The sequence below is a fragment of the Oryctolagus cuniculus genome, chromosome 18, assembly GCF_051225735.1.
Source record: "Oryctolagus cuniculus isolate XC-2025 breed Fujian yellow rabbit chromosome 18, ASM5122573v1, whole genome shotgun sequence".
Classification (NCBI taxonomy): Eukaryota; Metazoa; Chordata; class Mammalia; order Lagomorpha; family Leporidae; genus Oryctolagus; species Oryctolagus cuniculus.
In genome coordinates, this window is record NC_142884.1 from 74,164,837 (window position 1) to 74,236,925 (window position 72,089).

At 40.9% G+C, this 72,089-nt stretch overlaps 1 protein-coding gene and 1 long non-coding RNA gene across 5 annotated transcripts; one reads left to right on the plus strand and one right to left on the minus strand.

Moving 5' to 3' along the window:
• Positions 1 to 519: 519 nt before the first annotated feature.
• MPHOSPH6 (M-phase phosphoprotein 6) lies at positions 520 to 15,643 on the minus strand. Of its 4 annotated transcripts, none has more exons than XR_016224745.1 (5): positions 15,560 to 15,643; positions 12,668 to 12,780; positions 4,455 to 4,545; positions 1,574 to 1,738; positions 520 to 1,191 (listed from the first exon to the last, which is right to left on the minus strand). XR_016224745.1 is itself a non-coding variant. In XM_002711659.6 (5 exons), exons 1-5 carry the CDS (start codon positions 15,608 to 15,610, stop codon positions 1,059 to 1,061), a joined length of 486 nt encoding a protein of 161 aa, XP_002711705.1. In that variant the 5' UTR covers positions 15,611 to 15,643; the 3' UTR covers positions 520 to 1,058. The 4 variants fall into 4 exon arrangements, 2 of the variants coding, with proteins under 2 accessions (XP_002711705.1, XP_089175313.1); XR_016224744.1 differs by having other exon boundaries at positions 1,574 to 2,771; XM_002711659.6 differs by having other exon boundaries at positions 1,574 to 1,671.
• A 32-nt stretch (positions 15,644 to 15,675) lies between these two features.
• On the plus strand, positions 15,676 to 35,326 carry LOC149121035 (uncharacterized). The gene is made up of 3 exons (XR_016224746.1): positions 15,676 to 15,768; positions 16,520 to 16,603; positions 33,143 to 35,326. It is a non-coding gene; the product is annotated as an uncharacterized LOC149121035 (long non-coding RNA).
• Positions 35,327 to 72,089: the final 36,763 nt, after the last annotated feature.

Here is a 72,089-nt window from a genome sequence, read left to right on the forward strand (position 1 = left end):
CGAACTTGTGGTGTCAGGAAGGCACGGCAAAGCTTCCAGCTTCTGTTCCAGGACGGGGAGAGCTGCAAGGTGTACTGCTATCACCCTCAAGAGTAAGAAAGCGTCAGATTCACTTCAAATACGTAAGTTTTTTCAAAACTTGCCAGAGGGCTAAAAGCACAACCCAAGTTTGCAGAGAATGAAGCAGAAGAGAGACACACATCTCATTTGCTGGGGCCAAAGTCAAGTGATTTCAGGATTCCCACCCATATCCAGACAGACAGTTCCACACACATAACTCAACCCACGTGACATCTAGAGCAGGGTTCAGGTCAGAGGATGGTCTGCTCAGTGGTAAATTCTATTCGGCTATTTCTTAGGAAATTAATAATTGTTTGACCCATAAAAGACAAGTTCTTATGGTTCAACCCACTGTATCACAATATTCTAAATTAACATCTAACTTTATAAAGTCACTATTTGGACTTCAGTTACATAACTGAATCAGACTAAAATTATTCTATGAAAGAAAACAAAAAATGTGAAAACAGGTGTTTATTATGCAACAATTTCCACAATTAAATTCTTTAAACAAAAAAACCTTTATCCCATAAACTGACAATGACTTGGCATATGCAAATTCTTCAGGACGGAGAAGTATGTTTGTTTTGGATGAATTTACAGATAATAAACTGATTCCAAATGTATATATGAACTGGCTTGACTTGATTAATAACAGAAAGTAAAATGTAAACACGGCCAGTAATTTCTATGAAGTCAACTCAAGGTCAGTGACTAGAGAGCTGCATGATAAAAAATTGGAGGTTAAAAAAAACCTCTAGGAAGCAAGCTTGTACCCATGGACGTTGGGAGGTTGAGGGCTGGGGACTCACTCTTGAAGACCACCACCAAGCAAAGGATGTATAACATCCACCACACATGTTCTAAAAACAGCATGTTTTCAAAACCTGGACATATCTCTTCATGAACAAACACCACAGTATTAGCCATGTCAGAGATGCCACCAGGATGAGCTTCCGCATGAGCCGCTCCCTGTGCTGTAACCGGGGGTGTCCACTTCAGTCTCGGGGCTTTAGGAACATCTTCTTTGCTTTGATGGGCTGCATGTCTCCATTCTCATCTTCTTCATAATTGGCACGGTCTCTCTTCTTGGCAAACTTTTTTCCAATTGTCCCCACCAAAGTCTCATATCTGTTAAGGTGATGCACAGCACAAGTTTAACTTTCAGTAGGCCTTGTCAAGAATATCAAAACAAATCCAATTAAAGAATAAGAAAAATAAAAAGATTAGAAGAAACCATCTGATCTCTCTGCACCATGAATCTCTCTGAAACAAGTATATACTTGTTGTTTCTGTTTTGCAATATCCTAAATAAAATGAGATGCCTATTTCAAATACGAATGGGAAGTAGCACTGGAAACAAACCCTCAACTGCCAGGTTGCGATGGGAGTGAATCAGCTACCTTCCCACTGAGCACGCGTGTGAAACTAGGGGCGACTGAGAGCTAAGGCGTGCACGTGGAGTCAGTGAAGACCAGGCTCGGGTTACAGAACTGCCCAGGGTAACTGTTACCTTCTAGCCATCTCTTCATCCGACACATCAAGCTCCACTGCTTCCTCTTCAACCTCCTCGGCTGCTTTCTTCTTCCCATTCATCTGAAGCATTAATTTCTGAAAAATACGCCATTGCTGTCCCTCACTGCTAGAAAAGGCTTGTCAAAGCAGCTGGTGTCAGAAACTAAGGACACAGAACACGGGGGACTGGTCAAAATTTGAAATACTTTACACAATGATGTGCTGGCAGAGATCCGCCCTGAATCAGAAACACGGCAAGACTTGGTCTCAATGAATTTAAACTGTTTTAGAACACAAATCTTGGCCGGCGCCAAGGCTCAATACGCTAATCCTCCGCCTGTGGCGCCGGCACCCCGGGGTTCTAGTCCCGGTGAGGGCGCCGGCTTCTGTCCTGGTTGCTCCTCTTCCTGTCCAGCTCTCTGCTGTGGCCCGGGAGTGCAGTGGAGGATGGCCCAAGTCCTTGGGCCCTGCACCTGCATGGGAGACTGGGAGAAGCAACTGGCTCCTGGCTTCGGAACAGTGCGGTTCGCTGGCCGCAGCGGCCATTGTGGGGTGAACCAACGGTAAAGGAAGACCTTTCTCTCTGTCTCTCTCTCACTGTCCACTCTGCCTGTCAAAAATCTGTCTTTTTATAACGTGCCATACCTTCTTTATAGCAAGGGAAGGATGAGAAAGGAAGGCAGATGAGAAACCAGACTCATGTAATTTTCCCAATGTTTACAGGACTGAAAATAGAATGTATTCAGGTTTTTAGAATTCACTAAGGGCCATTTTCTAATAATCTCCCACATCAGGTTCTGAGCTCCATGCTGCCTCTCTTCCCCCCTGTACCAGGCATACACTGAAGTACCTGCCCACTCTTAATCCTCTTCTGTGGACACTGCACACTCATGTTTTCCCTTTTTACTCCACCACCTAACCTAAAGCTTAAAGCAGGGAAAGGTGCTGTAGTTTGGCTCCCAAACCCATATAGGAATTTAAACCCCAGGGGCATGGGAGGGTGCAAACTTGATCCAGTTACGCTGTTTCATAGAAGGGTCCATGCAAAGTCCTCAGGTCACTGGATAGCAGTTTTTGCGGGCAGAGTTGGTTATTACAGAAGTCCCAATTCTGAATCAGGCCCAGTGGTACTCTTGGCTTCCTTCCATCCGCTGGTTCACTTCCCAGATGGCCATAACAGTCAGGGTTGGACTAGGCTGAAATCAGGAGCCAGGAGTCAGGAGCTTCTTCCTGGTGTCCCACATGGGTAGCAGGGACCCAAGCACTTGGGTCATCCTGCAATGCTTTCTCAGGCCATTATCAAGGAGCTGGATCAGAAGTGGCTCTGCCAGGATTTGAACAGGTGCCCGTATGTGATGCTGGTGCTGTAGGCAGTGGTTTTACCTGCTATGCCACAACGCTAGACCCCTCTGTGTGCGTTCTGCCACTGCCATGGCAGTCCAAGCTTGGACTGTAAACCTCCATAATCATGAATCAAACAAACCTCCTTCCTTCCTTGCATTTTCTAAAGTGACTAGTCACAGAGTATACATTAAAAACAAACCTGTGAACTAGCACTGTGGTGACAAGACACTGCTTATATCTGGCATCCCATACCAAAGTGCTAATTCATGTTCTGGCTGTTGTTTTAGATCTTGCTAATGCGCCTGGGAAGACAGAAGATGGCCCAAGTATTTGTGCTCCTGTCATCCATGTGAGAGACCAGGTTGGAGTTCCTGGCTCCTGGCTTTCAACTGGGCCAGACAGGAGACCATCTGGGGAGTGAACCAGTACATGGAAGATTTCACTCTTTGCCTTTCAAGTAAATAAATAAATAAATAAGTAAATCTATAAATAAATAAAAACAAATGTACATAGTATTGACTTTGTATAAAGTATATATAACATACTTTCCTTATCACATATTGTCCTGGCCTACCCACCCATCCCCTCCCCACAAAAAGGAAAAAGGAAGCCAAAGCTATGATCTTTAAATCAATTCTAGAATTAACCTCATTAACTGTGGCTCTCTAGAGGCATCCTAGAAGATCTTACATAAGGATGATTCTGCCCAACAGGGATCTCTGACAATGTCTGGACACATTTTTGGTTTCCACCCTGGGTTGCAGAGGGTATGGGTTCTCTACTGGCATTTAGTGAGTGGAGGAAACTGTCAATCACATTGCAAGGCTAAGGGCAGTCACACCACCAATGATGATCTGTTCCAAATGTCAACACTGCCAAGGGCGAGAAATACTGGCTTCAAGTCATGTTTACAAAACCAAAAATTTATACTACAAATGTCTATTTGGTTGGTCAAACACCTGATAGGACAGTGTATAATATTTGAGGCAGAGTCCCAATAAATATTTGTGAAATAAAGGTCTGCTTATCTACAAACCTAGAAAAAGAAAACTCAAATGAACAGCTCAGCTACAAAATGAAGATTCAATTATACCAACTTTCAAAAGGATTCATTTAAAAATCTATTTATGAGCTTGGATTAAAACTTGTCCAATAAAAAATCAAATTATATAATTTTTAAGTAACATTTTTCCATTAGAAAAGATACATTTATAGATGCCAGAAAATAACTTTTTGTAATAGCTTCATATGAATAAAACCCCAACATTCCTGTAAAAGACTCCAGTTGACATTCTAAGTCAGTGGCACCGTTAGGGACTATATACTGCCATATTAAATTATCTACTCAATTCTATCATAAAACTAGACTGCAATGCCTGCAATTTCTTTAAATTGCTATGGCAATATTTCAAGAATTGTCATTTTCTATATAATGAGGAGAAACGGCACCTGGTGGGGAAAAAATCTTAGCCCAATTATTAGTAGAAGAAACTCAACTGGAAAAATTTTAAATTTGAAGCAATTATATTTAATACCTCAACCTCAGGATTAAATCCTCTGAATGACATTCTTCCATAGAGAAGATCTTCACACAACAAGAAACTCTGCTCTTCTATTATCAAACTCCTAAACAGAAAAATAGACCTTTATTAACAGCATGTCAACTTATAACAAAGCACAGCAAATAAAAGTCAAGACTTTGAATGAGAAATCAATCTTACGTTTCTCAGTAGAAACAAGTGAGAATATAAGATTTCTAGACTAAGGTGAAAAGTAAAAGCTGGTCAGTTTGGTCAGCAAAGGCAACAGGAGAGGAGAGATGCAGTAGGGAAGCACACTGTCCTCTACATTTTATTTCCATAAATATCTACACAATGGAAAGACCTACAGTATTTATAATGAACTTGCATTTTCTAAAGTCAAAGCAACATCTCTTTGACATTTACCCTGGCACCCCCACGTTCTAAACAACACCCAAGAGTAGCAGTGGGAAATCAGGCCTGGGCGGCATTACCGGATTGCGTTCGGCAGAAAGCTTACCCAGACTGACCCTGACTGACTCAGCAGAAAAGGAATCGATTCTAAGAATACTGGGAAAGCTGCAGGAGCACAGTGGAAAAGGGGCAGGTGACTGAACCAAAAGTAAACTCAGGACCCCAGTTCACGCCCTCCCGTCTCAGGTGAGCCGATCCATCTACGCACAGCCACAAGCTCCAGCGTATACCTGGGAGGACACACCTGGCCTTCACGTCCCCCTTGGTGGGGAGCAGTTTCTGTTTCTTACCAACATTCACTCGGTCAACAAACACCTCTAAACCCAACGGTGTACGGGCCCTGTTCTAGGAGCTGAGGAAGCAGCCAGACAGAAAACAGTCTCTATTCTTGTGGAGAATACTGAGGGAGCCTGCTATTAGAAGCAGGCCAAGCTAATTCCATCCCATAGCTCCTTGCCAGCACGTACACACTGAACAAAACAGAATGGAAGCCGGTTTTAACAGGTCTTTGCCAATGGACAAGGAGATTTAGGTTTTGACAAAAACAAGTTAGAAAAGGGTCCATTAAGACTGCCTCTTCCCTCACAACAGCTAATGCATAACCACTCCATTTGCTCTTTGGAGATGACATTTTTTTAAAAGATTTATTTTATTTATTTGAAAGACAGAGTTACAGAGAGAGGTAGAGGCAGAGAGAGAGGTCTTCCATCCATTGGTTCACTCCCCAAATGGCCATAACAGCTGGAACTGAGCCGATCTGAAGCCAGGAGCCAGGAGCTTCTTCCAGGTCTCCCACGTGGGTGCAGGGCCCAAGGCCTTGCGCCATTTTCTACTGCTTTCCCAGGCCACAGCAGAGAGCTGGATCAGAAGAGGAGCAGCTGGGACCAGAACTGGTGCCCATATGGGATGCCGGTGCTTTAGGCCAGGGCTTCAATCCGCTGTGCCACAGTGCTGGTCCCTGGAGATGACATGTTAGAGACATACAAATACCCCTAGACCACAAGACCGCAGTGGTGTGGTTTCTTTATTACCAGCCTCTCCCCTTTGTGGGGAGTACCTCTGTTTTCTACTCAAAACTTTGAGTTGTATCTGGTCTCATAAACTGTCATGGACATCAGGACGCCGACCCAGACTCATCTCACCAGCTTCCTTGCAACTACAGTCTAGAGAGTGATACACAGTAAATAACAGACCATCCAATGGATGAAGATAAAGCAGGTTATTCCATTGCTGCCCAGAAGGGGGCACTGGTACTCAATGAACTCTTCCTTTCTATATTCAACTACAGAACAGGGGAAACAGAACTAGTAATTTTCAGACAATGAACAAATTGAAGCAGAGGGCTGAGAAGAAAGTACCATGAAGTAAGCCCCATGAATGCACAGCTTTGTGCCTTCAGGCGATTTGCAGACGCTGCAGCAGGGATGGGGAGCTGGAAGAGAGCTCAGCGCTGCTGAACTCAGGAGACAAACTGAAGTCTGGGGCCGGGGGCTGGCTGGGGAATACAGTTCAGGATACTAGAGCAGGGGAGTCACACAGAAGGATTCAGGACTTGCATATGGGGTCTCCTTGACCCTCTGGGGGAACGCGAAGCTGTGTATGTACGGGCTGTGTCCACGGCAGCGGGGGAGATGACTACCGAGAGACGTTTTCTGGGAGAACCACCTCCTGGTGTTCTGGCGGAGGCTGGATACACGAAACGAACATGTTGGCAGGAATGGGATCTGCCAGAGACTTCAGACCGGAATTCAGCCCTTGTTTTTCCAGCTTCTGGTGGCAGCCAGCCCTCCCTGGCTGTGGACTGCTTCATCTCCACCTGCCTCTGTGGCTATAACGCTTTCCCTGGGTGTTTTACAGGGCAGAGAGATCCCTCCAGGCCGCCTTCTGAGAAAACACATGATCACATTGAGGGGCCGTCCAGATAATCCACGATAACGTCTCATCTAAAGGACCCTGCCTCATCACCTAACAGAGATGAGGAACTGCATGTGATTTCAGGGGCAGAGGAACTATTTTCCAGCCTCTCCTACCTGGGAAAGAACTTATCCTGCAACTGTGTAAGTAACAAATGCCAGGGCTTGCACGGAGGAGGGAAGTGTATGAGTTCAGTCTGGCCAAAGAGGAGAGATCACGCTGGGGCTCTGCGATACTGAGCACAAGGATGCACTGCAGGAGATAAGCTAATTTAGGCCTAGAAGAAAAGCTACAAAACCCACACTAACAAAAACAAGAACTGATTGGCATTAAATTAACTGCCTGATGGAACAAAATTTCATACTCTATTCAGAAAGACAACAAAACCCAGGTAGTTAGCAATGTAACACATATATTGTGTGGCACACAATAAAAAATTAGACATGCAAGGAAGCAGGAAAACGCAACCCCATACACAGAAGAAAGACAAATGCTTGAATTAGCAGAAGGGACTTTACAGCGATTTTATAGACATGCTCAAGAATTTAAACAAGGGGCCAGAGTTGTGGCATAGAGGGTTAAACTGCCACCTGTAAGACCAGCATCCTATATGGGTGCCGGTTTGAGTCTTGGTTGCCCCACTTCCAATCCAGCTCTCTGCTAATGTGCCTGGGAAAAGCAGTGGAAGATGGCCCAAGTATCTGGGCTCCTGCCACCCATATGGGAGACCAGGTGAAGAACCTGGCTCAGCCTGGCTCTGTTGTGGGAACTTGGGGAGTGAAGCAGCAGATGGAAACTCTTTTTCTCCCTCTTTCTCTGTACTGACTTACAAATAGATAAATCTTAAAAAAAAAAAAAAAATTAAATGAAAATATGAAAGTAATCATGAAACAGGACATATGGAGACTACAAAAAAAAGGGTAGATATTCTGAAAAATAAGAAACAATATCTTAAGAGAAAAACAATAGTCCAATATCTATCAAAGAACCTGAATTCATTATTAAAAATTTTTCCAGGCTGGCACTGTGGCACAGAGCATTTATGGGCACCAATTCGTGTCTCAGCTGCTCCTTTTGCAATCCAGCTCTCTGCTGTGGCCTAGGAAAGCAGTGGAAGATGGCCCACGTGCTTGGGCCCCTGCACCCTGTGGGAGACCTGGGAGAAGTTCCTGCCTCCTGGCTTTGGATCAGCACAGCTCTGGCTGTTGCAGCCATTTGGGGAGTGAACCAGTGGATGGAAGACCTCTCTCTCTTTCTGTCTCTCCTTCTCTCTGTGCAACTCTTTCAAATAAATAAATCTTTAAAAAAAATTACCTAAGTGGTCCAACATAACCTTGGTATAGCCAAAAGTTCAGTAGGTAGGAATCAGAAAGAATCTACCATGAAGGGCAAAAAATTAATGGAAGAAATCTACAAAAACCACTACGCATCAAAAAAACAACAATAAGAAAATAAATATGCAAGTCACTGACTCAGAGAAAAAGTTTACAGTACATATATCTGGCAAAAGACTTATATGCAGAATATAAACAAATGCTATATACAGAAAAATGTTTTTATCCCCCCAAAAAACCAAAAGAAAGCCCTACATAAGTAATGAATTTTGATTAATGATGTGCATGTTGAAGTGTTTAGGGATAAAATGTATTGATGTTCTTGTGAAATGCACAAGAAATACAGTGGCTTGATAGAAGTACGAATACAGAAGGGCAGACAAATAATGTGCTGTACAACACCAGAAAACGTAAAAAAAAAAAAAAAAAAAAAAACTCTCAATTTTTAAAATGGCCAGAACATTTGAAAAGGTACTTTACAAAAGTAGACAGAAAATGCAAATCAAAAACCATGAGATGCCAGTAGAACGGGTAAAATTTAAAAGGTACACAGTACCAAATGGGACTGTAAACTTCCAGATGGCACATGCTCCCGCAGTTCAAGGGTCCAGTGTTACAACCACTTTGGAAACTGGTCATGGACTTAAATATATGCCAACCTCATTACTCGGCAGGCACCATTCACTTAAGAGAAATGAAAATGTGTACCAAAAAAACCCAAAATAAAACAAAAATTGAATATGAAAGTTTATAATAGCTTCACCCACAACAGGCAAGCACTAGGAACAAACCAATGTCCATAAACAGGCGAATGCAACAATATTCTTTGGTTAACCTCTAAACCAAAACAGCAATTGAGAGGCCTGAGTTGTGGTACAGCGAGGTAAGCTTATGCTGGTACCCTATACGAGTGCCGGTTCCAGTTCCGGCTCCTCCACTTCCAATCCACTGTGTTGACATGTGCAGAGTGCAAAGTCAACTATGGGTAAATTAAATCTCAACACAAATTAGAACAGTAGTAATCCCAGATTGCATCTGTAGTCTTATTCTTTGTCACTAAGCTCTCACAGATTAAAAAAAAAAAAAAAGCCAGCTCACATAAAATGTTCTTGATGAAGTAGTAAAAATTTAACTTTATTAATCTCAGTCTTTGATTGCTTAAAAAAAAAAATATGTACAGAACACAAAGATTGGATTCTTTGGAAACAGATCCCGAGACAGAGTTGTACATGGACAAGTTTATCAGGGGGTTCTGTTCAGGAGAGGCCCCTCCACAGAGGTGGGGCTGGCAGATCAGGGAGAGGGAGACATGGACCTGCACTGTGGCTACCGAGGTCGCGGCCACCTACAAGAAGCTCTTAGAGTTAGGAAATCCCGTCAGCTGTTCCAAGTGGAGGCAAAGATACTTAACTCTCATTCCCTCCCACAGCCCAGCCACCACCTAAACGTGTTCCATGTTAGGAGGTGTTAACACTGAATAAGCCCCATGGTCATTACTGAATTACAGTCTGATACAGCTAATATTTTAAAAGGAAACTTCTAGGGGCAGCTGTCTGGACCACTGGTTCAATCACTACTGATGGAGAAGTCTGCATCCCACACCCCCAGATTGGGGTGCCTGGGTGTAAGCCCTGGCTCTGCTCAGGACTCCAGCTTTCTGCTAATTTGCATTCTGGAGGTAGCAGCGAATGAAGTTGAGTCCCTACCACTCACATGGGAGACCTGAACTGAATTCTGGTCTTGACTTACAGGCCTACCTGGCCTGTATCAGGCATTTGAGTAAACCATTGGATGATGGAAGGTCTCTGTCTCTCTGCCACTCAAATAAAAATAAAAATAAAAATAAAAATAAGGAAACCTCTAGATTTGGGGACACATAATCCTACAGATCAAGTTTCTAATTACACAGATAGCAGTAACCCTTTGGAACAGTTCAGATAAGCACAAAGCAGTGGGTGAGTTCCATATACTGAAGCACAGCCATGTACCAAACAGTTTCAGCTGATGCATGCATGTAGACGTTGACCCCATAAGATTATACGGCTCAGTGACACCATGGATCTCTTCGTCTTTGGAAGTATATTCTATATATAATGTTATATATATATATTCTATATATATAATAATAATTAATATATATATAATATATATATTCTATATATAATGTTCAAGCTGCAAAATGGTCTAACGATGCATTTCTTGGAACGCATCCCCACTGTTAAGTGACACACGACTATTAGCGCCAACACTGATTGTGCCTTACACCTGGCATTGTGGTGACCGCTTTATGTACATTTTCTCATTTGCTTTCCACAAGGTATGTATCAGATACTATTATCGTGCCCCAAAGTGACAAAAGACAGGTTAAAGAACTCATCCAAGGTGAAAAGCAAGTGGCAGAACAGGGCATCAAACCCAGGTCTGCCTGCCTAGGGAGCCTAACTCATTCCGCTGTCTCTCTACATGGGAGTAAAACACAAGAACACACACATACGCCAAGGACAGAGGACCCATTTGCTCCTGCAGGTCTGCCTCCCACCCTCTCCCCATGCTGGAGGTCCTGGGAGGGTGACTTGAAGGTAGCATACTGAGTGACTCCTTTGCCACTGGGTACCTGACTCCCTTCCTGCAGGATTCATTACATGGGGCTGGCTGTGCCCTTGAGTGAAGGTAGTAACTCTTGCAAGATGCTCTCTCCACACAGCCTGTTTCCAGATTTAGTAGTCACCTCCTCCTGGGCTGGAGAGGAATTATTTCCACTAGCCAAGACACAAGGTACCGCTCTGTTCCTAGGGGTGCTCCTACCTGCCTACAACTCGTTAGGCTGTGAAGCTCTCCTTACCTTTTCCTGCCAACATCCTGAGCTAACATACACACCTATACATAAACAGGATGCTGAGTGTTGGCAAGAAGTTACTATTTGCTTTTCCAGAAAAGGAGTCTAAAGGTCATTTTCTAGGAAGAACATGCTGTATTGCGGGATAGAAAATACTGGTAAGTCAGAAACAGTCCTGCCCTTCAATAAACAGCTGGAATACTTGCTGTGATATTGGTCCAGGCACAAAATTAAATTATGGCTCCTTACTAGTAATGGCTCCTTGCTCCTCCCTGACCTTCAATGCCTTCTATCTCTGACAGGTTCTGCTTCCCCCGAACAGCAAGCGGAGGAAACCAGGCACTTTCCTTCCATCCCTCCTGGTGGGACCTATTTTCTGTCTTCCCAAAAAGGCCCAGAGAAGGTTGGCCCGATGAAGAAGGGAATGTAACAGAACAAAAACCAGTTACAGAAAGGAAAGACGGGCCAGTGCCGTGACACAGTAGGTTAATCCTCTGCCTGAGGTGCTGGCATCCCATATGGGTGCCGGTTGTAGTCCTGGCTGCTCCTCTTCCAATCCAGCTCTCTGCTGTGGCCTGGGAAAGCAGTAGAAGACGGCCCAAGTGCTTGGGCCCCTGCACCCACGTGGGAGACCGGGAAGAGGCTCCTGGCTTCACTCAGCACAACTCAGGCCATTGTGGCCATTTGGGGAGTGAACCAACGGACAGAAGACCTTTCTCTATGTCTCTCCCTCTCACTGTCTGTAACTCTACCTCTCAAATAAATAAAATCTTAAAAAAAAAAAAAAAAAAAGAAAGACAAACATGCCTGAGGATAACAGCAGCGTCATCAGCGATCTGACAAAAACTGATGTAAAACAACCCCATAGTTCCTCCATGCCAGTTAAGAAAAGTTCCAAGGAGAAATGATAAACAGCTCCGTAAGTTTTCGAATGAATTAATGGATGATGTGAATGCATCACTCTTTCCTTTACAACCGTTTATAAGGACAAGCCGTCTAGACGTGCAAGGCACAGCTGAGTGAGTTATGGCAGCCTCAGCACTGAGCAGCCGAGGGCTGGGTAAAGTCAAGACCTCTTCAGCTTCAGTTTCTTCTGCCAGACAATGTGCGGCACGGAGGGAGGCAGCTCGTAGGTTTCCTGTGAGCACTCAGTAATCAAGGGATGCAATGTGCTTAGCCTACTTCCTGGCACGCTCAGTAGCCTAAGAAACTTACCTGAGTGGTAAGAAAAGTATCTACAGTTAGAAAAAGAAGACACCATTCCCAACAGTCTTAAAAGTTCGGCCTTGTGAGGAGTTCTCACTGAAACAACACTGCTGGTCTGAAGCACACACCCAACTTTTGGAATTTAATGAGAGAAAGAATATTCTAGCTACTTCAAAAGGTCCTCTGTTATCAGAGGTAAGGGCTATGTTCCTCCATTCAGTATTTTTAAAAGGGGATAATGATGTAAATAATGGCAGGGAATCAGTAAAAACTTATAAACCACTTAGAACTTTTCTAAGTTTAATATTTATTTATTTTTTTTAGAAAACTACTTAAAAGGCTGACTCAAGAAACTGAAGAGAACCTATTTTATGGGCTTTCTGTCACAGGAGTGACGAGTCACATGACAAGGATTTCCCTCTGAATGTCCCAAGAATCATCAATACATATCCAAATAAACCTACTCTTTCTCTTTCAGCTCTGGCAAATCCAAGTACCAGTGTTCTTCACTAATGATCTTCTTCTCTTCCTCTTCGAGCTGCTTCTTGGTTTCCGAGTCCAATCCCCTTTGCATGAACTGTAAAAGCAAAACAGAATCGGTGTCAGCACTCTCACTCCCCTTGTGTAACTGTTAGTTAGGCTGGACCTGGTATACAACAAGGGTTCAATAAAGGGTCTCTGAGTATAAATGAGTCTGCATGTCTTATTTTTCCAGATTATCTTTATTGGATCATTCTCTTCATAATGCAGAGGCCTCATTTTATCACTCATACCTTGGTGGTCAAACTCATCAATCCTGACCAACTGACCTTTGATCTCCCATTATGATCAAGTAGCTGTTTTTTATGATACATTCTGTAGATCTGGAAATGACAGAACACCCTGTGAATATGAATCAAGCTTCTCCCAAACTCTCCTAACCCCCCAGCATCTGAGAACACACGGCAAAGCCAGTGGTCTAGCCTCCACTCAGAACTGAGGCCCACAGCAGGCTGGATGTGTGCTGCAAATATAGTTTTCCTGTAACATAGCCATGCTCATTTGGCCTAGTTCACAAGCTTAAAAACATTTACTATCTGACCCTTCACAGACAAAGTTCAGGGCCAGCGCTATGGCGTAAGGCATAAAGCCACCGCCTGCGGTGCCAGCATCCCATATAAGTGCCAGTTTGAGTTCTGGCTGCTCCACTTCTGGTCCAGCTCTCTGCTGTGGCCTGGGAAAGCAGTAGAAGATGGCCCAAGTCCTTGGGTCCCTGCACCCGTGTAGGAGACCCAGAAGAAGCTCTTGGCTCCCGGCTTTGAATCGGCCCAGCTTTGGCTGTCGTAGCCATTTGGGGAGTGAACCAGCAGATGGAAGACTTTTCTCTCTCTGCCTCTCAAATAAATCTTAAGAAACAAACAAACAAAGAAGTTCACCAAGTCCTGTCCTAAGACTCCAAAAGAGTTAAAATTGCAAATACACATCCTCTCTACAATCACTGGGTCCTACTAGTGACTTTCCACCTGTATCCTTCTTTTTCTACTTCCCACCAAGAGCTTCCTCCTCCAACAGTTAACTCAATCAAAAGAGTTAAAGAACACTGAAAACAAATGAGTCAGTGCTCTCATACTTGCCCTCTACTTGGCTCTAGCTGAACAGTTACGGCAGCTATAATCATATCCGGGGCACAGATGCCCCATGCCTTCACGCAGGACACTCCACTCCATCGGCATGTTTAGTGTCTCCTGCCATCCTATCAATAAGCTCTTTCTTACCAATGACCAAAGCTGCTAACCCCAAATAGAGAATGTGGATAATTTTTTTGCCCTCTCCTCTGCTCCTACATCCAGTTAAGTCTTCCTCTTCCCTTCTGCTTGGATGGGGGTAGTAACTGTTTTAAGTTCATTTCCTTCTTGTTAACTGCAGAGTCAGCTCTTCAGACACAGCCCTAGTTCACCAGCACATCTTCACTTGGCCTATTACAAGAACTAAATGAAACACTAAAATCTTTTCAATGTGTGCTCAATCAACTCACTCCATTTCTCTGAAATCGACGATTACAAACCACCAAAAAAAGAAAAGTCTATTCAGTCAAGACTCACATGTTGCTCACATGTATGAGACAACTTTACCAGCTGTAAGTTACGCAACAATTTGACTCCATCCAGTACTCATCCTGGTACATCCTGAACGCCAGTCACACCTTGCACAAGCGCTGTTTACTCTCCATTACTGATGCCTTGTTTTTCCTGGACATTCCAGCACTATATAGGCACGACATCTAACAGTCTGCATCCAGAAGTAGTGACAGGCAGCAAAGGGTAGTACTTAAGATCAGGGGTTCAGGACCTGGATGCCCAAGTTAGTACTCAGTTACTGTGTAACTGCGGTAAGTTACCTACTGCTGTTTGGTTGCCTCAGCTGTACAAGAAAGATAATGGCTGTAGCCACCTCAGAGGGTTACTATGTAAATTACATGGGCTAATAGATAGATGCAAGACACTTAAAATCCACCTGGCACACAGCAGAGACTAAGAGCCATGAATGAAGTCTTCAGGCTTTGCTGCTTCCCTGTGGTCATTCCCGGGTTCGTTTTATCCACTGCTGCCTTTTTAATTTTTCCACTATGAAATTACAATTAGGTTGACTCCATTTCAAATATAAAAAGCACTTTAGTTTCAAATCCAAAACCCGATTTAAAACGGGGTGACACAACCCACCCTTTTCACCTCATTCCCACCTCCCCTGCGACCCTCACCCCTTACTCGGCTCACCAGGGCTTCTAGCGGGTCTGACTCCACTGTTGCCCCTTGCCTGGCTTTCCCCCACCAACGTGTTCTCCCCAGGACCAAAGCAGCCGGAGAAGCTGACAGCTTCGCGCCCCATAGCTTCCCCGGCTCACAAGACGAACGGAAAACCAGTCTTCACCTGGCCCACAACTCCCTCCGTGCCCCCAGGCACTCCGAATTCCCCTCGGCTCCCACGTGTGCACACATTCCGCTTTTCGCTCTCGCCGCTCGCCCTCCCGACCTCGCTTTCCTCTCGGTTCAGGACGCGGCATCCTCGCCGCACACTTCCGGCCAGCAGCCCCCGGCGCCCAGCGCCTCCCGACCCTGCCCTCGGAACGCCGTGGGCTTCCTGCCTGCTTACGGAAGTGCCGGCTCCTGTCCGCGGGCTGAAGGGGCGAGTCTGGCTAAACGGGAAGTTTAGTTCCCGGTGCCAGCGCAGGGGCAGGCGCTCAGGGAATGAATGACCCAGCAGCCGGCAGCCCCCCTGGGCCCCCGCTGGTGCTCTCCGTACGCCCGCTGCCGGCCCGGGCGGGTCTGGAGGACCGGGGTGCCCTACTGCCCAGCCCGGCTCCCCCAGCATCCCCGCACCTTCATGCGCAGCAAGTTCTTGGACAACTTGGTCTTGCGCTCGGCCGCCATGCTGGCTCCCGCGGGGCGCCGCGCATGCGTGCTGCCGCGTGCGCGCTGCGTCGTCGTACGTAACGTGCGTCGCCCCGCCCCCAGACTTCGCGCTCCGGCGCGGGCCGGGCGCTGGGCGCCGTCCCTCAGGGAGGGTCCCGCCGCCTGAGGCGCTCTTGGTAAGGCGGCGGTTCGGCGACGCGGGGCCGAGAGCGGCCGGTACCCGGTGGGCGGACCCCCGAGAGACCGGACACGGAAGGGGCCCGTGCGCCCGTCCCCTGTGGCTTGGGCCGCGCCGCCTCAGGGGTCCGCTTCCCGCCCTTTGTGGCCCGAGGGAGGCCTCTGGCGTGTTTGCCATCTAGTCGTCTACACCGCTGTCTTCCACGGCTATCCCAGGCCGTAGGGAGAGAGCTGTAGCAGAAGTGGAGCAGCCGGGGCTCGAATCAGCACCCACGTGGGTTGCACGCGTTGCAGGCTGTGGCTTTAACCCACTGCGCCACAGTGCTGACCCCGGAGAGACCCTATTCTAATCCAAGCAATTGAAAAATGAAAAGCTCTAATGCTCCGTTATTTGCCACCCGAAGTCTATGAATTTTTTTCCCCACACCATTCTCAGGTCCCACACTTTGGGAAACATCTAACCTCGTAGAATTTCAGCTAATCACATGCAGTATCTGTGAAATTCTTGAGTTGGGTACTTTACCTGATTATTTTATTTAGTCCTTTGGAGAAAATATTGTTGTCATTGTGTAGTTAGGGACTCTCAGACCCAAAGAGAAGGGATTCCCTGGAGTTTGCACAGCTGCTAAATGTTAAAAAGTTGAGCTTTGCAAAGCTTTTTGAGTATTAAAAGACCCTACAGGTTTTTTTTTTTAATGGAATAAATAAAGTTATAATGTGCCCAATAATCACAAAAACTTTCATTCACAGTTCACTGAGACACTGCTGTACATTAGTGCATAAAAATACATGAATTCCTTTTCCTGGAGTTGACACCCTGGACGTTAGTAAGGGGTGAGTACCATGGGTGAAAGCAAACAGTGATGTGATAGAGTGACTTTTAGGCTTCTTTCAACCAAGGTGGTCTGGGATGACCCTTACCAGATGATGATACTGAGGCTTGAAAATTGAGAAAAACCTATTATATGAAGAGTTGGAGGAGGAGCACACTCAAAAGAGGGAACAGAAGTTAAGAAGGTCTTGAGAACGAGACAAAGGCCCTCTTACCAGAGTTTGCCAAGTGGGAACAATAGAGTTGAGCATGTCATAGGCTGGATTGTGTCCCCCCAAATTAATATGCTGAAAGTCCTCATTCTTGGTACTTCCAGCTGTGACTGTGACTGGGAGACTGGGTCTTTAAAGAGGTGATAAAATGAGGCACTTAGAGTGGTTCCTTATACAATATGACTGATTTCTTTACAAGAAGAGGAAATGATTACCTACAAATACCAGGTATGTGTGTACGTAGAGGGCTTCTGCAGGCCGAGGAGAATTTAGGAAAAACTACATTTACTAACATCTTGACCTTAGATTTCTAACCTACAGAATTGTGAAAAAATAAGTTTCTTTCTTTCTTTCTTTTTTCCCTAACAGGCAGAGTAGACAGTGAGAGAGAGAGACAGAGAGAAAGGTCTTCTTTTTTGCCGTTGGTTCACCCTCCAATGGCTGCTGTGGCCGGCGCACCACGCTGATCCGAAGGCAGGAGCCAGGTGCTTCTCCTGGTCTCCAGTGGGGTGCAGGTCCCAAGCACTTGGGCCATCCTCCACTGCACTCTTGGGTCATAGCACAGAGCTGGCCTGGAAGAGGGGCAACCGGGACAGAATCCAGTGCCCTGACCGGGACTAGAACCCGGTGTGCCAGCGCCGCAGGTAAAGGATTAGCCTATTGAGCCATGGCGCCAGCGAAAAAATAAGTTTCTGTTGTATGAACCACCTAGTCTGTTGTTTATAGTCTGAGCAAATTAATATACCACATAATTAAGTATAGAATACAGTTGTGATAAAAACTACCCTATGAGAAACATATGAAATACATCAGAAGTGACAGCAAGAATACCTAAACTATTCAGGCCTGGAAACCAGTCCTACTAGTGTAACATTTAAACCGAGAGCTGAAAGGAGAGGAGTTAGTTTGGGGAAGGGCCTTATAGTCATTAGCTTTGTTGTATTACTATCACCACCATCAATACACAAAGCTGTTCATCTTGTAAAATGAAAACTGTCCACATTAAACAACTTCTCAACCTCTGGCAACCACTATTTTACTCTGAATTTTGACTTGTTTGGGATTTTGAAAGAAGGGTTGCAGGAACAGGTAAAGAAATGACTTATTTTACCGTCTTCCTCCAGGGAACTAAAAGGTGGCTCTGAAGTCAGTTTTAAAGGATTGGTCCATGTCTTGTCAGCTTAAGAAAAGGAAAGCAGCATTCCCTGGAGAAATGACAGCATATGAAGGCTAAGGATGCTGGAATCTCTATACCTTCCCTGTGGGCCTCTGTTGTTACTAGTTTGATTACCCACTGAATTCTGACTTGTTTTCCTTAAACATTGATGTTGGTACTCCTTTACTCCAAAATTTATGATAGCTGTTATTGATTGAGGGATAAAATTCAGATTCTTCAACCTGCCACTAAAACTCTATGTTATCACTTGATGATGAAAGTACTTGTAAAATTAGTAAAATTAGTCCCAAGTCTCTTGCTACTCCTCAAAATGTAGTAAATGAGAAGTAGCTTAAGAGTAATAGGGTAATTTTAGCCTTTTTAAAAAAAATTATTTATTTGAAATACAAAGTTAGAAGGAGAGATGGAGAAAGAGGTCTGTCTGCTGGTTTACTCCCCAGATAGCCACACCAGCCAGGGCTATGCTGATGTCAGGAGCCAGGACTGTCACCTGGATCACCCACATGAGTGGCAGGGGACCAAGCATTTGGATCATTTTCTGCTGCTTTCTCATCACATTAGCAGGGAGCTGGGTTAGAAGTGTAGCGGTGGGGACTTGATCTGGTGCTTAACAGGGATGCTGGTGTTATTCTCTAATTTAGCTTTGAATTACAATCCCTGAAAGGAGTACTGCTGCTTATTGAAGTGTAGAACACAGAACATAAGTCTTATACTCAAATGTTAACTTGTGGTTACAAAGCCACGAAAACACTGGTTTTGAGAGAAGAAATATTTCAAATAGTACTTAACACAATTCCAAGTTCTTTCATAATGGAATTTGTTGGAAGTGTAAAAGTGCTGCCAACTACTGGATCCAGGAAGAAAAGGTTCCCTGAGTTCTTCACGGCTCTAACTGCTCAGTACTTTAAGTACTAATTCTTTGGAACTACTGAACACTTGCAATGGGGTTAATGCAACTGAAGAACTGAATATTTAATTTTAGCTTAAATTAAAAAGTAACACATTTGTTTGTGTGTATATATCTTTATTTTTTGGGGGAAGAAATAGATTTCACTTGAACCTGTGAAAACTTTGCATCTGGTCTGATATTGCTGGATGCATAAAATGCATATTTCAAAAACTTAAACGAAAAGTAAGACATCTTGGTATTTTTTTCATATTGATTACATGATGAAATAATAGTTTGGACATTGTTTTAAATAAAATATATCATTACAATTAATTTTTTCTTTTTTCAAATATGAGTGCTAGAAAATTTAAAATGATGTGTGCATGTAGGGCTGAATATTTCTTAACTTTTTGCTTTTTTTCTTTCTGTACCCTACCAGTTTGGAGGACCACAGTGGTTATGCATGGCTTCCCAGTGCAGAAACTAGAGTAGAACAGTATGGGTTGGGTACAAGATGGAACTCTTTAAGGCAGTGAGACAATGAAGGTGGTTTATTAAGTACTGTATTCGTTTTTGTTGATTTGTTCACAAATACTGTGTATTGAAGTGACTTATTAAACAAAACAAGGGCTTACTAGAAGAATACTGTAAGTAGATGATAGAAGTGATCATTAAGCTTCAGAACAAGAGTGAGTTAGAGAGGGAGAAAGGAGAGTAGCCTGGGGATCTAGGAAGCAGCCATGAACTTAATGCCGCTGCATTATGGATGAGCTCTAATTTTTCTGTTTTTGGAACACTACTCAGATTTTCAAAGTTAAGGACAAAGTCTGTATTTGCTAAGGGAGGGTAGGACCTGATTTACAATGCTTGTAAGACCGTCCCTCATTGGGGAGGGTAATTCTTTAAAGAGGAATTGGGTGCCCTTTCTCAGAGAAGATAGTCACTGTAAATAGCCAAAACAGCAATGCCAAAGACATATGTCCACTTAAGACAGAAGGGAAGAGATTTCCTTTGAGGCAGCCTCAAAGACAGATAATTGGTTGAGTATCAGTTGGGGAAGTCATGTCACTTATTCTTTCTTACAAGTCTGTTCCCCCTCCCTGGTTCCCTGTTGTCTTCATTAGGCAAATGTTTATTGGCCGCCTGTTAAAAGTGAGTTGTGACTCCAGGTAAACCAGCCTAAAAATCTAAGTAGTGTAATTCCCTTCTGCTGTAACGTTCAGTTACTTATCAAGTTGATTCAGTTACTTATCCTGGATATCTTGGTTAAGTTAGAACATTAGTACTAGGAATGACCTTGTGATATATCCGTGTAGTTCCTAAACACCAGTCAATTATATGACAGAATGTCTAGGGGAAGTTAAAATACATCATAAACAACAACAAAATACCTGATTCCCTGGATTATTCTGATGCTCAGCCAGGACTTGGCAACTACAGTGCAAGATGGACCTTATTATATATACCAAATTATGTCAACTCAGAATTCAGGTTTGTTAATATTATATTTAGCTTTCCTTTTACTGTGCTCCCGTTCATCCCTTCTTTTCTATTGCTGTGAGTCTATCCCTGAATCTGTGCCTAACTCTTACTATTTTATGAGTGCCTCTATAGACTTAACTTTTCTTGTGTGTTTTGATTTTTTTTAAACAAGTATTTTGGGGTATTTCTTATGTTCCTGGCCATTTAGTGTAAGTCAGAGAAACCACCCCTGTTCTGAAGGTGTGCTACAAACAAGGGTATAGATCCTAAGTATTGTCATAGTTTTGCAGGGACCTGAAACTGAATTTGAGAAGCTTTGAGAGCCGCCGCCTTCTTCTTTTTTTTTTTTTTTTAACAGTTAATAGGGATGCATTTTATTAATTATTTTCTCAGAATACTTGGACAAAGTCTTCAGCATAGTTGGAATGAATAAATGAATATTAGAGACTCTAGAGTACATATACACACACAAAATTTTTATACATATATGTATATATACCTACACACAAATTAGATAGGAGAGAGGGAGAGCAGAGAGAAGAAGGGAGGAGGGAGAAGGAGAGGGGCACAGAAATTGATTTAATCCTCACTTCATACATTCTTGGCACAGCTAAAATTTTGAACTTACCTCTCCTCTGCACTCGTGAGAACCTTCTTAAGGGAAGTGTCTAAGCAGAAACGTCCGAATGAGTTATGACAGCCAGATATAAAAGGGAAAGAGGGAGGCGGGAAGGATGTTTCAGTCAGATGGAAAAGGGTTTGAATGATGCCTGTTGTGTAAGTGACAAGTCTGGAGAGACAAGCTAGGGCCAGATCCTAAGGTCCTGTGTTATGTTGTATTGCTAGGATTTTATCTGAAAGTCACAGTAAAGCTATTGAACTGTTTTAGGTAGGAGAATGACACCATTTAAAAATTGAATAGAATTGTGTCATTCTTTAGATCATTCTGACTAAAGTAGAGTAGGAAAATGGAGGAAGGAAAAACAGAACTGAAGACAGGGAGAAAGCCTGACTTTCGAGACATTTTGAAGATTCTTTTAGATTATTCTTATTTATTTTAGACTGATTTCCTGTTTTAACTATTTAATCCAACCACTTATGAGATAAAATTTGAACTTTATAGAAAATCAAGACTTTCTATACTGGTCTTCTACCCTTGTGTCCTACCTTTTTAGCCCTAGCTTGTGTGTCTCAATTTACTCTCCCTTAGCCAAAGTGATCTACTTAGTATCCCTCCAAACATTCTACAGTTTCCTTGTATGTAAATATTCATACTGCCCGCTCAGTCTGGAATGATGCTTGGGATAATGTTTTCAACACTTTGAACTTGTCAGATTGTATATATCTCAGAGCCTGATTCAAATACCACCATCCTCTTACCTCAACCAAAAATAATAGTTGGGCTGCTTTAGTTTCAGTGTTTAATTATACTTTGCCTTTTATTGTTATCTAGCACAATTGCAGATGCAGGAAGGCAGTTTTGAATTTTTTCTTAACTGAATCACAGCTTCAAGCATAGTTTTTCATATACTCAATACTTTTTGAATGAATAAGTGAAAAACTCCTTAAAATGGGTGAGACTGCATCTTTTAAAATCATACATATCCTGGGGCCCGTGCTGTGGCACATCGGGTTAACGCCCTGGCCTGAAGCACTGGCATCCCATATGGACGCTAGTTTGAGACCTGGCTGCTTCACTTCCGATCCAGCTCTCTGCTATGGCCTGGGAAAGCGGTGGAAGATGGCCCAAGTCCTTGGGCCCCTGCACCCATGTGGGAGACCCGGGAGAAACTCCTGGCTCCTGGCTTTGGCCGTTTTGGCCAATTGGGGAGTGAACCATCCGATGGAAGACCTCTCTCTCTCTCTGTGTAACTCTGACTTGCAAATAAATAAATAAATCTTTAAAAAAATAAAATCATACATATTCTTTAATAACTTATAAACAGAATACCCTCAAAATTCTATACAGGTGAGTTGACAGTTTTTTAAAAAAATTTATTTTACTATAGAAAAAAAAGTGAAAAAAAAGGCCAAAGACTTACTAAATGAAACTAGCTTATTTTCCTGTGCTAATTCTATTCAAAATACTCTCAGTTAAAAGAGATATGATATCTTTGGACTTCTTGAGGAAGTTTCTAGAGAAACCAGTTGCTATGGGGATTATGAAGAGAAAAAAATTTTAAAATATCATCAATTCATGCAAATAAACCAGGAGACAGTTGGGAGGGACTGAGGAGGGTCTCAGGAAAAGGATGTAGGAATTAAGTATTAGGGGAACTTTTTAGTGTGGACATCAAGCCACAGCTGAGATGCATATTTATTTTTTCCAAGGAGAAGAGTAATTTCTATGTTCACCAATAGGAACAAGAGAAATGTTTTAAATCAGAGGACTGGGGAGACCTAATGGTCTTTTTAGCTAGGACAAGTTATTTTCGAAAAGCAGAGACCAGTTTATAGAAATCAAAATAACTGAAAAAGTAGGCTGATGAGACTCTGCCAAGTTAAGGGCAGTGGTTCTTACCTTTTTATAGCCTTTTCCACTCCCAAGAATAGGAGTCCTGCTATTATGAAAACAAAAAACCCATATTTTTCTTATAAGGATACTTCATGATTGTACCTATTTTGTTATCTATTGTTTATTGAAGGTTTTGCAGACATAAAAATGTGTTTTGCCTTTTTTGAGAAATCTTTCCTGTTACTACTTAAAATATAGTAAAAAACCTGCTCTCCTGGATTTCTGCCTGTGTGCTGAGAGCATGCCTGAAGAATCAGTGACAGGTGTATTCAGCCCTGCATACTCAGCAGATGGTGTGGGTTGATGGAGAGTGAATTAATTTTGATAATGATGCTGAGTCCCTTTCACACTCTTCTGTCCCACTAATGTTCTTACTGTAGTTGGAAAGTCCTGGCCTAGAGGGCATGCGCATACCAGGAAAAAGGTTTTTATGACAAAAATGAATAATGAAAACAAAATCCAAGTTCTCGTTTTGAAGCCCTGTAAGATATGAGAGGACAGCCATTTGCTTGTAGCTGTTTTGTTAGATAGCAATGATGTTTGTGATAAAGAGGAAAAGAATTTAATTAGATTACTTTGATTAAAAAATATTAGTTTTTCAAATTATATTACAAAAGTAATATATTTCATTATAACAAATACAAAAATACAGAAGTGTACAAAGTAGGAAACTCAAAGTCTCCTCTTCTCTTCCTCAGCTCCCATTCCTCAGAGGCAACTTCTGTTAAATCTCTTACTTTTGAAAGTTTGCACAAAAAGAATACTCTATAAACTGTTTTTTGTGTTGCGTTGAGAAATATATCCATGTAGGCATTGCAAACAGTTCTAATCTCTTTTCCATCTCTAATGAATGTTTCTTTTTTTTTTTTCAGTGAGGTTTGACCTGTAAGTTAATACCACCTGGCAAACTGAATGAACTTTTAAGAAGTGAATTCATACTTAGCAATGTGTTATGTGAAGTCCATCTTACAAATTACAATTTTGGACAGATGTTTTTTATTTTATTTTGTTTTATTTTTTTGACATGCAGAGTGGACAGTGAGAGAGAGAGAGAGACAGAGAGAAAGGTCTTCCTTTTGCTGTTGGTTCACCCTCCAATGGCCGCCGCGGCCGGCGCGCTGCTGCTGGCGCATCGCGCTGATCCAAAGCCAGGAGCCAGGTGCTTCTCCTGGTCTCCCATGTGGGTGCAGGGCCCAAGGACCTGGGCCATCCTCCACTGCACTCCCGGGCCATCGCAGAGAGCTGGCCTGTAAGAACCGGACAGAACCCGGTGCCCCGACTGGGACTAGAACCTGGTGTGCCGGCGCCGGAAGGCGGAGGATTAGCCCATTGATCCACGGCGCCGGCCCTGGACAGATGTTTTTAAATGAAGCATGGAATAATTTTTATTCTTGCTAGAAAAAGTGAGAGAGAGAGATCAGAATGTGATATGTCTGAGAAAAATTTCCCATTAAGCTATTTCATTCCTGCCAATGCATTCTTAACAGCACTGGGGACACTGAACCCTCATCTCTGACGATAAAATGGGGTAACATATTTGAAAACACCTTGCCACACGTGCAAAGCTGTGCAGCTGTAAAGGATGGTTATTGTAGCATGGAGGCAGGTTACTTTTATAGTGACTGTTAGAGGACTGGTTGATATTTAATGGAGTAGTCTATATGAATTAATTGTCATGAAGCCACATCTTTAAAAACTATTGCACATTTTTATTTTCTTTAAACCCACTTATACCCAAATCTAAGAATTCATTATATTTCTGGGTTAGCAGGAATTAAATTTAAATATTTATTAGCACAAACCTCTCCAAAATATTGTACAAAGGTTTGGGATATTAAATGGTGCTAAAGTTTAGGCTGTGAATCTCACCAGAAAATACAGAGATACCCATTGTCTCTTCATCTTGATCCATTTAGATTCTGTTCTCCCCCTGTTCTGAGTCCATGTTTGGCCTCCAGCAATCTTGGAATGACATGGAGGCCCATCATCCAACATTTCTGGGTGCCTCATGGAGATTCTGCTTTGTCTTGGCAGAATCTGTGTCTCATTGGACCTTCTGACCTCTGTTCTCTTCTCAATATAAAAAAAAAAAAAAATCCCGCTTTCCTTTTAGAAACTACTAGTCTTTTTGTCTGCCTCCCGGCTACTGGGACATTCATCTTCAGTGCATATAGGCCTTTACCAAAATCAGGAAAAACGGTAGAATTCAGGTAGCTTTCCCTGGATGCCTTATAAAAGAGAGAAGAGATATTAAAAGCCTGGGCACTTTAATGGAGCTTTTGAGGTATATGTAGAGAAAAATAGATTAAGGACAAAAAAATTTTCTGTTCCAATGACATAGCAAAGATCTTCTCTTTGCTTTATGCATAGCAAAGTTTTGGTGAGCATGTTCCAGATTATATCTAACCTATCTGGATGAATGAAACATCCAGTGTTATCTTTTGATTTCTTGACTACATAGACAAATTAACTGCTTTCCTCTTTTCATCTAACTGCAGTAATTCCACTAGAAAAGATAAGGGAAAACTCTAAGAGTTCTGATTATGATACTTTATGCTTCTCTAGACTGGTTGTTATATTTGGATTTTTATAGCATCATTCAAACTATGGGGAAGCTAAGTTGCTTTTGTTTGTGTACCTTCAGGTATACATGTTAATAATGATTAGTCTTGTTGATTGATTTATCACCTAACCAGTGAGGAATTAATTGCTGTGATTTAAAGGTATGGTTGTTTTGCATTTCATAGATAAATTTTATAGGGAGAAAAATATTAAAAACATTTAATTGTGAAAAATTCTGAAAATATTTAAAAGTACAGAGAAGGGAATAGTCTAATTATAGTGTTCTCATCAGCTCGTTTAATGATCAACTCATGGCTGGTATTGTTTTGTTTATGTTCACCCCTCTCTCCAGTTTCCCTCTCTCCATCCATTTCCTACTTTGAAGCTAATCCTAGAAACCATATAATCTGTAAATATTTCAGATGTATCTCTAAAATGTTAAGATTTGAGATGTAATCACAATGTCACTATTGCACTTTAAAGTTAAATACTGTTTTAAAACTTGAATGAACACTTTTTAATCTTATTTTAATCATTTACCCTTTATCTTCTTATTTAAAATTTAATATTTATGTCAACAACATAAATACATACATACTAAGTTATCCTGAAAGATATCCAAGTTATCTTAAGTAAAAGAGCTAGTAAAAGAATAACTTTTATAATATACTTCTATTTCTATTATCTATAATTGCTTAAACATGTAACAGGCTTAGAATCATACTCCACGCCAAGAACAATGGTTATTTTTTAAAAAAGATTTATTTATTTATTTAAAAGAGTTATGCAGAGAGAAGGAGAGAGAGAGAGGTCTTCCATCCACTGGTTCACTCCCCTGTTGGCCTCAACCGCCGGAGCTGCAGTGATCCAGAGCCAGGAGCTTCTTCTGGGTCTCCCACATGGTTTCAGGGGTCCAAAGACTTGGGCCACCTTCTACTGCCTTCCTACGCCATAGCAGAGAGCTGGATTGGAAGTGGAGCAGCTGGGTCTCAAACTGGCGCTCATATGGGATGCTGCCACTGAGGCAGCGGCTTTACCCGCTACGCCACAGCACTGGCCCCATAGTTGATATTTTTAAACCAAGAGTGATTATAATTGGTTTTGGGAATAGGGAAAGGACTCTCATTTTTAACCTATTTTTTAAATATTTATTTATTTATTTGAAAGTCAGAGTTACACAGAGAGAGAAGGCGAGGCAGAGAGAGAGAAAGAGGTCTTCCATCCAATGGTTCACTCCCCAATTGGCCACAATGGCTGGAGCTGCGCTGATCTGAAGCTAGGAGCCAGGAGCTTTCTCTGGGTCTCCCACGCAGGTGCAGGGGCCCTAGGACTTGGGCCATCTTCTACTGCTTTCCTAGGCTGTAGAAGAGAGCTGGATTGGAAATGGAGCAGCTGGCATTTGAACCGGCGCCCATATGGGATGCTGGTGCTGCAGGCGATGGCTTTATCCCCTATGCCACAGCGCTAGCCCCCCTAGTCTTCATTTAAAAAAATATTTATTTATTTATTTATTTATTTATTTTCTTGAGAGGTAGAGTTACAGAGAGAGGGAGAAACAGAGAGAAAGGTCTATCCATTGATTTGGAGCTGAGCTGATCTGAAGCCAGGAATCGGGAGCTTCTTCTGGGTCTCCCACATGGGTATAGGGACTCAATCACTTGGGCCATCTTCCACTGTTTTCCCAAGCCACAAGCAGAGAGCTGGATTGGAAGAAGAGCAGCTGGAAAATGAACGTGAGCCCCTATGGGATGCCGGCACCACCTGTGGAGGCTTAGCCTACTGAGCCACAGCCCTGGCCCTTCATTATTTTTTATTTGTAAAAATATATTATTTTTGAAATCAATTTTTCAAAAGGGAATTCATGAAGGGAAGAACTTAAGTATGTGAAATAAGAGATGCTCTTAGGTCAGGACATCCTGTTCAAATATCACTCGCTGGTTGATCTTACTCCTGGGTTAGTAAGAGCAGCAGCTAGCATATATAGAGTGCTGGCTGTGTGCCAGTGGTTTTGACATGTGCCTTCAATCTGATGATTTATTTCTTACCATATTCCTTTGAGGTGAGTATAGTAGTATTCCCATGTTAAAGATTAAGAAAACAGACGTAGAGCAGTTAAGTAACTTAGCAGAGACTTGGAAAAAGCTGACCGAGACTGTGTCCTCAGCTGACCATTCTACTTCCCTGGGTTCTGAAGGATTCACTAATACAGAATGCATTTTGTTATTTCAGTCCATACTGTCTGTTTTGTTGTTTAACTTTCTTTTTTTAAAGATTTATTTATTTATTTGAAAGTCAGAGTTACACAGAGAGAGGAGAAGCAGAGAGAGAGAGAGGTCTTCCATCCGATGGTTCACTCCCCAATTGGCCGCAATGGCTGGAGCTGTGCTGGTCTGAAGCCAGGAGCCAGGAGCCAGGAGCTTCTTCCGGGTCTCCCATGTGAGCAGGGGCCCAAGGACTTGTGCCATCTTCTTACTGCTTTCCCAGGCCATAGCAGAGAGCTGGATTGGAAGTGGAGCAGCTGAGTCTCGAACTGGTGCCCATATGGGATGCTGGTGCTTTAGGCCAGGGTGTTAGCCCACTGTGCCACATTGCCGGCCCCTTGTTGTTGAATTTTTCATATTGAGCTTTAACTATTTTATGTCACTATAATTTCAGACAAGACAGAGTAGTAATTCCTCCCATTTTGCATTTTGTCCTTTGCTCATAGAATCTGGCTGGCCTGAAGAACTGAATAAACAACTTAAAAACAACTTCATGTTTTTTTAAATTTAGGAAAAATTTTATTTATTTTTACTTTATTTGAGAGAGAGAGGGAGGGAGAGAGAGATTGAGATTTTTCACTCTTTGCTTTACTCCCCAAATACTTGTGGTAGCTGGGCTAGGCTAGGATGAGACCAGAAGCTCAGAACTCAGTCGCCATCCCATGTGGGTGGCAGGGACCCAGCTGCTTGAACCTTCACCTGCTGCCTTCTAGGGTGTGCATTAGTAGGAAGCTGGAACTGGAAAATGGAGCCAGTGCTCCAACTTAGGCACTTTGATATGGAATGTAAGCATTCCAGGTGGCATCTTAACTGCTACACAGAACACCCACTCAGATTTTAGGAATATTTAAATGACGGGCAGATGGGTCTTGTCATCAGTGACTTTTGCATTGTTCTGCAGCTGCCTAATGTTTTCTGTTTTTGGTGGAAAATCTGATAAAATTATTTAATTTATTCTATAAACATCAGGGAAAGAGTTTGTGATATAAGGAAGTAGACATGCCCAGAAATTTTATTTGGAACACATTCCAAATCATAGATGTAAATAAGCTATTAATATATTTTAAAAGCATGTTGTGGATTATTTCTTGCATAGTATAGTGAATTTATTTTTCTCAGCTTGACCTTAGCATTCACAACATTTTGGATTTCTTGGACATGTTTTGTTCAGGAATGGCAAATTAACTTTTTATCTAAAACACGAAGAGTGCAATTAGGAAATCAAATTTATCTATAAAATAACATAATCATGGACACGTACTATGATACATGAATTATTTTTGTATTCAGAGCATTATTCCTTTATCTGTTGAAGAAAATTGATAAATTGCTGTGTACCCAAAAGATAACTGTTCATACCCCAAAGCAAATGGATCCTTAACAGTAATTTTCTTAAAATGTTCAAGTTGTTATTTAAGAAGAAGACATTTTTATTCTTTGCACTCCTTTGTCTAGCTTTTCATCAGAGGTCTGAGGAGCTGGGTTGAGAAAAGGCCTCTGACAAGATGGATAATCTGGAACTTAGACCACTTGACGTCCCTGTTTACACACAGTGAGAAAGTACAACAAGGATGAACTACTTCATAGACTCAGGACCAGGACAACACTCTATTATCCAATCCTGCTTCTATTCTTAAGATAAGATTACAGACTTTAGTCATTTAGATTTAAAATTTCACACTTCAGATAAGCTGAAAGATAGGTCACTCTAGTGGGTAGTTAGTTCACAGTGTTCAGAGATGGAAATCTAATATTAATCCTGGAAATGTGTAGATCTCTACTATATGCCTCTGTGTTTTGATACCCCAAAAAGGATATTTTGAGAAATCCCTCATAAATATTCATAATTATGTTTGGTGAGATGTTTTAAAATAATTCAATTCTAACTCCTTTTCAAGTTCCAGACAGAGAATACGTTTAGCTGTGAAGGGGAAAGATTTTACTACTGATGTCGTGAAACATTATAACTTGCTTTGAAAGATCATTAGGTAAATCAAGGGCTGAATTATAGGAAACCCAATTTTGTTGCCTACCTTCTTAGTAGGTTTCATGCCAGTGTCTGGGAGCCTTGTGAATTTAGGTCTCATAATCTGTGACCTTATTCCTCTAAGGAGGTGGGATTTCCCTGTGTCTTACGTAGAGTGGCCATTTATTTCTTCCTTCTTCTGGATCACCTTGCGGGTGTCACTAGAAGGTCCAGACATGGGTATTCAGTTGGGTCATAAAGGTAATCGTAATAAAACCATTTGGCAGACAAGGATGTCTGCAAGGTCATGACTTTCATGGCATTTTAAATGTTAGGGCTGGAAATGTTCTTAAACATCTCTACTCAAATTCTTTATTTGACTCACTGGAAACAAGCCCTAACCAGTTTAAGCAACTAGTTGCAGTTCCAATACTATATAAACCAGTATTGCACCGTAGTTAAGTGATTTGGTCTGGGTTTTAACAACAGTGTAGCCTTGACCAGTTTATGTAATTTTGCACTAGTTTCCACATCTGAAAATGAGATAATCGTAATACATAGTTTACAGGATATTACAAGGATTAAATAAGTGAATACAGGTTAAACAGCACAGTGTCTGGTATGTGGTGAGTACTTAATGAATGCAGTTGAATTTGGAATTTGTGTTTCCTACCTCTAACTTGGTGGTTTTATCATTGTACCATGTTGTGTCTTCTGACATCCCTTAAAATGTCACAAAATATTGTAATAGTCATGATTTCACATTAAAATTGATTAAATGTTTGAGAAGAGAACACACATTTAACAAACATATCATGACCTTTTTTTTTTTCCTGTGTGGGAAATAGACATACAATAAAGGAAAATTTTAGAAGTGAAAAATAAAACAATTTATGTCAGAATATATTCAGGTAATTTATTTCCCTTTAATAAAGGCACAATTCCTAATTTGCATAAACAATTGACCATTTTTGTAGCTCATTAGATAAATTGAGCCAGATCAACCAACATAAACTTATTACAAATGCACATCTGGACTATGAAACAGTTATTGGAAACTCACTGGAACTCAGATTTACAGTAAAGAGAACCCTTGATTTTTCAATAAAAGAGGAAATGTATATTCTAGATTTAGATGATATGGATTTATCAATGATTTGTGCTTCAATTATAATCACTTACAGCCTTTTGAAGAGAGATCCAAATCTTTCTGGCTCCCTGTAAAGACTTATTGGTAAAACAACAATGGTTAATATTTGATATATAATACTGTCCACCTGTTAAACTGTTCATGTGGCTTGAACCTTGGTGTAATGAGTTACACTTTTTTTCTGTTAATATAATGGCAGACGCTTTAGGCTATCTGTTGCAACTAACTTTCTCACCAGCCTTGTTTCTTGCTAGCAGAAATCTAATTTTTCTCAAAGTTGGGGCTTCTCTCAGCTTTGGAAGGAGGTGAATTTTGAATAGTCTAAACCAGACATTTGAATTACTACCCTTCCAATGATTGGCTTTGGCATGGGTTTGTGATAGAATTTTAACCAGTGAGTACAGAGAGAGAGTGTTTGAGAGGGGTGGAGGTTGGGTTGTGATGTTGGGGTACTTTCATATAAAATTTATACTTAGAAACACTTCTACCTCTGATAGTTGTTGTCTTTCTATGATGCCTGGAATTGCAGAAACCATCTTAGGACCTTAAGGAGACCCTGCCTTGGAGGGTAAGCTATCGTATGTAGGCTAGTAACATGGAAAGGTGGAAAGAATTTGGGTTATTGTTGATGCTAGTGAATTACCAAATGGATTCACCTTGGAGCTACTCTGATCTGAACTTCCTGCTTTGTGGAACAATAAAAGTCAATATTTAAGCCAGTTTTTGTTGCCCTTCTCCCGTTTTTAACAGATAAATCACTAGTTGATATTATATGAAATCGTTTATAATTCTGGTTCATTCCTTGTGTTCTTTTATCATAGTTGACAGAATGAGCTGAATGAATTCTGAAGTAAAGTCTCAGTAGAATGAGGCATAGCCTTCTTCTCTCATTTTTTCTCTTGCCAGTTACCACTATCTCAATATTTGTAAACCTAGTATTAATATCTTAATATTAATATCTTAGTTAATATTAATATCTTAATATTTGTAAGCTTATGTTAACCAGTGGCATTTCTTTTTACTTAAATTAGTGTTTTGAGGTCTATCTTGTAAATATTAAAATTACCAAGTAGTTTTCCCTTGGATCCTTATTTTATTGTAGTATCTTTTCCCCTTTTCAAGTTCTCAGGGGATACAGTGTGCTTAAGGAAGTCAGCTTGGAGGGGAGATTATCAGAGTCAGCTCAAAAGCAAGCCACCTCTTTTGGCCTGATGTACTATTTTCCTAACAAAAATGCTTAATGTAGAAATCCTAAAGTTAACTTTCCATTTTTAAAAAAAGTCATGAGCTCAGAATCATACAACAGCAGCTGTAAAAGAAGAAGACTGAACATATGCGAGTTGAGATTCCTGTTGTGTTAAATGAAAGAAAAATTAATTTGACATATTCTTAACATATATTTAATTTTTTGCTGGTATTTCAGCATAGATTTATGTAAATTTATTCATGTAAATCACCAGGGCTACAGATAACAGGAGCCTTTAAAAATAAATGCATCTGAATAATGATCAAGTCTATAAGGAAGTCCTACCACCTTTGGAAAATCTTCCTGAATGTCATTCCTGAAGAAGTCACCGTATTTCAGCTACCGTCCTGTAACATGTCATTACTTATATAGTTACTGAGACTAGTGTTTTCTTTTACTGTGTAAGTAACTCTTCTTTGAATGTAGTTGCAAGAGGTTTATCCTCAAACTCACTAGGAATCAAACTATGAACATAGGGGAACAGGATCTCATTTAAGGATGACACTGGGCAGTCAGGTATTTCTATCAGTCATCCAGGAAAAGCAAACTTGAAGTGGACAGAACAAATGGAGGCTGTTAGGAGAGATCCTTCCGAAAGTTCCTGAGGGAGGCAGACCTCAACCCTTGGCATCACCATATAGTGGTTTCTTCTTCTCTTGGTAATAAATAGACTAATACTGTGGTCATTATTCTTCATCAGAGAATAAAACTCTTAGGCTCTTTTGCAGTAGACTGTATGTCTACATGCTGTATGTCTACATTGAGGAAGACAACTACCTGCTAGCACATTTAGTAGGCATGTCTCTGAAGAGAAAGTGGGAGAAACTCATTTCCTACTGTCTGATATAAGGCAAAAACAAAAGTGTGGCTGTATGGTACCATGGGTTTTTGATTTCTTTCTTGGTCAAAACTTTGGGCTTACTTGTTGGGACACTTTCTTCCAATTCAGTCTCTGCAGAAACTTGTGTACATGAGGGAAGCTACTCTGTACACATCACTCCTTAATTGAGCAATGCCGGTGCCGGGTTTGTATGATTAAAGGGGCCCACTGAGCTTTTTTTTTTTTTTTTTTTTTTGACAGAGTTAGTGAGAGAAAGAGAGAGAAAGGTCTTCCTTCTGTTGGTTCAACCCCCACATGGCTGCTACGGCCGGAAGCTACACCAATCTGAAGCCAGGAGCCAGCTGCTTCCTCCTGCTCTCCCATGTGGGTGCAGGGGCCCAAGCACTCGGGCCATCCTCCATTACCCTTCCACAGCAGAGAGCTGGACTGGAAGAGGAGCAACCGGGACTAGAACTCCGCGCCTATATAGGATGCTGGCGCTGCAGGCGGAGGATTAACCAAGTGAGCCCTGGCGCCGGCCCCCCACTGAGCTATTGTTTGGCATTGCATTTGATAGGAAAATGTGCAAGATATTTTCATGAGTATTTATTTATTTATTTATTTTACAGGCAGAGTGGACAGTGAAAGAGAGAGAGACAGAGAGAAAGGTCTTTCCTTTTGCTGTTGGTTCACCCTCCAATGGCCGCCGCGGCCGGCATGCTGCGGCCGACGCATTGCGCTGATCCGAAGCCAGGAGCCAGGTGCTTCTCCTGGTCTCCCATGTGGGTGCAGGGCCCAAGCACTTGGGCCATCCTCCACTGCACTGCTGGGCCACAGCAGAGAGCTGGCCTGGAAGAGGGGCAACCGGGACAGAATCCGGTGCCCCGACCGGGACTAGAACCTGGTGTGCCGGCACCGCTAGGTGGAGGATTAGCCTATTGAGCCACGGCGGTGCCGGCCATGAGTATTTATCTTATGGCATACTGAAGCTTCTTTTGTGTCATCACGTAAAGTACAGTTTATGCTGGAGATGAGATGTATATCTAATTCTGAAGGATCTTAGAACAGACCCTAAAGCTTCTCTTTAATGAGATCCATGAGCTTCAGATCAGTGTTGAATCATGAGCTCCTTTGGGGAATATGAAGAGAATAATCGTGGGGGCCAAGAGGTTTGTATAGCTGTCATGTTGGACTCTGCATTTTGTAAAAAGTAAAATAATCAATTAAAATGTTTAGCTTGTTTCATGTAGATTAAAGAGTGTCAGGAAAGGGGTGTGTGTGTGTGTGCATGTGTGAAATCACTGGCCAGCCCCTCTAACCTCTAGGAGAATCTTCTTCCAGTTCTGAAAGAGTTCAGGTTTTATATTTCACTTCAACAAGGGAGGTGAAATTCCATTCTCGTAACATAGAGCCTCATCTAGTTATATAATAGGTTACATTAGTTTTCACATCTTAGAGAATGCTTACATATCTTCAAGTGTTTTTGTTCTGTTTCCTTCACATATTGTAACCTCTTTTGTGTGAAAAGATTTATAATCTAAATCTTTTGTATTCTTGAATGTGACACACACTGTGAACTGCAGGGATTCAGTAAATCCTGATAACTAACCAGTTTCAACTAGTAGATAAGATAGGCCTTTAAAACTTACAAAATAAGAATGTCAGCAATTAGCAGCAGGAGCAATCTAAAGCTCTTAAGGAATCTATTTAGGAAAGGATGTGTAAACATTTCAGTTGTCTTGGTAGCATTCTCCCATGAGTTCTACTTTTTAATGGCAACAATAGACGTAATTGAAGCACTTGGGCTACTGTCATCATCAAGTCTAGTAAGCGCATGATTGTATAGTACACACTTTCTTTTATACCTCCCTAATGAATCATATGCAGATATCTATTTTGTTTTGCAATATCTTTTCATTATTAATTCAAATGCCTCTTTTTCTGCGCAGTCTAGTGTGGTATAAAGCAGAGGAGGGAGGCCAGGTCTTTGGGGTGTCAAGATTTTTCTTTCTCCTTGGCTCATTTGGTCCATTCTTTGGCTTCCATCTCTTGAATGCATACCTGCTTCTCAATGAGCATTTAATAGTAACCATGAGATCCATAGTCTCTGAGATATGCAGGGACTCCAGGCTGCAGATGAAGGAAGAAGCAAACAAACCAAAATAGATCTGCGTTGGTTAATGAAGATCACAGATGGAAAAACTTTTTTTTTTCTCCTGTGGACATGCTGGGATTTTAGAATTGATGCTATTAATCAATCTGTCCTAAAGTAGAAACAGTTGCAAATATGTAATATAGAGTATCAGTGGAATAGAAAACAAACCTTTAACTATGCCTAATTTTTTTTGAAGTTGGAAAATGTTGCCAGCCTGTTTTTGATGTAATTGAAAATGTTTAGAAGCTTTCCTGAAGAGTTGATTAATATATCAAAATCAAAAAAGGCAATTTTGAGTCTAATTTTGTTTGTTTACTATGTAATACAAGATTCTTGGCTTTGAAATTCTGCCATGCAGGGTGAAAAATGACTGTCAGTGTGAAACAAAGTAGTCTACTGAAAAGAACATTGTGTCTAATAGGAAACAGCTGATAGCCCCGTAAATGATATCTGGAATTACATTATCTTAATCATTCTGATTCGTTCCTAGTGGGCAGAGTAGTGAGTCGAGATTTGGCTAAGATTTGCCTCTCTTACTCCTTGGTTCAAGAACCTCAAAGTGGGGAATTGCTGGGGAGGCATTCTGGTCCAAGCTGGAGGAGCAAGGAGAGTTTGGGTCTCAAAGAGCTAAGACCAGAGTATCCCCATGTGTGCACAGCAGTGGAGGGGTTGTCTTCCGGGGGGGTTGACATACCTGCTATGGGAGGATGTGGCACTCTTGGTAATGTTACCAGAAGATTTTCCAATGGCTTTCTGATTTTATAAATATCAAAGAGCTGAAATAGGTAATTATGTTTTGGCTCCCAGTTTTTGGAGGAAGAGTTCAAGAAAACTTGCTTTGCAAGAAAAAAATGCAGTGAACTCTTAGCAGAAGTTTCCACCTCTTTCGTTGAAACACAAGTACTGAAAAAGAGATAGCTGCTTGCCCTAGAGCAATTTTACATCTTCATTTTTCCAGGAAAGTGCCAGTTTTATATATTTCACCTGTTATTGCAATGGGTGACATTTCTCTGAAGCTACAATATTTTGGTGGTTATACCTGTGTTTCAAAACCAGGTGCATGACAAAAGTCTTACAGGATTACAGGTGTTAGTTTGGGGTTCAGAAAATAAGGCCACCATATGTGGAAAGAAGTTTGACTGAAAGAAATGCGTCAAATCAGCTAATTTCCCTAGATGGCTTCTAAAGCATCCAGGACATGTTGTCAGGCAGCCTCTGCTTGTGTCTCTCCTGACGCATGGGGAGTTCTTATTCAGAAGGCATCTAATTGTTGGTAAGCTCTGCGTCTTTAGCTAAGCCTGTATCCCATGGCCTCACTTGTCAGGAACAATGGAGAATAATGAAGATGGATGTTTTATCCCCTCTGAATCTTTTTCTCTTACAGGTCAAAGTTCACCAAACTTTTTTTTTTTTTTTAAAGATTTTATTTATTTATTTATATGAGAGGTAGAGTTACAGACAGTGAGAGACAGAGAGAAAGGTCTTGCATCCACTGGTTCCCTCCCCAAATTTACTGCAATGGCCAGAGCTGAGCCTATCCAAAGCCAGGAGCCAGGAACTTCTTCCAGGTCTCCCACATGGATGCAGGGGCCCAAGGACTTGAGCCATCTTCTACTGCTTTTCCAGGCCATAGCAGAGAGCTGGATCAGAAGAGGAGTAGCCGGGACTAGAACCTGTGCCCATAGGGGATGCTGGTGCTGCAGACAGAGGATTAACCTACTGTGCCACAACGCTGGCCCCCACCAAACCTTTTAATCATTTCATTCATAGTAAGATTGTCACTATTCTAGGAGCCTTTACATTGTATGTAAACTTTGATTTTCTATAATGAAATTCTGTAATCTCACTTCTGTACAATAAAACTGGAAACTTCTCTTTAAAAAAATCTTGATAATGTACTTAAAATATTTCATTTCATTTCATAACCACATTTTACTTATTGTTGGTTCAAATTAGCTTTTGGTACATTGATGCCACCTGGTCTGTTTCAAATAAATAAATATCTGACCTCTACTCCAACATACATATACCTGTGCATTTGAATCTTAAAATTGGTATAAGGGACTTTACTTAATATATATGTTTTTTGAATTCTAGCCTGCCATTCACATCTGTCAAACTCTTGTAAGACCTTGATTGTTCATATAATGTACTGGTTTTCCTATCAATTGTTTATTAAATAGGTTTCCCATGTTTTTATATGTGCTATAATAGTACTATAAAAACAGATGCACCTTGCAGTGAGACAGATCTTATATTTCATTCCCAGCTTCCTCATGAACCTGTTGTCTGACATTTATACTCCCTGATCCCAGTTTGCTCATCTCAAAGTTAAGATGATGAAAAGCTCTACTTTTTTTTTTAAGATTACATTTATTTATTTGAAAGGCAGAATTAGAGAGAGAGAGAAAGAGAGAGAGAGAGTGCTTCCATCTATTGGTTTACCCACCAAATGGCTGCAACATCTAGGGCTTGGCCAGGCTGAAGGCAGAAGCCAGGAGTTTCTTCTGGGTGTCTCACATGGGTGCAGGAGCCTAAGCACTTGGGCCATCTCCTCCTTCCCTCCCAGGCACATCAGCAGGGAGCTGGGTTAGAAGTGAAGTAGCTGGAATTCGAACAGGTACCCATATGGGAAGCTGGCACTATAGAAAGTGGCTCAACCTGCTGTGCCACAGTGATGGCCCAAAAGTTCTACTTCTTAGGATTGTTGAGGGTCTAGTACAATGTCAGTCACAGGTAACAGTTATTGTATTAATAATGAAGATACATTTTCCCCCCAAAAATATTTTATTTAATGAGTATAAATTTCATAAATACAACTTTAAGAATATAGTGATTCTTCCCATCATACATGCCCTCCCACCCCACCACCTCCTCCCTCTCCCATTACCAGTCCCATTCTCTATTAAGATTCATTTTAAATTAACTTTATACTCAGAAGACCAACTCTATGCTAAGTAACTTTTTCAACAGTTTGCATTCACACACACACACACACACACACAAACACACAAACTGGGAACAAGTTTTACAGTTAATTCTCATAATAGAATTCATTAAGGACAGAAGTTCTGCATAGGAAGTAAGTGCACAGTGACTCCTGTTGTTAATTAATAGTCTTACGTAAGATGATCACCCAAGGCTCTTGACATGAGCAGCCAAGGCTATGGAAGCCTTTTGAATCCATAATCTCCATCAGTATTTAGACAAGGCCATAAGCAAAGTAGAAGTTCTCTCCTCCATTCAGCAAAAAGTACATCCTTCTTTGATGGCCCCTTCTTTCCACTGGAGTCTTTTTCAGAGAGATCCTTCATGCAGGACATCTTTTAGCTACAATGTCTTGGCTTTCCATGCCTAAAATGCTCTCATGGGCTTTTCAGCCAGACAAGAATGCCTTAAGGGCTGATTCTGAGGTCAGAGTGCTGTTTAAAGTGATTGTCATTCTGTGAGTCTGCTGTGTGGATTGCTTCCTATGTTGGAACATTCTCTCCTTTTTAATTCTATTTATTATTATCATTGCCAGACATTTGATCTTATTTATATGATCCCTTTAACACCTACTCCTATCCACATGATCACTTTATTTTTTTAATTTTAAAGCTTTTATTTAATTAATGCATTTTTCATAGGTACAACTTTAGGAATATAGTGGTTCTTTGCCTCATACCCACCCTCCCACCCTGACTCCATTCCTACCTCCTCCTACTCCCTCTTCCATCACCTTAATTATGGTTCATTTCTAGTTTAACATTATATACATAGGACCAACTCTATGCCAAGTACAGATTTCAACAGTTTGCACCCCCATACACACACAACATATAAAGTGCAGTTTGAGAACAAGTTTTGCAGTTAATTCTCATAGTTCAATTCATTAAGGACAGTGGTCCTACATGGGGAGTAAGTGCATCGTGACTTCTTTTGTTCATTTAACAATTTACACTCTTATTTATGACATCAGTGATCACCTGAGGTTCTTGCCATGAGCTGCCAAGACTATGGAATCCTTTTGTGACCACAGACACCATCAGATTTTGGTACACAATCATAAGCAAAGTGGAAGTTCTCTCCTCCCTTCATAGAAAAGTACATCCTTCTTTGATGGCCCCTTCTTTCCACTGGGATCTCACAGAGATCCTTCGTCTAGGATGTTTTTTGTCCCAGAATCTTGGTTTTCCATGCCTGAAATGCTCTCACAGGCCTTTCAGCCAGATCAGGAATCCTTAAAGGTTGATTCTGAGGGGCCAGAGCTGTGGCGTAGCAAGTAAGGCTGCTCCCTGCAGTGCTGACATCCTATATGGGTGCTGGTTTGTGTCCTGGCTGATCTACTTTTGATCCAGCCCCACTGCTGTGGCCTGGGAAAGCAGTAGAGGATGACTTAAGTCCTTGGGTCCCTGTACCCGTGTGGGAGATCTGGAGGAAGCTCCTGACTCCTGGCTTCGGATCAGCCCAGCTCCGGCTGTTGCGACCAATTGGGGAGTGAACCAGTGGATGGAAGACCTCTCTCTCTCTCTCCCTCTCCCTCTCCCTCCCTCTGCCTTTCCTTTTCTCTCTGTGAAACTCTGACTTTAAAATAAATAAAATAAATCTTTTTTAAAAAAGGGTTGATTTTGAGGTCAGAGTGTTATTTATGGTGAATGCCATTTTAGGAGTCTGCTATGTGCACTGCTTCCCATGTTGGACATTCCTTATGATCACTTTAACACTTAAAATGGTCACTTTTATGGCATGGCATTTTTTGCCATCCAGCTTAATGGGACTTGGGGTTCTGTGGCAAATTTTTTTTAAACATCTTTTTAAAATTTTTTTTAAAAAATTTATTTGACAGAGTTATAGACAGTGAGAGAGAGAGGCAGAGAGAAAGGTCTTCCTTCTGTTGGTTCACTCCCCAAATGGCCACTATGGCTGGCACTGTGCTGATCTGAAGCCAGGAGCCAGGTGCTTCCTCCTGGTCTCCTATTTGGGTGCAGGGGCCCAAGCACTTGGGCCATCCTCCACTGCCCTCCTGGGCCACAGCAAGAGCTGGACTGGAAGAGGAGCAACTGGGACTAGAACCCGGTGCCCATATGGGATGCAGTGCTGCAGGTGGAGGATTAACCAAGTGAGCCACGGCGCTGGCCCCCTTGGCAAATTTTTAAACTGTACCTTTAGAAGAAAGTCCATAGTAATATATGCAGAAGTATACAGCTTTGAAGATACAAACTTCTTCCCACCTCTCTTATTTACACTTTTATTTTTTAGTGAGATCTATTTTCAATTGACTTTATACTTGTATTAATAAATCTGTTAAGAGTTCAATAGATAGTATTAAGAAGAGAAAAACCATTCCTTGATAGACAAGACAATGGCTGTGCATGTCATTGCTTCTCAGAGTGTCAATTTCACTTCTACAGATTTCCTTTTAGGTGCTCTATTAGTTATTGCAGGGAGAACATACAGTATTTGTCCCTTTGGGACTGGCTTATTTCACGAAGTATGATGTTTCCCAGATTCATCCATTTTGTTGCATGACTAGATTTCATTTTTTTTACTGCTGTGTAGTATTCCATACAGCATATATCTCATGATTTCTTTATCCATTCTTCAGTTGATGGGCATTTAGGTTGAACCATGTCTTAGCTATTGAGAATTTAACTGCAGTAAACTGGGTAAACTGGGTAAATTCCCAGGAGTAGAACTGCTGGGTCATATGGTAGGTCTATATTCAGATTTCTGAGCTATCTTCAAACTGTCTTCCATAGTGGTTTTAACAGTTTACATTCCCACCAGCAGTGAATTAGTGTACCCTTTTCTCTACATCCTCTCCAGCATTTGTTTTTTGTTGATTTCTGTGTGAAAGCCATTCTAACTGGAGTGAGGTGAAACCTCATTGTGGTTTTGATTTGCATTTCGCTGAAGGCTAATGGTCCTGAACATTTTTTCATGTGTCTGTTGGCCATTTGGATTTCCTCTTTTGAAAAATGTCTGTTTAAGTCCTTCACCCATGTTGTAACTGGGTTGTTTGTTGTGAGTTTCTTGATCTCTCTCTTTTTTGAAGATTTTATTTATTTATTTGAGAGGTAGAGAAACAGACAGTGAGGGGAAGAGACAGAGAGAAAGGTCTTCCATCTGCTGATTTACTCCCCAGTTGGCCACAATGGTTGGAGCTGCGCTGATGTGAAGCCAGGAGCCAGGAGCTTTTTCTGGGTCTCCCATGCAGGTGCAGGGGCCCAAGGACTTGGTCCATCTTCTGCTGCCATCTCAGGCTGTAGTAGAGAGCTAGATTGAAAGAGGAGCAGCTGTAGCAGAGAGCTGGATTGGAAGAGAAGCAGCCAGGACTAGAACCGGCGCCCATATGGGATGTGAGCACCGCAGGTGGAGGATTAACCTGCACCATGGCGCCAGCCCCTTGATCTCTTTCTATATTCTGGTTATTAGTCCTTTATCAGTTGAATAGTTTGCAAATAATTTCTCCTGTTCTTTTGGTTGCCTCTTTACCTTCCTGAGTGTTAGTTTTTCAGTACAGAAGCTTCTCAATTTGAGGTAGTCCCATTTGTTAATTTTGGCTTTGATTGCCTATGCCTCTGTGGTCTTTTCCAAGAACTCTTTGCATGTGCCAATGTATTGCAGGGTTTCCAACATATTCTCTAATAATTTGATGGTATAATGTTCTAGGTTTAGGTCTTTAATCCATTTTGAATGGGTTTTTCTGCAAGGCATAAGGTAGGGGTCCTGCTTCATACTCCTGCATGTGGAAATCCAGTTTTCCCAGCATCATTTATTGAAGAGACTGTCCTTACTCCAGTGATTGGTTTTAGATCCCTGGTCAAATATAAGTTGGTTGTAGATGCTTGGATTGATTTCTTCCATTTCTACTGTGTTCCATTGGTCTATCCAACTGTTTTTGTACCAGTACTAGGTTGTTTTGATTATAATTTCCTTGTAGTATGTCTTGAAATCTGGTATAATGAGGCCTCTGGCTTAGTTTTTGTTGTATAAGATTGCTTTAGCTATTTGAGGTCTCCTGTGCCTCCATATGAATTGCAGCATTATTTTTTCTATATCTGAGAAGAATGTCTTTGGTATTTTGATTGGTATTGCATCAAATCTGTAAATTGCTTTCGGATGAATGGACATTTTGATGATATTGATTCTTCCAATCTATGAACATGGAAGATTTTTCCATTTTTTGTATCTTCTTCTATTTCTTTCTTTAATGTTTTATAATTCTCATCGTAGAGATCTTTGATATCTTTGGTTAAATTTATTCCAAATATTTTATTTAATTTATAGCTATTGTGAATGGGATTGATCTTAGAAGTTCTTCCTCAGCTATGGCATTGTCTGTGTATACAAAGGCTGTTGACTTTTGTGTATTGATTTCATATCCTGCTACTTTACCAAACTCTTCTATGAGTTCCAATGGTCTATTGATGGAGTCTTTTGGATCCCCTATATATAGAATCATGTCATCTGCAAATAGGGATAGTCTGACTTCCTCCTTCCCAATTTGTATCCCTTTGATTTCTTTTTCTTGCCTATTGACTCTGGCTAGAATTTCCAGGACTGTATTGAATAGCAATGGTGAGAATGGGCATCCTAGTTTGGTTGTGAATGTCAGTGGTAATGCTTCCTGCTTTTCCCCATTAAACAGAACACTGGCTTTGGGTTTGTTATAAATTGTCGTGATTGTGTTGGGGAATGTTCCTTCTATACCCAGTTTGCTTAGAGTTTTCATCATCAAAGGGTATTGTATTTTACCAAAGCTTTCTCTGCATCTATTGAGATAATCACATGTTTTTTTTTTCTTCAGTTTGTTAATGTGATGTATCATATTGATTGATTTGCAAATGTTGAACTATTCCTGTATACCAGGGATAAACCCACTTGGTCCAAATGAATGATCTTTTTGATGTATTGTTGGAGTCAATTGCCTAGAATTTTTTTTTTTTGCATCTATGTTCATCAGGTAAATTGGTCTGTAGTTCTCTTTCTCTGTTGTGTCTTTTCCGGGTTTAGGAATTAAGGTGATGCTGGCTTATAGAATATGTGAGGATTCCCTCCCTTTCAATTGGTTTTGAATAACTTAAGAAGTATTGGAGTTAGTTCTTTAAATGTCTGGTAGAATTCAACAATGAAGACACCTGGTCCTGGGTCTTTCTTTGTTGGGAGGGTCTTAATTACTGGTTCAATTTCCATCTTGGTAATGGGTCTGTTTAGGTTTTCTGTCTCTTCATGGCTCAATTAATGTAGGTTGTATATGTCCAGGAATCTATCCATTTCTTCTAGTTTTCCCAGTTAGATGGCCTACAGCTCTTTGTAGTAATTTCTGCTGATTCTTTTTATTTCTGTGATGTCTGTTGTTACATTTCCTTCTTCATCTCTAATTTTAATGATTTGGCTCTTCTCTGTCCTTTTTTGGTTAGTTAGGCCAGTGGTGTGTTAATTTTGTTTATTTTTTAAAAAAACTAGCTCTTTGTTTTGCTGATCTTTAGTATTATTTTTTATTTCAGTTTTGTTGATTTTTTTCTCTAATTTTGATTATTTTTTTCTCCTACTGCTTTTGGGCTTGGTTTGTTTGTTTTTTTTTTTTTTTCTAGATCCTTGAGATGCATTGATAGCTTATTTATTTGGTGCCTTTCCAATTTCTTGACATAGGTACCAACTGCTATAAACTTTCATCTTAACACTGTTTTTACTGTATCCCATAAATTTTGATATGCTGTATTGTCATCTTCATTTGTTTCCAGAAATTTTTTGATTTCTCTTTGGACTTTTTCTATGACCCACTCTTCATTCAGGAGCATGTTGTTCAGTCTCCATGTGTTTGCATATGTTCTAGAGATTCCTGAGTTGCTAGTTTCCAGCTTCATTCCTCTGTGGTCAGAGAAGATGCATGGTATGATTTTGATTTTTTTTTGAATTTGCTGAGACTTGCTTTATGGCCTCTCATGTGGTCAGTCCTAGATAAAGTTCTGTGCACTGGTGAGAAGAATGTGTATTTTGCAACTGTATGATGAAAAGTTCTGTAGATATCTGTTAGGTTCATTTGGTCTGTAGTGTCAATTAACTCTGTTGTTTCCTTGCTGATTTTCTGTCTGGTTGATCTGTCCATTGCTGAAAGTGGAGTATTGATATCCTCCATTACTATTGTATTGGAGTCTATGTCTCCCTTTAGATTCCTTAACATTCCTTTTAAATAGCCAGATGCCCTGTGATTAAGTGCATATACATTTATAATAGTTAATCTTCCTGTTGAATTGGTCCCTTAATCATTACACAGTACCCTTTTTTGTCTCTTTTAACAGTTTTGTTATTAAAGTCTATTTTGTCGGATATTAGGAAGGCTATATCTGTTCTTTTTTGGTTTCTGTTACCTTGGAATGTCTTTTTCCATCCTTTCATTTTCAGTCTGTGTGCATCTTTGTTGGTGAGATGTGTTTCTTACAGGCAACAAATAGATGGGTATTGCTTTTGAATCCATTCAGCCAGTCTGTGTTTATTAACAAAAGAGTTGAGGCCATTAACATTCAAGGTGACTATTGATAAGTAACGACTTTGACTTGCCAGTTTTCCAAAAATATTCAGATTTTTTACTTTGGATTCCTTTGTACTTTTACTGGGAGATTTAATGAAGGTACATTTTTTTTTAAAAAAGATTTATTTGAAAGAGATGCAGCAAAAAACAGACAAAGGCAGGTGGGAGTAGATCTTCCATCTACTGGTTCATTCCCCAGATGGCCACAATGGCCAGGGTTGGCCAAGCTGAAGCCAGGAGCCAGAGGCTTCACTCAAGTCTCCCACATGGGTAGCAAGGGCCCAAACACTTGGGCCATTTTCTGCTGCTTTTCCCAGGTCATTAGCAGGGACCTGAATTAGAAGTGCAGCAGCTGGGATACAAAATGGTGCCCAGATGGGATGTGGCATTGCAGGTGGAGGCTTTAACCTGTTACGACACAATACCGGGTTCTTGAAGATAAATGTTTTACTGAAATCAGGTTTCTTATTTTCTTTCTCCTTACCTGGGTTATAGTTAATTATTTTGGATAATGCCAGGGACAAACTATATAGCCTCTAGATACTCCAAGTTGCATCCATGAATTAAACAAATATTATTTAGCAAATACTATTTATTGAGCTTAAATAAGTATCAGTACTCTTCTAGTGATTAGGGGCAGAGTGGCCAAAAGGACAGCAGTCTCTTCCCTCAGGAGCTGATAATTCAAAAAGGAAGGGATACCATATAACAGAGGATGTCATGCACTTAGAATTTGTTGACTCTATAAGAGGAGAGAGGAAAAATTATATATGTATACATATGGTTAATATATAATACAATTTCAAGTAGTGGTAAGAGCTGGAATAGATTGGGATGAATGAAGAAGTTCATATAAAATGGAATTAAAGGAAGTATATTTTGGTGTAAAGTTTTGAAATCTATTAATAGGACCGGCACTGCGGCTCACTTGGCTAATCCTCTGCCTGCGGCGCTGGCACCCCGGGTTCTAGTCCCGGTTGGGGTGCTGGATTCTGTCCCAGTTGCTCCTATTCCAGTCCAGTTCTCTGCTGTGGCCTGGGAGTGCAGTGGAGGATGGCCCAGGTCCTTGGGACCTGCACCCCTATGGGAGACCAGGAGGAAGCACCTGGCTCCTGGCTTCGGATCAGTGCAGCACGCCGGCCGCAGCATGCTGGCTGTTGTGGCCATTTGGCAGGTGAACCAACGGAAAAAGAAGACCTTTCTCTCTGTCTCTCTCACTGTGTAATTCTGTGAACATTTTGAAGACCTTTTTTTTGCTTGAACCTTAAAATTTTTTATACAAATAAACTACATTTTAATTTCATTTTCCATGAACATTTTAAAGCACTAGGTTATATCAAGAATGTAAAAAAAATAATGTACTCAGTGTATGATGGGGATAAATGTTGTCTTATAGAGTTAGAGACCTGTCTAAGCAAATGACATCTGGGCAGAGGCCTGACTGAGGGAAGACTTGAGCTGTATAACTCTCTGGAGGAAAAGTATTGTGAATAGAAGGGCACTGATTCATAAATTCAAGTGTTTTGGGTATGAATGGTCAACCAGGCATTTGTTTTCTTAAAAGTACTTTCTTACCCATCAGATCCCCGAGAACATTAAGGAGACCTTAATGTAAATATGCTTGCCCTAATTAATATAAACTGCAGATGGATTTAAGCTGGGCTGGGGGCTCTGAAGAGTCATAGGAGTTGTATTGATCGTATGAAGGCCTTTCTGTGTGTAAATGTATAACTTCATGGAACATAAAGTAAATAAGGGGACTCTGTCACCCAGCCACATTGCCTGAACCAACCCTGGTGACCTAGAAGGTGATAGGAGCCTCAGAAACGTGGCTCTCACATCCTTCACTGTGCATATGGCGTCTTTGCTTTCATTGATCCTCATGCTACAGAAAAAGAGGCATGCAAGACCTTTATTATTCTTCCCCAGTGACTCTATCCTGGTTCCCGGTGATCCATGTTTCCTTTTCTAAGGGCTCACAGTTATCTAATCATTTCACAATATTACCAGGTTTCAAAGTCAAGCTTGCAGTCCTGTAGATTATGGAATACGTTTTTTTCCTCATGTTCAAAAACTAGAATGTTGTTTTTCTAGCTCCATTCTTCCATTACTTTTCCTATTCTCTATGATCCCTTAAAGATTACTGACAGTGACTCTGATTACATCTGCAAAGTCTCTCCATACTCTGGGATGTAATTTGTTTAGGCCTGGAGACTTGAACTCATTTAAAACAGCAAGATGGTCTCCTGCTATCACCTTACTTATCTCATACTTCAATTCCTTCTCAACTACATTTATTCAACACTCCTGAGTTTGAAGATGATTCTTCTTGATAAGGAAGATGGAAATACAACAGGAGTTGAGATATATGACTTTCTCTTAGTTGTTTGTTAATGTTATAGCATCTGCTTCAAGCAGTGAGTCTGTGTTTTTTAGTTTTTTTTTTTTTTTACTTTGATTGTGGCTGATAAGGTGTTCGTATGTGTGTGTTTCTGAGTTGTGGATGAAGGTTTAAGCATATTTTACTTCAACTCACTAAGAGATTAATCTTTTACCATGTTTGTTCAGTTCAGTACTCCCATGTACATTTTCTCTTGGTTTAGAATGTGGACTTTAAAAAAAAAGATTTATTTATTTATTTGAAAGGCAGAGTTACAGAGAGAGAGAAAAAGAGATATGTTAGATCTGCGGGTTCACTTGCCAAAGGGCCACAACAGCTGGAGCTGGGCTGGTCCAGAGCCAGGAGCCAGGAGCCAGGAGCCAGGAGCCAGGAGCCAGGAACTTCTTTTGGGTCTCCCACGTGGATGGTTGGACACAAAGTGAGCCATTTTCCACTGTTTTCCCAGGCACATTAGCAGGGGGTAAAATCCTGGATGTTCTACTTTTTGTTGACTTGAGTTGTCATATTTATGAAATGGAGATAATAAAACTCACCTCCCAGGATTTGAGACTAAATGATTTAATGTACATAAAAGGTTAAGTGTAGTGTCTGTTACATAATAAGTGCTCAGCATCATCACCACCATTTCCCATTTATTCCTATCATATTTTGTATGTATCGTAAGTGATCTGACCTCATTAGGGAACTTCCTGGTCAGTTCATCTTATCGTTAGGGCACACTCAATCCAATCTGTAGTCGCTTCTATCTCTATGTATCAAACAGTGATACTTGATGCAGTTAATGATGTTGTAAGGCTCTCAAAGATCAAAAATCCTCAAAGTTAGATGAAATTATGCTTAGTGTTCTCATGGCAGGAGCAAAGTGAATGAATGCATCCTACAAAGATTCTCAGCTCTGAGTCTGGTTTGAAGCAAAAAAATCAGAAAATTTAAGTATCAAGCGTGTCTATTTCCAAATCACCTCATGGAAACACTAAAATATTGTTTTATAACAGTATAAAAAGGTAAATTTGTAAGGGACCCTTGAGCCTGTGGGATCCCTGAAACATATTAGGGCTAACGGTGGAAATGCTGATAGAATTTGATCTGTTGCTATATGGGGAGACTCTCCATCCCCCAGTGTGGGGAGCAACTCGGACTAGACTAAGTTACTGGAATTAAGACTTATTCTATGCATCTGCTCTCCCACAATATGGCGCTGGGAGAGGAGGAAACAACTTCTACACAGCTGCCTCCAGTTCAACCAATAACCTGCAGGAGCTGATCCTGCTCCTGATTGGAGGAGAGCAGCGTACTCGGCGTGTGGGTAGCAGAGTTGGGATTGGTGGAAGAGGACTATAAAGGAGGAGAGAGACAACATGCACCGGGAACATCCGGATAACATCTGAGCAGCCCCTGAGAGAGCCGGCCGGTGGTGTGCCGCTCCCCCGCGGAAGTAGGGAAAGTGGCAGGGGGAACCGCCCCTCCACGGAGGTGGAGGGGTTGCCAGCCAACCCGGGAAGGACCAGCAGCAAACCCGGGAAGGGCTGAGCAGACAAAAGAACAGTGCAGGTTCCTGTGTCGTTCCTCCACGAAGAGGGGGAGCAACATCACAGCACTTAGATTTTTTAAAAAAGATTTATTTATTTATTTGAAAGAGTTACACAGAGAGAGTAGAGGCAGAGAGAGAGAGAGAGATCTTCCAACTGATGGTTCACTCCCCAGATGGCAACAATGGCCGGAACTGTGCCAAACTGAAGCTAGGGCACTTGGGCCGTCTTCTGCTGCTTTCCCAGGCCATATCAGAGAGCTGGATCAGAAGTGGCAGCTGGGACTAGAACTGGCATCCATATGGGATGCCTGCACTGCAGGCCAGGGCTTTAACCCACTTTGTTACAGCACTGGCCCCAGCGCTTAGATTTTTATGAGAGATTTCCTGGCTTGACAGTCATCACATTCCTGGCCTTCTCTAACTAGAGGAGGAACTAAACCTGTTTAGCACATACCTTTCTCTCTCCAGGATATTGCTGCACATTGGAAATTTTCCAAAGTAGCCAACTCCAAATGAGGGAGGGTCCTGCAGCATCCCACTGATAGTTGGGGTTGATGGATAAATCTGTCTAATTTAGAATGAATATTAGCAGGTCCATCTGTGCCCAGTTCTCCAGAAAAATCCTCTAATAAGCCTTACTAGTTTTAATAACAAAAGTGATATTTTGGTCTCTATTTGTCTCTTGTGTCTTATTTCTCAGTAGATCTTAATTTGAGGAGGGAAGAGAGATGTATTATTTATTATTACCTTCATTCCTGAAATGATGCACATAGGAGTAAAGGCAAGCAAGTCATTAGCTCCTTTCTTTGCATGTAGCCAAGATGTGGACTAAGGCAGTGTTCAGCACACTGTGAAAAAACAAACAAACAATCTGACTGACTTCCACCTGGGAACCCCTGCCCTATTTCTCCCCTTTGTTGTGGTTAAGCACACAGATAACAGACAAAACGTAAATCTAGAAACTCAAGATGGGAAAGAAGCTATTGGCAGCATCTGGACAGAGGCAAAAACTAAACTGAGTTAACTGGGATTTTCAGAGACTTGGTGTGAAGGTTTTTTTTATTATTATTTATTTATTTTTTTGACAGGCAGAGTGGACAGTGAGAGAGAGAGACAGAGAGAAAGGTCTTCCTTTGCCGTTGGTTCACCCTCCAATGGCCGCCGTGGCCGGCGTGCTGCAGCCGGGGCACCGCGCTGATCCAATGGCAGGAGCCAGATGCTTCTCCTGGTCTCCCATGGGGTACAGGGCCCAAGGACTTGGGCCATCCTCCACTGCACTCCCTGGCCACAGCAGAGAGCTGGCCTGTAAGAGGGGCAACCGGGACAGAATCCGGCGCCCTGACCAGGAGTAGAACCTGGTGTGCTGGCGCCGCTTGGCGGAGGATTAGCCTACTGAGCCGCGGTGCCGGCCCGTGAAGGTTTTTTTAAGCATAGGGCATAGAGGTGGGTCACTGCTGGGGAAAGGAAGGCTTGAGCAGGATTGAGAATGGAGGTCATGTGATGTACAGAGACTGAGCTTGGAAATTTCTTTAAAATTTATTCTTGTACAAAAGTCCATCGAGTGCCTAGAGACATTTATCCTCCCTGTTAACACGTGCATACCAAGCTCAAATCCTTCCTGAGCCAGAGAGAAACCAACAATTAGAGAGGAGAGTGGAAAAGAAGTAGATGTATGGGCTGTGGGATACAGATGGGAAGAACCCAAGAAATAGGCCATATTTGAAAACTGTTTAATAAATGTGATTCATGCAGATTGACCTGAAGAGAAGACTCTGGATGCACCAGATGGACACTTCCATGGGTGGAAGTAAATGAACACAGGAGTGATTAGAGTGCTCAAGATGCACAACCAAAAGGAACTCTAGTGAGCCACAGAGTTAATGCCAGGAAAGCGTGAAGATAGTAAATGGGATTGAGATGGAAGACCGATTTTACCAGGAGCTGGATACCAGAGTCAATTTTAAATCCCAAACTAATGAAACATGTATTGATAGTTGCTGTGTGCGCATTGCTGTGCCAGGTATTGGAGGTATACTGGTGGGCAGACATGCTCATTCCTCCCCTCCCAGGATTACAATCCAGCCAGAGTGAGATAAAATTTAAAAAGAACAATATATGAGTAGTCAGGGTACAAAGTGCCATTCCACACAGAGGCTGCACCTGACCCCGTCATTGTGAGTGAGGTCATGGAACTCCTTCTGGAGGAAATTCCGTCTAAGCTGGAACCTAGAGGAGAAGTAGGAGTTAGGCAGCCAAGGAACAAAGAAGAGCACTACAGGCAGAGTGACCAGGATGTGAGAAGCCTTTGGGGACAGACAGGAAAACCCTCAGTATTAAGGGATTCAGAAAACAACCAGTCAGCACCATACTTCATGCACTTTTTTTTTTTTTTACAGGTAGTAGCTTTGCCCAAGGGTTGAATCTGCAGAAAAAGTGAAAATGGGTCCTAGCAAGGTTACCAGTTGGGGAATACTCCTTCATGTCTGTTCTTTGGGACTTAAGGGGAGAAGTGATAAACATGGCATTGATGGGGTTCACAGGACTTTGGTTCAATGCTTGAGGACCATGCTTACAGAGAAGTCAGGAGGACAGTGTGGTAGGTTTTGTGGGCTTCTCTGGATACCCAGGCAGTAGGCAGAGGGATAGCATGCTGCTAAGGTCTGAAGAAAAGAATAATACTGCATTGGAGAGTGAACCTTGTGCATAGCCAGAAAAAAAGACAATTTAGTTTTGTATGTTACATTTTAATAATAGTCATTTGTAACTGCATAATGAAATTTGTGAACAAAAGTTCATTTCCAGAAGAATAATCTCTAACTGATATGCAATGCCTCAGTAGGATTTGGCCAGGTTTTAATTTCAGTTTGAATAAATAATGTAAGATACTAGGCTGGGTGAGATAAAAGGAAATCTCTGTACTTTCATCTCTCCATGATGGAAATAATAACTACTTTATTTCAAAACAAGTTTCCAATTAGTTTCTGTGAAATATTATTATCCCCCTTTCCCAGATACTGTAGCTCATTTTGAAACTTAATTTTGATAATATATAAACATTTCTGAAACTTACTCTACAGGAATGACAGTTACATTTAAAGGGAGGAACACTGCGGGGCTGGAACTATATTATTTGGGACTGTTCTAAATAATGGTGGAAACAATAAAAGAGATTCAAAGTGAAATCTCATTTAGTGGCTATTCATGCCCCAGCTCAAACTTACCTTCACCCAAGACCACAGATCAAGGCCTCTTTCTCCAAAGGTGTTCATTGCGGCTTATTTTTTTCCAAGACTAGTTATGCTTCACTTAAAGTTATGTATCATCTTGTCCCATTTAAAGAGGTGATATTATTTAAATAATTCATGTATTCATCCAGTAAACATGACTGAGCACCAGTCGTGTTTCAGACACTGAGCCTGAGGCTGTGTTCTGGGGCTTGCATGGTAAATCAGGCAGATGTGACTTCCACCTTTGAGGAGTTTATAGTCTGGAGGAGCAGGCAGCATTAAAATACAATTTCTTTCTCTCTCCTCCATACCTCGGCACCCACTTAACATCCATAGCAGTAGAAATTAGAGGCCCACAGTGATTTGAGAGCAGTTTGACTGGTTACATTGGATAGGGAAGAGCTTTGATGTGATTCATTAGAAATACAGTATGGATTAATTGGAATATGGGCTAAACTGTTTTAACGAAGATACTAACTTGCTGTGCCTTCAACAACATTTAAGATTCTCCCTCATATGACAATCCTGAGGTAAGTAGTACAAGTTGGTGGGCAGCTCTTCCATCCTCAACATCTGGCTTCCAAGGCTATTCCTGTGTATACCACTCTCATCTGGGAGAGTGGGTGAGAGCAGATGGCTTTCACAAGGTGCCTTGGAAGCTGAGCATGTTATAGTTGCTTGGCCAGTGCTTAGTTACATGGCCGCACCTAGCTATAAGGTCGACTTGGAGATGGCAGCAGCTGAAAAATAGCTGCGCAGGGAGTTCTGCTGATAAAAAGAAGATACGAATGGATGCTGGGGGCAGTCTTTGCCAGCAAATGGGTAGCTCATGCAAAGGCCATGTAATAGAAGACAGTATTGTTGCCTTGGCAGAAAGTAGGCCACAGGCCTGAAACAGAGAAAGAGAAAGGTACAAGATGAGCTGGGATAGATGGACAGAAGCCAGGTTATGCTGACTCTTGCAGTTTAGAGAGCTAAGTTTACTTCTTCTAAGAGCAGTGTTGTGCCACTGGGGGTTTGAAGCAGAAGTGGGGTCTGTGGAATATAATGTCTTTGAAGACATCAGTAATCACAGTGAGCAGAGGAGATTGCAGGTTACACTAGTAATTGCACCAACTCAGATAACAGATGAGAAACAGTAGCAGGCAAGACGGATCCAGCCGCTGCCCTCCTGGAGTTTACACTCTGGGAGAAAAAGAGAATGCTAAGTCACATAACAGAAGCCTTGAGAGATGAGGGACAGCCCTGTCACTACAGAGTCAGGAGGAAATAGTCCATGGCACTCTGTGTCAAACTGGGAGACGTGCTGGTTTTGGTGTAACTGCAAGTTCTATCTCCCTGACAGGGAGGAAGGCTCCAGCAAGGGGTTTATTCAAGATGGATATATTTCCTAGTAGATTATTTTTAAAAACTGTAAAATTCACATGACATAAAATTAGCCATTAACCATTTTAAAGTCTTGGAATTCACCGGCATTTAGTGCACTCACAAGGATGTGTAATCACCATCTCTGTGTAGTTCCAAGACATTCTTATCATCCTCTAAGGAAACCCTGTACTCATTAAGCAGTTACTCCCTACTCCTTGCTCCTCCCCACTCGTGGAAACCATAGTCTGCTTTCTGTGTCTGTGGATTCACATATTCTGAATGTTTCATACAAATGGATTCACACAATATGCAACCTTTAGTGTCCGGTTTAGCGTGATGTTTCTGAAGTTCATACAAGTTATAGTATTCATTAGTACTTCATTCCTTCTTCTGTCTGAGTGATATTCCAGTGCATAGATAGACCTTATTTTCTTCATCCATCCACTGATGTACATTTAGGCTATTTCCACTTTTCAGCCATTATGAATAGTGCTGCTGTGAACATTCTCGACTTCCAGCTTGTGTTTGCCCAGAGTTTTTTCACCCTATGGAAATAGACTGATGACAAAATGGAAGATGAAATGAGTTCCATCCTCACTCAGTTGCACAAACATCCCCTTTCATCCCCACCCAAGTGCACTTACATGCTTCAGGTTACCATCCCATCCACTGCAAGTCTCACAGTTCTCCTGTGTTGCTGCCCCACCTCTGCCCTTCATCTCAGCTCTTCTCTCTGCAGGCTTTCCATGATCTAAGGAAGAAACTCTATATGTCTTTATTTGCTTCTAGTCTTCTATCTTCTATTTCTGTCACTCACATTTGGAAACCAACCTTCTTTTGCTGGCCTTGCAGATCCTTTGGACATGCTGATTGCCTTCCTGTAAAGTCAATTCAGTGCCAGCCTTTGAGTAGCATAGGGACAAAGTAGGGACATGGGAAAGGGTCTGTTTGTTGGTTCAATCATACCTGTTAGTTCATTAACTCATTTTTATTCATTCTTATTCGTTCTTTCATCAAGCACTGATTAAACACCATCCTAACAAATTGTGTTTGATGGTAAATATTCTGACGGGGTAGATGGTGTGGCTCCTTTGGAACTCACAAATGAGTCAGAGGTATAAACAAATAAGCCACAAGACAATCTGGAATTTAAATCTGGATGTAAACATAGTGTTTTTGAAGCTTTAGCAAAGTAAGTAGACAAAGGGTACTTGAGAAATCCTCAGTGCACACTGGGGAAGAGGTTTCTCCACCTGAGTTTTCTTTTAGATCCTACAGATATAAAGACATGCTTTTGAATCTGTACTTTAAATTAGGACCAGACCATTATCTATGAATCACCCCAGACGGATAAACCAAGGCATGCCATATTCAGGCTCAAAATGTTAGTAGTAAAGAGGTGATTTGAGTGAAAGCTCAGACTGTTGGTGTATTATTTACTTCACAGGCCCCATAAGGTCACTTGCCTGCAGTCACAGGTACTACTCTCTTTTTCTTCCCTCAATGCAGAAAGGTAGAATGGTGATGCTATTTTTCAGATGAAGAAAACAAGGCAAGGAAGTTTACTCAAGGCCACTTAATCACTTTTATGGAGGAGCCAGATCACAACTCCTACCCTTTGATTTTCTGGCCAGTTGCTTAGCTACCAAACCTCCCTGCCTCTCCCACTGTAGTGCAGCTGAGCAGGCACTTAATAATCCTAACTGATGGTCCTGGCTGAGAGGAGAGCCAGAGTGATTCTGGGAAGTAACCAGTGAGTTTTACTCTTTCTGGGTCAATACCCTATACCCATTTGTTTTAGATAGCATCTCTGTCTTAGTTCACAAAGAAGTTTTATTATCTGCATTGGTGATTTCTGTTTTTTCTCTTTCACAAGTATTCTTTCTAGAGGAATGCAATTTCTGCTTACAGGCATCACACAAAGTGAAAGATATAATGTCTATCCAAGGGCTACTAGCGGAAGAGAATCACTTTAGCAATTTAGAGAAATTGAATGCAATTCAGTGAGGATTATATAAATTTCTCCATAACATAACATTTATGATTCTTAACAAGCTTCATTCACTAATTGATTACTTATGTTAAAAGTATTTGAGCATCTATATTTTCTAGTTCTTAGTAGGAATAAAGAGATATATTTGTTTATATTATCAGTTATGATTTATCTGGCACCCTGTGTGTGCCAAATATGTGCTAACACTGGGGATTCTAAGGGTTTCCTCATGTTGTTTATGAGGAGTCAGTCGATCTCAGATGATCACATGAGGGGACAATTTCAACTTCACATGTGCCTCAAAGGAGAAGCATACAGAGCTGTAAGTGCCCCTTATGGGCGGTTTGGCACTGAGAAGGCTTCCCAGAGGAAGTGAGTTGCCCATTAAGTTCTGATCAATGAATAGAAGAAACTCGATAAAACGGGAGGGCAAGAGTTTTCCAGGTAGAGGAGACAACATGTACAAAGGCCCTGTGGTTAGGGGAATGTGGAGTCTAGGCACTATGAGGCTGGTGTGTTTAAATGAAGTTGGAAGGTGAGAGGAAGCTGTGGAGATGGGTAGAGGTCAGACCTCTATGGTGTTAAACAGCAATGAGGCATGATATGAACCTCATTCTAATTCTAGCCAAGGCTAAGGTGAACAGTGCCACACGAACTCCCATTGATTTTGAGCTAACTTCATCCCAAGTGTGCCTGGGACTTCTCTTGTCCCCAGGTCTGGGTTCTTTGCAGAAGATAACTGGCAACTGCATAGGAGGATTCCAGAGCTGGTAGGGGATTAGCTCTCAGTCTTGGTCATCCAACCATTGGAAGATGAAAGTCAGTGGGTGAGTGCTTCTCCACTCATCTCTGAAGGAGATGTATTCCCCTTGATCCATTAGAGGTTCCTTACAAGGTTAATCACAGCTGTTCACTGCTGTGGTCAACTTGCTCATTCATTCCCTCCTTCTCTGTTTTACTCACTTTCCCTAATATATGACTTCTTATTTCTGGGGTCACTTACCAAAGAAAACTATATGCAGGCAAGATTTTGTGTCCTGCATTTTGGGGAAAGGCAGCCCAAAACTCTAGGTTAAGGAGTTTTGTCTTTGTCTTAAAAGCAATGGAAAATGATTGAGCATTTTCCATAAATTGTAAAATTAGTATTTTCACAGGTAAAGATTATTGTGGAGACTGGATTGGAGAAGGCATTGGTAAGTGAAGATAGAGAAGTTTATGTGCTTTATTTGTCTAAGTAAACATTAAGGTAATTGGGGCAGAGTGAGACCAATCAAGATGGAGAGAAATAGGCAGTCTTGAGAAATATTTATGGCCTCTAATAGACAGGATCTGGTGACAGATTAGATATGGGATGAAATGGAGAAAAAGCTCCTCAGCGTCTGGTTGTCTTAGCTGGTTGGCTAAGGACACAGTTTCCTTAGTTAGGACACTTTGCAAGATCAGGGACAAGGAGGAGTATCAGTTAAAGCTCTTTGTGATCTGCTGGCGCCACGGCTTACTAGGCTAATCCTCCGCCTGAGGTTCTAGTCCTGGTTGGGGCACTGGATTCTGTCCCAGTTGCTTCTCTTCTAGTCCAGCTCTCTGCTGTGGCCCGGGAGTGCAGTGGAGGATGTCCCAGGTCCTTGGGCCCTGCACCCCCATGAGGACCAGGCGGAAGTACCTGGCTCCTGGCTTCGGGATGGTGCAGCACCAGCAGTAGCAGCCATTTGGGGGGTGAACCAACAGAAAAAGAAGACCTTTCTCTCTGTCTCTTTCTCTCTCACTGTATAACTCTGCCTGTCAAAAAAAAAGTTCTTTGTGATCTAAGTGATAGAAAACCTAACACAAACTGGCTTAAACAAACAAAGAATTAATTGGCTAATACAACCAGAGAAAAAAGGAGGTAAATTGGCTTTAGGCATTGCATGACTTGTTTAGGGGTCAATATGACAAGGATCACTTTCTCAACACTGTTTCTGTGGGAACTCTGCCACTTATGGAAGAAAGGCAAACATATTCTTATTTCACCATGTTGAGATGAAGGGTGAGGGTTCCTTTCTCTGGGAGCACCAGCCAAAACATCCCTGTAAGTCATTTGCTGGACTGGATTATGTCCGCAGCTAAACAGTTGCCCTGTCTGGAGTTGTAGATGAGGACCATATAAACTGTATGGAGACCAGATTGGCTAAGAGTGATAGAGATGAAGTTCATTGAAGGAAATTAGGGGGGCTGATGCTGTGGCACAGTGGGTTAACACCTGGCCTGAGGTGCCAGCATCCCATATGGGCACCGATTTGAGACCTGGCTGCTCCACTTCTGATCCAGCTCTCTGCTATGGCCTGGGAAAACAGTATAAGATGGCCCAAGTCCTTGGGCCCCTGCATCTTTGTGGGAGACCTGGAAGAAGCTCCTGGCTCCTGGTTTCAGATCAGCACAGCTCTGGCCATTGTGGTCAATTGGAGAGTGAACCACTGGATTGAAGACTTCTCTCTCTCTGCCTCACCTTCTCTATATTAACTCTGACTTTCAAATAAATAAATAAATAAATCTTTTTTAAAAAAGGAAATTAGGACACTTCTGTAATAAGAAACAAGAAAATAGATCCTGAGAAGGTAACTAGAAGTTCTCAATACCAGGGAAAAATTGTGTGAGTTTTGTTGTGAAAATGATATGTTTGAGGTGACTTGAAGATTTTCAAAAGATGATGGCTGCTTCTATTTAGTCTCAGAGGAGGGATCTGGTCTGGAAATACACCTGAAGGGTAATTTGCTTGATAATAGCCACTGAAACTGATTGCATGAATGAAATAAAAGGAGTGAATTATACACCGAGAAGAGAAGAAGGCCATGGAACAAGTGTTGAGGATTTCCAGTACTGAATTATAATTCTCCTAGGTGAAGGAGAATTTACCTGAAAATAGAAGATGCAGCAATCTGAGAGGAAGGAAGATATTCAGGAGGACTCAATTAATGAACAATAAAGCATGAAATATATTAGCTACCATGGTGGATTCATAGTTTAATAACTAGACATGAGCTCAAAAAAGTCAATGTTTTTGTTGATTTGTTGACTCAGTGTTGACAGTAATGCACACAATCACAATGCCCAAGTGAAGTGCTCTCTCAAAGATCTGAACTCCTGGTACATCTGAAAGAAGCCCAAAGAAGAGAATTAATTGTTCTTGCAGAGGGAAAGAAAAAAATCATGTGAGAAGTTTCAAAAGATGAGCAAATATTGCCAGTTGGAGAGGGAAAATGCTGTAGGTTCAAGTTGAACTTAGATGGGAGATTCAGAAAAGATTTGGGACAGTTCCAAGGAAAGTTAACTATGAGAACTTCAGGAAATAAGCAGTGATTGAATGATGGCATTATTGGCTAAGGGGTTGGGGAGGGTGGAAAGGGAAGTATCTCTTAGGTCACCTTTGTGGATGACTATTTATCTTAGAGCTTACCTGTATCACTCCATCACTTCCAGAACTAACTTGACTGGTCTTTATCCTGATTGGCTTGTTGGTTGACATATTATCTGGCTTTTTTGTCATTAGAAAGACAGATTCTAAATCTAAAAGGATTTTATAAGGCGGATATTGACTGTTGTTTTCTGTTGCTACCAAAGTGAAGACAGGAAGAAATATGATTACATTTCAAAAGAGGCAATTTAAGTTAAACATTAGGAAGAGTTTTCTTATCAGCAACATTTATTTTACTTGTCTACATCAGTTTTCCAATTTAATTTATAGGCTCAGACAGACAATGATAATAACAGTCAAAGATAGAAAGCCTGTACACTAAACAAGCAAACAAAGACACAAAGAAATAAAATCAGTAAACTTATTGGGGGTGGTTGAGTGAGGAAGTTATACCTGTGGCAATTACTATAACATTTTCAACTACCTATGGACATGTTTTTGGAAGAGTTCAATTGAGGAATCTGATGAGCCAGAAGTGCTTGGTTATAGGGGCACACTTTTGAGGCATTCTTAGCAAAAAGTAGCTGTGATAGGCAGCATAATGGTTTCCAAAGATGTCCATATCCTCATCCCAGGAGGTTGCAAATGGTAGGTTACATGGCAAGAATTTAGGATGTGGTTGGAATTAGGGTTGCTGACCTCATAGGGAGATTATCCTGGATTATACTAGTGAGTGTATTTTAATCGTGAGAGTACTTTAAAGTGGAAGAGGAAGGCAGAAGAGAAAGTGAGAGCCAGGGAAATATTTAAAGACACTATGCTGCTGGATTTGAAGATGGGGAGGAAGAGGCTGTGAGTCCAGAAATTCAGGAAATCTCTAGAATCTGGAGAAGGCAAGGAAGCACATTTTCTCTTGGAGCCTCTATGAAGGGAGGCTTCAGATCTGCTGACACCTTGGATTTTTTTATTTGACAGATAGAGTTGGACAGTGAGAGAGAGGCAGAGAGAAAAGTCTTCCTTCCGTTGGTTCACCCCCCAAATGGCCACTATGGCTAGCACTGCACCAATCCGAAGCCAGGAGCCAGGTGCTTCCTCCTGGTCTCCCATGAGGATGCAGGGCCCAAGCACTTGGGCCATCCTCCACTGCCCTCCCGGGCCACAGCAGAGAGCTGGACTGGAAGAGGAGCAACCAGGACTAGAACCTAGTGCTCATTTGGGATGCCAGCGCCACAGGCGGAGGATTAACCTAGTGAGCCATGGCACTGGCCCAACACACTTTGAACTTTTGATAAGTTTATGTAGTTTTAAGTCACTACATTTGTGGTAATATGTTACAGTAGAAAACTAAGCAGTGGCCACAATGCTCTAATAAATGGTAGACTCATAGAACCAGTTTCCTTCTGGATAGACAGAAAGGAGGTAGATAAAGGGTAGGATGTGGACTCAAGGTGTTATCTTTTTTGTTAGTTTTGAAAATTTCTTATTTGGGAGTAACTTCTACTTTTAGAAAAGTTAAAAAAATAGCATTTAATAAGTATCTTGGCAAGGGCATTTGGTGTAGTGATCGAACCGCTCCTTGGGACATCCGCATCCTGTATTGGAATGTCTGGGTTAGAGTTCCGGATCCACTCCGGATTCCAGCTTCCTGCCAGTGGACATCCTGGGAGGCAGAAGTGATGGCTCAGGTAGTTGGGTCCTTGCCATCCACTTGGAATACCTGTAGTTGAGTTCCAAGTTTCTGGTTTTGACCTGGCCCAGCCTCAGCTGTTGCAGGCATTTGGGGAGAGAATCAGAGGATGGGAGATTCTCTCTCTCTCTCTCTCTCTCTGTGTGTGTGTGTGTGTCACTCTGATTCTCAAACAAATAAAATGAATCAGTTTTAAAAATAAACATTTTATGGGGAGATATTTTGAGACAATACCAGTTTCTCAAACTTTCATGAACTAATTTAGTTTTAACACCTATGTTTATGTCTGAAACAAGTAATGCTATTGTGGTGCAATTTAATCATTTTATAGCAATTTAAAATTTGTATTTGTGTCTCTAAGATATAAGGGTTTAAAAACAACTCTAATACCTTTATATCACCTAAAACAAATGAAGAATCCCTTCATATCATAAAACATCATGTTGTCTCAATTATCTTACAACTTTTAAACATTTCAAATTTTGAGGTAAATTTAGACTTACAAATGAATTCCAAAGTAGTATAGAAGATTACTGTTTATCATCAGTATTATGTTAAATCTACAATCAAATAGCAAATGATAGATATCTTAACAGTATTGAATCTTCCAATTCATGAACATGATTATTTGGGTAAATAATGTATTTAAAAAACTGAATTCTAAGTTTTCATTTCCATTGTGTAGCTATATTGGCTTTATATCTTGCAAATTTGTCAAGCTCACATACTAGTTGTAAAAAGTACTTTTGATTGATATTTTGAGATTTTTCTGTAAGACTGTCCTAATTACAATGGTTCAACATAAGGTTTTGACTTTACAGTGGTGTGAAAGTGATAAGTAATCAGTAGAAGCTGTACTCTGAATTTTAATCCTTCCCAGTCTAGTGATAAGTGGTATAGTATTCTCTCAGGATGTTGGGCCTTTGCTTCTAGCCACATTTCCCAGTCAGCACGTAATCAATGGGCAACAACTGATACTGTCCAGTGACTGTTTTGCCAGGCTATGGTATTCAGAGGTTTGGCATACCGAATGCGTTTTTGACTTACTCTGCTTCCAAATTTTGATGGGATTATTGGAATGTAATCCTTCTGGAAGTTGAGAATACAATCATATTGTATGTGAATAGAGACCATTTTCTTTCCCCTCTTTAATCTGTCGGCCTATTAATAATTCTGTTTTCTTATTGCATTGCACTGGCTAGGATGCATCTAGAACAATGCTGAATAGGAGTGGTTAGAGCGGACATCCTTGGCCTGAGCTTAATGGGAAAGCACTCAGTCTTTCACCATTACGTGATTTTTCTTTTGTTTTCTCTACTTACGTTGTGAGCGATATTGGTTTATTTTATATTTTTAAAATATTCATTTATGTATTTGTAAATCATAGAGACAGAGAGGGAAAAGAGAAAGGGAGAGATAGTCGCCTATCCACAGGGTCACTTCTCAAATGCCTGCAACAGCCAGGGTTGGGCCAGGTGGAAGCTGGGATTCTGGAACCCCTTCTGAGTCTCGCATGTGGTGGAGGGGCCCAAGTACTCGAGCCTTCATCTGTTGCCTTGCCAGGTGCATTAGCAGGAAAGTGGATCAGAAGCTGAGCAGCTGGGACTTGAGCCAACACTCTGATAACATGGGATGCAGGAATCCAGAGTGGCAATTTAACCCACTGTACCAAAATGCCCAGTATTGATTGATTTTCAGAAGTTGAACCAGCATTCTCAAGATAAATCTCATTTGGCTGTGAGGTATTATTTTTTCTTTTATTATTGGATTTGATTTGCTGATTTTATGCTAACTTTTAAAAAAGATTTTATTTATTGATTTGAGAGGTAAAATTACAGAGAGAGAGGGAGAGACAGAGAGAAAGGTCTTACGTATTCTAGTTCACTTCCCAGATGGCTGCAAGGGCTGGAGCTGAGCTGATCTGGAGCCGGGGACCAGGGGCTTCTTCTGGGTCTCCCTCGTGGATGCAGGGACCCAAGCACTTGGGCCATCTCCAACTGGTTTCCCAAGCTATAAGCAGAGAGCTGGATGGTAGGAGGAGCAGTTGGGATATGAAGTGGCACCCATATGGGATGCTGGTGCCACAATTGGAGGCTTAGCCTACTATACCACAGCGCTGGCCTCCTGTGCTAACTATTCTACCTGAACTTTCCTACAATTAGTTGAGTTGTATCTGCTCCAGATTAGCTGGTGGTCACATCGCCACTATCTCTGCTGGAACCTGTCTTTGCTTGAATTTTAGACCAACTGATTGCCTTCAGACCTCAGTTCTCTTAACAGTTTTGAAAAAAGTCATGCATTTGCGATTGTTTGACTTTTTGTTTTGTTGCTGTTAGTAAGGTTGACATCAGTGCTCTGTATAGCTTTCTTTTTCCTGAATGAAAACTAGAGGCTCCACAATCGTTTGAGTCAGAATCCAAATAAAATTTATATAACCAAATGTTGATATGCCCCCTAAGTTTCTTTTGATCTCTAGTTTTTTCTTTTTTTCTTCCTTTGTTGTTGTTGTTGTTGTTTTTATTGTTAGAGAAAACAGATTATTTATCTTACAGTTTCCCATAATCTGAATTCTGCTGGTTGTGTCCCTTTGATATTGTTTAATATAATCCTCTGTCCCCTGCGTTTCTTATAGTTTGGTAGCTAGATTTTGAAGCTTTATCAGAATTAGGTTAATTTTTCCTTGATGATTCATAATCTGAGTATTTCCTTTCCTGTGTGTGATGGTGTCAGCCATTGATATTCAATGCCTACGTTGATTAATTCATTAGGACCCCTTTTATTCCTTTCTTCTATGAGTGAAGGAAATGAGGTTCAGAGAAGTTAAGTGGCTTTCTTAAGACAATACAGCCAGTCAGTAGAAGTCACATCTAAGCTTGGAAGCCATGTCTTATAATTGTGAGCTCTATATGCTTTCTATAGAATATTGATTCTCCAGATTATACATTATTAAGCTACAGGAAGTTCAGTATTCTATCCCTAATGACATGAGACATACCATCTCTTCTAGGAAGATATGAAGCTCTTTAAACTACTTCAGTTTTGTTTAAAAACATAGGACCATATCAAATGATTATTCAAAAAAATATTAAGTTCTGAATTACATTCATTTTCATGGATACAATTGAAAATTATTCTTACTAATACTATTGTCTAGAAAGGTATCTAAATTTAACTCAGAATCCTAAGCATATTTGGGTTTCTGCCTGCCCATCCAGTTCTACAAAAGAAAAATAACAAAACAAAAAGATACAGACTAAGCACTATAAAGCAAATTTTTCCCTTTTTATGCTGCATTCAAGATTTCCTACTAAAATTTCTCTTTACTTCTTAGCTCTACAACAGAGAGGCAGGGTTGGGGGCAGGGAGAGAAAGAGAATGTCACAATTGGTTTTTGTCAACTGTTTCAGCTTTTCATGAGCTTGTATCTAAGGTACTATAGTAATTCTCTTCAGGGGAAAGCAGTTCTATGAATTATTAGAGTTTAGTGGAGACAATGGCAGGAAAAGACATTTTTTAACTCTATAAAAATAAATTTAGTATATTCAGCTCAACCAAGGGCAGACATCTGTCTTGACCTGAGCATATATTTTCAGCACAAGTGGATACTCAGGTGCCCATCCTGTGTCATCTGATGGAAAGACCGTGATGCTCCTGAGCTTATTTTCCAGAAGAGGACGTCATTCTCCCATTTGGCAACCATTTCCTCAAAGTCCTGTCATATGTGAAATCTGTAGTATAACAGTTATTATTGAAGCAACTTTCAATGTATTTCAAATGTGATTTATACAATGACAGAGGATGAACTTGGCTTCCCCCTTTAAGCACAGGGTTCTGGGTATTTACAAGCAGAGGAATGTCTCTACTTCCTTCTTTCTTCTAAGACTTCTTTTTTTTTCTTCGAAGATTGATTTATTTATTTGAAAGTCAGAGTTACAGAGAGGCAGAGGCAGAGAGAGATCTTCCATCCACTGGTTCACTCCCTACATGTTGCAATGGCTGGAGCTGGGCCGATCCAAAGCCAGGAGCCAGGAGCTTCTTCCGGGTCTCCCACACTGGTGCAGGGGCCCAAGCATTTGGACCATCTTCCACTGCTTTCCCAGGCCATAACAGAGGGCTGGATCAGAAGTGGAACAGCCGGGTCTTGAACTGGTGCCCACATGGGATGCTGGTACTGAAAGTGGCAACTTTATCTGCTGCGCCACAGCATCAGCCCCTCTTCTAAGACTTCTAAGACTCAGGAACTCTTTGGTGTGATTGGGACTTTTTGGTCTAGGTTGGGATGAATGGAAACCCTGATATCCTTTAGGACACTAGGAGAAAATTGAGTAAAAAGCCAAAGAACCTACCAAATTTTGGAAGTACTATCAGGAGTCTAGTGCAAGGACCAGGGTGGACACAGGCAAATTAGGAATTATATAGAAAGCACTAGAAAGCATCTTAAGGTGATTAAGTTGGTATGGAGTCTTAGCAGTTATCTGGTCCAATTCATTCTGGTAAAGTGACTTATACAAGCTCAAAAACTTGTAAATGACCAAACAGCCATTTTTTTTCTCTCTCTCTTGAGCTGTTTCTTAAAGTTCTCTTCCCCTGGCATCTGAATTCAAAGGGCATGGGCATGGGGTTTAGCTCTAAAGTTAACTCCATTTGTGATCTTGAACAAATTGCTGATAGTCACTGAACATCGTTTTCCTAACCTGGCAAATATGGATAAATGGGTTTTAGGTTGTAGTGAATTACATGGGAAAATGCATATGGAAGCCCTTTGTAAGTTATAAAGTACTTGGAAAAGTTATTAGAGCTATAGACTCAAAATGAGGCTGGTGAGATCCACTGACACTCCAGAACAAGACTTTCTCTTTCTCCTAAATCTTTGGGTGTAAATTCAAAGTCTGTTAATATCTTGTGCACCAAGTGGTGGTGAGGTGAGGTGGTCAGTCATGAATTCAGTAGACCACTCTGAAGGGTCCATATATGGTTTTAAACAACCTGGATTTTGGGAGTCCCTGGCAGGACCATGTGGGTGTCATTTAGCATCTCCTTTCTACTGCCACTGTAGCAAAAAATACACTTAATAAATTTCACTAATATCTATAGGAGTGTTCACTAGGGATCTGTGGAAAGAGTAATCTTCACATTTATAAGTATTTTCTCATTATGGGTAATGGGATGATGAGGTGAAAAATGATTTTGGCTACTTATGATTCTAAAAAGCCTTCAGACAGAATAATCTATGGTGAATTAGACATAATGGCAGTAAAGAAATAACTCATTTACTACAAGGCCCACTTAGTTATTTAATCACTTTTACTGTCATACAAATACGTATGTCTATGCAAAGTGGTGAAAAGTTAGTAATGGCATAAAATGCAATTGCATAATGACAGCCTAGCAAATGCTGTAAAGGCAGAATTTTATTCTGGGTAGTTCGTGACTGAAGCAATAATCCTTATTGTATGTGCACTGTAGAGAAGCAGTGGTTGGAATCACTCACTTTGTCCCTAGATTATAACACATTGTAGAACAGGGGTGCATAAAATTGGTAAGTTGGACTTGGATCCTGTTTGGGTTTAAATGAGATCATTAGAATGAAAATACTTTCAGAGAATACTGATGGAATATGAAGTTATTATTACTTTAACTTAAATTTTCAGATAATTTAGGACAAAGAATAGAATGAGCACTATTAGCCACATATGCTGAAAATATCTATGACCAGAAAAAGCAGTCATGGAAATGTGACAGGTATCAGAATGTTCCATGTTGATTCTGGTGTCACCCAAAATCGTTAGCAAAAAGCACAATGGCCAATCATGTTACAGATACCAAGGCTGCAGCAAACTCAGAAGTGGGGCTATCAGCAGGAAGCAGAGCAATTAGCGGCAGCTACATGAAGAACCTGAAGAACAGGAGGAATAAAGATGGGAAGTAGGAAGGTGGACTCCTGGCCTCTTGTGTTCTGGAAACTAGTCAACAATAGGAACTGGAATTGTATGGTCCTAGAAGTTGGCCTGGTCTTGGTGTTGTGTCCACACTCTTCTGAGCCCCAAGGAGTTTTCAACAGTGAATCAATTTAGAATTGCCCTGAAAGATGAGCGCATGTGTAGTCTTGACACAGAAGACTCCAGCAGTGGATAGTGACACTTTTCTTCCTGCTCAGCCTCATTACGTGGAAAGCAAGCATCTTCTTCTTTCAGAGAGCTGTAATAATTGCCCTCATCCTCTGGGCTCAGCTCTGCTTCTTATCAAGAGCTACACAGTAAAGGTATCTGCTAGAGCAGCACTGTCTGACAGAAATATAATGGACACCATGAATGCAAGCCCCATATTTAACTAACTTTTCTAGCAGCCAAATTAAAAGAGAAGAAAACATCTGATTAAATTAAGTCTAACCTGCATTTTGATAGGCACAGAATATATAAATAATATAAAAATTTTAAAGAGATATTCTGCATTCCTTTTCTCATACATACTCTGTAAAACTTGGTGTTTACCTTTTGGATTAGCCATATTTTGAGAGATTAGAAGCCATGTGCGGCTGGTGGCTACTGTATTGAACATCGCAGGACTTTCTTCCCCAATGACACTGCCTCTTTGAGAGGATATATGCTGTGTTTGAGAGGATGCATTCCCAAAGTATTTGGGGCAGGGTGAGGGACACTTGTTCCTACCTAATGGTTCATCCAAAATCAATTCCATATGACTGGAGGAGTAAAAATATTTGCCAAAGAATTTAGGTGATGATGATTTTCTTAATTTTGGAGATGCAGCACAAAGAAAAAGGTCAATACGTTTACCACTATAAAATATAACACTTTTAGATAGCGAAAAAGTCAAAATTATCATTAAAAAGGGGCACTCAAACAGATTGGAAGAGATATTTGCATTCATTATGAGACAGGTGTTAATGAATACCTACACTATATTAAAAAACTCATTCATCTCTGAGGAATAAAATTCATACCTCATTTGATTTATGAGATATTTAATAATTTATAGAAGATGGAAAGCAAATAAGTATTTAAGAAAATGTTCAATCTTCCCATTTTTAAAAGACATTAAAACTCAACCATTTTTAAGGCAAGTTAAGCTTTTATGTTTATTAAGGAAGCTAAAATAATAATGCTGATAAAATTATAGTAAAAGGAGTACATTGGTAAATCCTTTTGAAATTCAGTACGACACAAGAGCTCTAGGACCTTAAAACTCTTCCTGCTGTGTCACCTGTCATTCCATTCTACATATATTCTAAGAATGCAATCCATCAGAAGAAAAGAAGGAAAATGTTTGAAAATGTTCATTTCTACTTGTCTGTAATAATGGAAAATTTGAGGGTAGTTAAGGAAATGATGCTGGATCACCTTAATATACAGTTGTGCTGCCATCAAAGTGGTAATTATGAGGATTACATGAAAATATTTAAGATATACTTAAATATAAGTGGAAAAGAAGAATGTAAAATTTTAAGTACATTTTGATTTTAACAGTATGTATCTGTATATGCAAAGTCTGCAAAAGATTATACAAAAAATAAAAAATAATTGTTTAAAAGGTCACTAGTTTGTGAAATATTGGTATCTTTGTTTTACAAATTCCAAGAGGTTGGATCAAAATGTTTGGAAAGAAATGTACAGACCCATCTCTTCTCCCATCCAAAATCTGAAATATAGGAAATGACACAAGAATAGAAGTGAAATTCGTAACTATACTGGTAACGTGATGAGGACAATCAAGAATGCTTGAAAAAATGTACATGTGATTATTTTGATGAAGGAAAATGCAGCCAAATGCACACAAGTGACAACTGCTATGATTCAGGAATCAGCTTTGGAGATATTGTAACTCCCAAAGCAGAGCCTACAAGGAGGCAAACGGTTATCAGTGGCATATGTAGCTGTGTCAGGTGATGCCTCTGTCCTTTTAGGAAGTTGCAGACAGCAGTGGAAATTGCCACTGAATTTGGGTTTTGGAGCCAGGAGGTAGAGCAGTGGCCAAGATAGATACCCGTTCTTAGTGGGCTGAAGAGCTCTTGTGTTTAACCTATCTTCAGAAGATAGGTTACATGTATATGCTACTCCTCTCAGCTACAGTTATGTTGAGGTAGGCTATAGGGAAAAGGACAGGCAGATCTCTGCTCCAATTAGTTTAAACCAATCAATAAATCTGTCTAATGCCCTAGCCATAGGAATTATTTTGGATATGGGTACACAAGTCAGTGCTGACCCTTGAGAGCCATGCCCAGTATCATTGTTTAACCCTTGCTGTCCACCTAGAAGTGAAGCTGAAAGATCCAACTGTAGCCAGGTGAAAGCCTTTGGTTTGGAATTAATGATGAAGTAGACCAAAGCTGAGCCACGCAGCCATGAGGACATGGCAACCTAAAAATCTCCCTGTTTGGCATTTGGTGGTCAGGGTGGTGATAGTACCTGCACATCTTAAAGTGAAGCCTGCTGAATGTCAATGCCCAGATATTCTTATCTCTTTCTCAAATAAAAACGTCCAAGGAAAGCCAGTGATCACCATTGCTTTGTGTATAGCCTGAGTATAATAGAGAAATGCAAGAAAAGCTAACGGAAAAATTAGCTCCAAAGATGGTGTTTCATAAAGTGACTGGATACAAGATTTACAACCAAAATCAGCAGCTCTCATATACACCAGTAATAATCACCTAGAAAGTATAATGGAAAAAGATAATCTCCTTCCTATTAGAAATGAAATCCATCAACTATTTATGAATAAACACAATAAGAAATGAATAACTAAATTAAGATAATTAAAATCATAAATTTTCACTGAAGGACACAGAAGAATAAATACAGAAACCCTATTCTTGGATAAGAAATACCTTTTGTAAAGGTACTTAGTTTCCTTTTAAAAAAAAAAATTGGGACAAGACCCATTTACTTGAATTGATCAAGGGGACATTAGAGGCCATATGAAGGAGACAACACACAAACCAAAAAAGAAATAAGATGTGCTGTAGAGCCATCATGGTTTTAAAAGTGTGACATTAATGGAACCCAAATTCCATTAAGCTGTGTGGTAAAAATGGCATCTTAAGTGTTAAAGTGACCATATTAAGTGTTAAAGGATTAGGACCTCAAATTCCATTAAGCTGTGTGGTAACAATGCCATCTTAAGTGTTAAAGGATTAAGTGTTATAGGATTAAGTATTAAAAGGATCATATAAATAAAATCAAATGCCTGGTAATAATAATAGAATTGAAAAGGAGAGAATGCTCCAACATGGGAAGCAATCCACACAGCAGACTCATAGAATAACAGTTGCTTTAAATAGCACTCTGACCTCAGAATCAGCCCTTTAGACATTCTGGTCTGACTGAAAAGCCCATGAGAGCATTTATATCACATTTTCTCATGTTTGTTAGTTAACATAAAGAGAGAGTCTAAAAATTGTGTGGATGTCATGTCATTTGGTATATAGTTATAAATATTGCTTCACTGTATCATATTATGTAAATGACAATATACTCTTCTTTTCCATGTTAAAAAATGTATGGTGGGGATAAGTGAAGATTCTTGGATACTAGTAATGTTTTATCCTTAATTTGGGTGTTGGTTATGAGTGTTATCTGAGGACAAAATAATACCTCATTTATCTGTACATTTCTGTACATTTCTTGGTATGTATACCATATTTTCAGTAAAATGTTTTGGAAAAAAACCCTGAAAAGAATAAAAAGTGTGGTATTAATTTACAAGTAGATAAACTGAATAATGAACTGAGGTAAACTTTGGAAGCAGGCTTAGTTAAATATGAAAATTCAGTTTATGATAAAGGAAGTATTTTAGTCAGAAGAAAAATAGAAGACCTTTTTAAAAAATGATGTTGGGCTCAAGGATTCCTCATTTGGAGGAAAATCTGTATGGAATTTTATATTTTATATAATGTATCATAAACAAATGTAAATTCCTAGTATATTAGTAAATTAAATTTGGAAAGTATCACTACTACTACTACAAAGCTGTAAAAATTGTTAGAAGAAAATACAAAATGATATTTATAATCCATCTATAAATGTCCCCTATATCTGCTTGTGGGTCTGTTGCTGATCCTACCTATTTATTCATTTTTTAAAGACTTATTTATTTATTTGAAAGTCAGAGTTACACACAGAGAGAGGAGAGGCAGAGAGAGAGAGGTCTTCCATCTGATGGTTTACTCCTAAATTGGCTGCAACGACCGGAGCTGTGCCAGTCCAAAACCAGGAGCCAGGAGCTTCTTCTTGGTCTCCCACGTAGGTGCAGGATCCCAAGGACTTGAGCCATCTTCTACTGCTTTCCCAGGCCATAGCAGAGAGCTGGATTGGAAGTGGAACAGCCAGGTCTTGAACTGGTGCCCATATGAGATGCCGGCACTTCAGGCCAGGGCATTAACAGACTGTGCCACAGCGCCGGCCCCCCTACCTAATTATTCATTTGTACTCACAATCATCACTTTATAATATTTATTGTAATATATTTACAAATTCGTATTTTTCATTTTGTCTTTGAATTTATCATAGTTGCCTGTGTGTATTGTGAGTAAATTCCTTGATTTGAAATCTAGCCCAGGGACACTGGGGACACCTATTTTTGCCTTTTCAATGTTAGGCTATCAACTCCTATCTACATTCTGCAATTGTTCCTAGCAATTTTCATGTTCACCACATTTCAGCATCATCAAGGACTAGATGTCTCTCATTTGCATGTCATACACACACTCATAATACATACATATATGTATATGTATGCATATGTAGCTTTCTACTTTTTTATGGCACTGAAAATTAACCTTTGATGTTTAAAAATGTTCAAACTACAGTTTTTGTACTGGTATTTTACAGTCAAATATAAGTATTCCATGACATACTTCTTTCACTTAAGTTCCAGAAATTTTCTTTATATTCTGTTTTAAGGTTTTTTAAAAAAGATTTACTTATTTATTTGAAAGTCAGAGTTACAGGGAGAGAGAAGAAGAGGGAGAGGGAGAGGGAGAGCGAGAGCGAGAGCGAGAGGGAGAGGGAGGTCTTCCATCCGTTGGTTCACCCCCCAGTTGGCTGCAGTGGTTGGAGCTGTGCTGATCTGAAGTCAGGAGCCAGGAGCTTCTTTTGGGTCTCTGCATGGGTGCAGAGGCCAAAGGATTTGGGCCATCTTCTACTGCTTTCCCAGGCCACAGTAGAGAGCTGAATTGGAAGTGGAGCAGCCAGGACTCGAACCGTTGCCCATATGGGATGCCGGCACTGCAGGCGGTGGCTTCATCCACTGCGCCACGGTGCCAGCCCCTAGTGTATGTTTAATTAATACTTTTTCACCCAGTTTCTGTATTCATGTCTGTCATGGTATTATTGCTGTGTTCTGCTCACATGAATCACAATACCGTTTTTCTTGTCATGTCATTATCATTTTTTGTCTTTAATTAAAATTATCTGTTGTCAATAATATATCACTTCATGTCAATCATATCCATGAGAGCAGGTGTAAATCTGTTGGCATTTTCATTTTGAATGAATTAGTCATTTGAAGTTCTCTAAGTTAACTTGAAAAATTGTATGTATACATTTTCCCAGAACCTTGTGGAGACCATGGACTCTTTTCAGCCTTTCAAATCACATATTCTTTTTTGTTTTTTAAAGATTTATTTAATTTTTATTTGAAAGGAAGAGTTATAGAGAGGCAGAGAGAGAGAAAGGTCTTCCATCCGCTGGTTCACTTTCCAAATGGCCGCAACAGCTGGAGCTGTGCTGATCCAAATCCAGGAGCCTGAAGCTTCCTCTGCGTGTCCCACATGGGTGCAGGGGCCCAAGCACTAGGCCATCCTCCGCTGCTTTCCCAGGTGCATTAGCAGAGAGCTGTATCAGAAGTGGGGCAGCTGGGACTCGAACCAGCACCCACATGGGATGCTGGCACTGCAGGAGGCAGTTTTACCCACTATGCCACAGTG

Excerpts from the sequence above, each read along its gene's own strand:
- MPHOSPH6 (XM_002711659.6), bottom strand. The coding sequence starts at position 15,610 with ATGGCGGCCGAGCGCAAGACCAAGTTGTCCAAGAACTTGCTGCGCATG. Across the intron at positions 4,546-12,667 it reads CCAGAGCTGAAAGAGAAAGA|GAGTTTGATAATAGAAGAGC; the intron begins GTAGGTTTATTT and ends TTTTCTGTTTAG. Across the intron at positions 1,192-1,573 it reads GATGAAGAGATGGCTAGAAG|ATATGAGACTTTGGTGGGGA; the intron begins GTAACAGTTACC and ends TCACCTTAACAG.